Here is a 72,089-nt window from a genome sequence, read left to right as displayed (position 1 = left end):
CCCTTAGGGAGCCTCCTTCCCTGCATACAACCTATGGAGGTAAAGAGATCATATTGTACCGTCCCTTGGAGTGACCTTTGTCCAAATGTTCCCTTATGCTCAGTTGAATAGTCACTGGGACTTGCTGGTCATGCTAGAACCTTGTCCGAGCCTCAACTTTAGAAATAGCCAGTTGGCGGTTGAAGGACTGGGAATATCTCTCTGTCCTAAAAATCTAGAAATAAAGTATACAAAAACAACATATGGACTAGTTCACATGCTTGCTCATCGCTTATGATTACATTTATTTATTTCCCTGGCCTAAATCTAGCGTTTAGATTTGAATTCCAGGGGCGTGCAGTCAATCCGTAGCCATGGGACGTATTCCAAATGGCACCCATTCCCTATATAGTGCACTACCTTTGACCAGAGCCCTATAGATCCTGGTCAAAAGTAGTGCACTATATAGGGAATAGGGAACATGGTGTCATTTGGGAGGCAACCCTGCTGTCCAAGTGCTCTGTCTTGTTGGTAATGTTCCAGTATCCATTATCTAATCAAACCGGGCCGCTGTGCGGGGAGCACTCAAACTCATCAGATAGATGGAGCCGCTCCTATCCATCATCTGCTCCCGCAGTGCATGGTCACAGTCTCACCACCAGTCTACACCTCTTTTTCTCTTCCCTCCCTCCCTGCACTCTTTCTCTCACTGCAGTGCGTCTCTCTTTCTATTCTCTTATATTTGATTTCTCGCTGTGTTTGTGTGTGTGTCTCTCGTACACACACACACACACACACACACTAACAATGCCTCCCTCCTGATCCTGCTCTCTCTGCCTGACTAACCTCAGTACCCCAGAGAACAGTGTTTATCTAATGGATTGATTTGGCACTTAGCTAGAGCGGTCCACTATTTAATCTTTATGACACCTCATCATCATAGTTAATCCTCCTCCGGGTGTAGTGTACTAGTGAAGTGTAGTCGAGAGGGAAGCTAACTGCAGCCACTTTCATGCTCACTTCAAAGCTTGCAAGTGCACTTACAAGATTATGGTACCTGCTCGCAGCCTGCATAGCTACAAGATACCAATGAAGGTAGCTAGTGAGAAGCGGGTAGACTAGAGATGTCTGGGTTTTTACAAGTGTCTTTGCCCCCCTCTTCTTTTCTTGGGTTCAACTGTGAACAATAGCCATGTAGAACATTCAATATATATGTCTAATTGGCCAATCATATGGTTCATTACAGCGCAAGTACTCAATTCGCTTCGGCTGAAGTTTCCTCTTACAAGGTACAGATCAACTCACACCACCCCAACCACCAATCTTAACATTTACCTACAGTGGGTTAACATGCAAAACTGACCCAAGATCAGCTTTTAGGGTCAACTTTACCCTACTCCACTGTGGTGTAGTCAAGAGATGTCCATTTACTTCGACATGTGAAGGCCTGAAGACCAGTGTCTGTAATGTCAATGTACTCTGGGCAGAAGTTCTTACCTTTCTTATCCAGAGTCACGTTTCCTCCCTCCGTTTTAGCCTCCTCGCTGTCTTCTCTTGTGCTTGCACGCTTCTCCTCATCCTCCTCCTTTTCCTTCTCTTCCCCTTCTTCTTCTTCTTCTTCTTCTTTCTTTTCAATCACATCCACATGCTTTCCCTCCTCTTTCCCCTCCTTGTTTATGGCATCTGAGATACGGTTGTCAGGGGTCTCGTCCATTTCTCGCTTCTTCTCTTCGCCTTTTCTGATGATCTCGTTCCTCTCACGGGATGACTCTCCATCCCTCTCCGCACTGTTCTCCGCCTCTCCTTCACCCTCTCCCCGGTCCCCCTCTTCTGGGACAGGATAGACCTCTCGCCGGGTCCCCCCAGAGCGGCCAACATCGATCGATCTATGAAGGAGATGAAACATAGAGAGATACCATTTCTCATCAATGAAAAGATCCAAACTACAATCCAAATAACAGTATAATTATTTTTCTAGCCACTGTGCTTCTACATCTGCATTGCTTGCTCTTTGGGGTTTTAGGCTGGGTTTCTGTATAAGCACTTTGTAACATCTGCTGATGTAAAAACGATTTGAATGATTGATAGCGACTTTTGAAGCACATGCTGTGTTCTAGAAACTAATATTTAATCCCGTAAAGACATTTGTTTATTATAAAAAGCTCAAATGTTGATACAAAAACCTTTGTCCTTTGTGGCCTTTGTGTTATATTATACTGTGTGCTACAACGCGCCTCGTATTGAATCCCAGCCCTAGTGTTAAGAGTGTGAATAGCCACTGTCAAGGATAAGGAATTAAAAGCAGAGCACAGGGACCTCCCTGCCTGCCTTTCAATTATGAAACTGTGAGCAATGATCCATTGCACTGCCAAACATCCATCCAACAGATGGACTACATTTAAATGGAAAATAAATTGACTACGCTTCCCAGCAGAAAGCGCAGTTAGCAAGGCGCCACAAGGGTGTGAAGTGAACCGTTCTGAACGTTGCATATAGACATTTTATGAATAGAGCGGACACAATTCCCTATTCTACCTAACCGACAATCACATCTGTTCTATACACTATATTTCGATCTGAATAGTCATGATTAATCTCAAATGTGAAAAGGAGAGGAAGGTGGCCACATCCTCTGATGTCACAGAATGTGCAGATATTTTCTCTTTCATAGTTTAGATATGACATATTTAGAAATAACAAAGACGCAAAGGTCGACAGTCACATGTGGCAAATGGCTTCAGACACAGTCCTATGTCCCAAATGGAACCCTGTTTCATATGTAGTACGAAATATGCATTTTTGACTATGGGATAGGGTGCCATTTGGCACTCACCTTTGCCTTTCCATCCCGACGTACGATCAGACAGTATACACAAGTGGCCGGCTTTAAAGCAGCGGCCAATCAAAATGTAAATGTGCACTTTGACTGATGGCCAAGAGGCGAATCCCCTGTGTACTTACTTATCCTGACATCAGCAGAACTAAAACTGACGGTAAATATACTATGGGAGCTGCCGAAATTAAATTGGAAATGCAAATTGAATAATGAGTAAACCTTGTCACTTACCTTAATGCAACCTATGGCAACGAGCCATACATAAGTCCTAGTGCTGTCATGACATGGTGCATCAAAGACCGTTTTCATAAAGTGTCTCAGAGTTGGAGTGCTGATCTAGGATCAGTTTTCCCCTTTTAGATCATAATGATTAAGATTTTATGGACATGGGGGACCTGATCCTAGTTCAGAGCTTTGTAAATATGGGTTCAGATCATTTCAAGTCATATAAGCTTACTTACCATGTGGTGCACAAGGCCTACAGAATCAAACAGAACACAGTATATTGTATCTCTATGATAAGACCTCCACAAGGATGTGCTAGAATACCAAATTAGGCAGAATCAAATAACTCCATTTTCTCACGTGAAGAAAAACAAAACAAAAATCAGCATGATGATTAATCATATCCTCACTTTTGCATTGACAGGTAATCTCTCGTAGACAGATGTAGTAGTTCTGGGTTGCCGAGCTTAATTGTTAGGCAGTGTTCGTGCTTAAAAATATGCCTGTAGAATAACAGACCTCTCATGGCCATGTTGGATGTACCATCTGGAAAATTTGATGGATGAAATCTTATCACAAACATGTTACCTAGTAACTGCTAAAGTTAAACAATTTGACTAAAGTTAGCCAACGTTTGTGAACCTTGTCTTGCTGAACAATCCTTTTTAATTCTATGGGGTTTAGAGAAGAGAGAGAGACACAGACTCCCTGTCCCAATTCAGAACCTTTGGAGTCTGTGTGTGTACCAGCAGCTCTCTTCTCCCAGATGCCATCCACTCCACACAGCACTGTGGTCAGACCTGCTTAGCTGACACAATGTCCCAGAACATTGCATAGCAAAAACGAAGTGATTTATTGATTTCATAGTTTGAGGTTTAGGGTTGTCACAATATCACAACTTGACTGTAAAATGGCAAACTTGACAGGGATTTGGATTTTCAGTCATCATGAGGCAATGCTGTCATATGGCAATTTTACTGATAATGTGTGCTAGTGGGACTCACCTGCAGCCTCATCTATACCCTGAGGACCCTGTGGTTTCTTAGTCACATGATCTGCCGTGATGTCAACATGCTGCTGAGCTCTCTCATTGGCTCCTGTCATTTGGAGGGGAGATGAGTGGAGTTGTGACTGCAATTATTTAGACTAATTTATTTTGACATATACTTACAATTCATCCCCTAAAATACACTTATGATTGCTTATTGTAAAGTGTCTTTGGGTTTTAGAAATAGCTATATTATTATTGTTATTGTGGCTGTTCACATGATTGACAAACTAAAGTCAAAACAATCAAGAGAATTATATTTCAAACACTAAAAACGATTTACTTCAATGCTGAAAACCATTTATGTGAAAGGGAACAAGAAACCCAATCAAATCTAAGATGAACACAACAAAGTGAAATTCTGATTACGTCACAACAGTTGTGTGACATCACTCAAAGATGTCACTACCTGAACGGGTTGCCTTGTATCACCCGCCACGGTGAAAAGTCAGTCAATACCTCACCTTCAACGGCAATGTCCTGCAGCTCCTTGAGGAAGTTGCGGTGGCGGAGGATTGACACAAGCCTTTCATCTGCAAAGGAAACCATTTTATTTATCCTAAAAATCTCAATGAGGACAGAAAACCTATTTTACTAAGGAGACCTGACCATTCAGCAACGCATAAATACTTTAATTGCCCAAGCAAGCCAGAAATGTCCCTGGGCAAATGTACAGGTATATTTCTCCCCTTTGGTTGTTCGTGACAACTCAGCACATTTGCTGCCGTCTCTAAAAATTAATTACCCTGAAATGTACTGCCTCCAAAGCAGAATTCCAAATTAATCATTTTGGCCCAAAGAGTGGTTTCCAGTGAAGCATCACAGAGCTTTTCCTTTTCTGCTGACCCAGAAAGTGTGTACAGAATGAGGCAGGCATTCAAGAGAACTACTGCTTACTCTGTCTTTCTTCAGGGTCACTCTTTCGTTGGTTCTTTGTTTCTCTCCCTGCGTCTCGCTCTTGGTCTTCCCCTTCCGCCCTCTCTAAAATACATCTCTTTATGGTAAACACATTTCTCTTGCTGTTTCTCTTCTCGGTCTGATCTTACTACTAAGTAATCCTTTCTCCCTTGTATTTCCCTCCCTGCCCGTCTATACTGTATGTCTCCCTCTTTGTTCGCTTTTTTATAGTGCACCTTATTTTTATTTTCCCACTCCTCTGTACATATTACCTCAATTACCTCGACTAACCGGTGCCCCCGCACATTGACTCTGTACCGGTACCCCCTGTATATAGCCCCACTATTGTTATTTTACTGCTGCTCTTTATTTATTTCATACTTTTTGGGGGGTATTTTCTTAAAACTGCATTGTTGGTTAAGGGCTTGTTAGTAAGCATTTCACTGTAAGGTCTACACCTGTTGTATTCGGATCATGTGAAAAATACAATTTGATTTAATTTGCCTCACTCACACACACACACATATATATATATATATATATCCTCTCAGTCTATTTTTCCTATTGAGGGGTTTCATTTCCTAACCGCAGCCCCATCCTGGTAACAATAGCCAGTAATGAGTAATGCCCTGAAAGATTTTTCTCAACAAGGACAGCGTCAAGGTAACAGTGACTGTAATCGAATAGCCCCGGCCCTGACTGCTCTGCCGAGTGCACTTATGGAGAGCTCAGACCTGTGTCGCAAATGGCACTCTATTCCTAATATTGTGCCTTACTTTTGACCAATGCCCTATGGGCCCTGGTCAAAAGTAGTGCAATGCATAGTGCAATATGTAGGGATTAGGTGCCATTTCGGACTTTCCTGAGTCATGTGCATCCATGGTGAAAATGAAAATGTAAGCAAATATTAACTTGCATTAGGTCACAATTGGTGACAGTGACTCCTTTGAGATAACAGAAAAGGTATGTCTCTAGACACTGATCTTAGGTGATTTTTGCATTTTTCTCTGATAATGGAGTTGTGGTGATTAAGTTAGGGAGTTTGAGCTGATCCTAGATCTGTACCTAAAAGCGTATATCTGGAGCAGAGGTCCCTGGGAGTGGTTTACCTGTCCTTAGTATGTTCAGGCACTCCTTACTGACAGCCAAACGGTGTGGCCTCGAGAGCACATCAGCGAGAACCTCCACGATGCATTTCATCACCTGAGGGGGGCAGAGCGGACACACGGTCAACGGATAAACATGGCATCAGTGTTTTCCCCTTCCCCGTATAGGCGGACCAGCACCATCCGCCTTCAAAAATGATCTTCTATTTAATGGATTCTATTAACAATGTTGGTTTTGAACCTTGTCGCACCACCTGTAAAATAAACTAGGGGAAAGAAAGACTGGATGCCACAGCAGCAATGGGGAGACAACCAGACCTCCCGTCATGGTGTTAGCTTCCAGACGTCAAATGTGCTCATTAAAGTATTGCCAGGGAGAGAAGGCTGCAGTCTGGTAGACCAAAGACTGTCTCAGGTCTATAGCTGGACTTTGCAGTGTGCTGTAGCTTCAGAGTAGTCCCAAATATTACAGTTGCAAAGTAAACAAAATAAAGAGACATGGATTATGCATTATTCTGTTTCAATTGCTCACTGTCGTGGCAATAGCAGTGTTGTTGTGTTATTGTACATTTACACTACATAAATAAGATATGTAAGTACAATATGTAAAATATGTAAATAGATTATCGTACATCAAGACAGTACCCTGATATTCTTGTGCGTAGAACATTATCATTGTGTTGCATGAGAGACTGTAGCTTCACGGATTTTTGTGTTTGGTGATGTGTCAAAATTTTCTAATTTTTCATACATCATGTTCGAATCATCTATAAGTGGCTTTGTTGAGCTTCACAATATATATATATTTTTATACTTTTGTATTATTTGGACATGATGCACGAAGAATGAAAGTTGAAAGTTACCCAAGTTCTGGTAGTTTACTGGTAAACTTTGAAAGTTATGAGAAATATACCCTCCCTTTGCAACCCTAGTCCCGAAACGTATCAAGCAAAGTGTTTTTGATACAAACTGGGCTGGACTGAGACCAGAAATCGGTCTCTGACATTTCTAACCCACCGGAACATTTTATTCCTTGAGGTCCCATTACTAGGAAGATAATGATCATTTTGAGCAGAAAAAAAAGGTTAGACAGGCAACTGGGGAAAAAAATGACCAGCCCATCTGGCATTTGCCCCCAGAAATGCCAGATGGCTGCCAGTCTGGCCCTGATTATAAACACCATACATAAAATGGAACATACAGCTGACAATATCATTAAGCTATTCGTTGAAAATGATTCTTACCTCGACATCCTCTTTCTCAAGGTAAGTTGGAGTCACGGGCAATGAGAGAACTACGTGGGGAAAGAAAAATATGATTAACGAAAACGTCATGTCTCGCATAGTTATTAGGTTTAGCTCTACCAATCAATAGGTACATTGTCGTCTTTAGTTTAGGATACGTTAATCCGAAACATTTTCAGCTAAATATATGGTCAAGTGTATAGCCTACAGTTGGGACGAGGGCAAACATATTTCCCATGAAAAATAGCGACTTCTTATTAACTGAGAATGCACTTCTGTCGCCAAGCGTATAGGCCTATATGGACAGATCGCCGGGAGCGCTTGCCGCTGTCCTTGGTGCTAGACCAAATGACAACAGACATTCCCGCAGCTACACAACCCCTCTAACTTTAGTGGAATCACCGCTATAACTTGAAGAAATATTAGTCAATCCCAACATAATACAATTTCTCTTACCGCGATTAACCAATATTGTCAAAATTAAGTATCCTCTCGCGATCATCGTTGCAATAAAACGGGCAGGAATAGCAAACGTCAAAAGCTTAGAATGTTAGTTCCCCTTCGATTGTGTGTGGAAAGAGTCGATAAATGATGGGCTCATTCTATGTGCAACTTGACCGCCCTGGTTATTTCTGGCGAGCTGCGTTTTTCAGTATCAGCGGTCTATCTCGCTCAAACCTTAATGTACCACGAACAACTTGCTGCAACTGCACCTGCGTTTTTATATGGAGCTTGCTGAGGAGGAAATGACATCACAGCTAGGAAAATAACTGTTTAGCCTACACCTTTCAACCAACACACCTTTGTTGATATTTAAGGCGAAAAGAGGTGGGGAGCAGTTCAAGACTGGGTGCTATCGGGGGTTCCGGAATATTTTTTTTGTGTGAAAGCAGCTGTTAATTGGTTAATTCTGATTACTCCTAAAGTTTAGGCATTTGACCAGGGTGGAAGTAAAATTAAATAAAATCACAAGTCAGGTGTATTCAGAATGCTTTGAACGTTGAATGGAAGCTTGTGCAACAGGGAGTTGCAATTGAATGCAAGCTCCACACCAAAACATGTAATTACTAAAAATTGTATAGCCTGTCTATTTACAGTATGGGTAACAGGGTTAACATGTTATGCTCAACCTGGTCAGTTTTCCACTACAAATCACCAGAAAATGGCCCAAAAGAGTAGAACCAGTCACCTGCTTTTACGCCATGATTTGACTATTTGATGTTAAATATTTCTTTAGGAAAAAAAATATTTTAAAAGGAATAGCTTCACCACATTAAAACAATAGTTCAGTTCAAGTAACAGGGTTAACCTTAAAGGGATAGTTTCAAAATGATGTCAAAATGCAGAATTTTTAGCAAGCATGTTAGAGGTGGAACTACTTAGAGCTGTCGAATTTACAAGCGGCTCCTTGCATTATGCCTAAAGCAGATATTGCCATTGGCTGCATGGAGTCGCATTATGAGACATTTCTTCATGTTTAGACACTTGAATGTGAGATGTAATCTTCACATCGATGTAATCTTCACATCGATGTAATCTTCACATCGATGTAATCTTCACTTCGATGTAATCTTCACTTCGATCGGTAATGATTTTAAATGTGAACGTAAGTATTTCTATATAGCATACACAGTCTCTTTCTGAACTTCTAACGTGAGTGGGACAGTGTGGCTTATTCATGACAATAATCATGCACAAGCGATTTGACAGCTCCAACTCAGTTACACCTCCAGACACCGCCAAAACATCAGCTATGGGGGTGTCGGCTTTGCCAGGTTAAAGCTTGATCTGATTGAATGTAGGCCTAATGCTTCTTAATGAGAAAGTCATTTTTTTTAAACAGCATTCAAATGTTCAAACATGCAGGAAGATCAGGAGCATGTAGCCTTTCAAAACCCATGTTGATATTGATCATTTATTTACACTTTTTTAAAGTAATGAGCTTTTTGCCCTCCCAAAAATGTTCCATCCACTGGTATTTCTTCAACATATTAAACTTCCGATTGTAACACCTGAGACATGCTACATGCCTAGTTATTATTGATTTATGATTACTGAAAAACATCAATATCATTTCAAAAGCACATCCAGCAATCACCAGCAGAGGGAGTTTCTTTTAAAACACAATTCACTGTGCTGGTTCGTGGTGCTTTTAAAACACTTTTCCCATTCACCTTGCTGGTTCGTGGTGCTTTTAAAACACTTTTCCCATTCACTGTGCTGGTTTGTGGTGCTTATAAAACACTTTTCCCATTCACTGTGCTGGTTTGTGGTGCTTTTAAAACACTTTTCACATTCATTGTGCTGGTTCGTGGTGCTTTTAAAACACTTTTCCCATTCACTGTGCTGGTTCGTGGTGCTTTTAAAACGCTTTTCCCATTCACTGTGCTGGTTCGTGGTGCTTTGAAAACACTTTTCACATTCACTGTGCTGGTTCGTGGTGCTTTTAAAACACTTCTCCCATTCACTGCTGGTTCGTGGTGCTTTTAAAACACTTTTCCCATTCACTGTGCTGGTTCGTGGTGCTTTTAAAACACTTTTTCCATTCAATGTGCTGGTTCGTAGTGCTTTCAAAATGGATCATGACTAATAAAGAAACAGAGACCCCACTCTGGACATTTAATGTCACTGTGAAGTCAATTGTATAAAACAACTGTCAGGACCCGGTTACGAACCTGGGTCTCCGGAGTGAGAAACAGTCACTTAACCAACTGAGCCACGAATAGTCAGCAGAACCCAGAAGATGAGGCAGACACAGCAGTACTTAAGACGGTGTATTTAATAAAGTAAAAAAGGAGAAGTCCTTCAATACAAAATGGCAAATCCAAAAGGTGGTAGATATAGCACAAAAAAAGCCTCAAGAGATACTCAAAAACAGAATTCACAAGAGCATGAAACTGCAAGAATACACAGAACACTAGGGCTGGGTGCTAACATACAAACACAGAGCACAGAACTGAGGGAAACTAAGGGTTTAAATACAATCAGGGGAAACGAGGCACAGGTGCAAATAATAATGGGGAACAAGGGAAAAAACATAAGGTCAAAAAGCACAATGGGGGCATCTAGTGACCAAAACCCGGAACAACCCTGGCCAAATCCTGACAACAACATCTACATTTTTCAAATACTTCTTAAATATGAATATTTATATTTTTCAGTATCCATATTGTAGGTAAGTATAAAAATCTAAACAATAATCATATTTTGGAGAACATGGTAAAGTTTGAAATTACAGCAAGTCTTGCTTAGATCTACAGACTAAGGGTTGTAGTGTCTTATAGGACATCTGGATAGTAAAGCCAAAATGTCACAAATATCCCAACTTCTATGACCAAAGTTAATCAATAATAATCTTAAGAATTTAACATTTAAAATGTAGTATATATATATATATATATGCTTCCTTCAAAGTACCTTTCCTTGGATTACATTTCAGGAAGATCAAAAACGTCATGATAAGTTTCGGACTAAATTCACATGAAATGTCCCATTTACAATGACACCACACATTTTAGCCACTCTTGGGACTAGATTCAATCAGAACCAAGGAAGATCAGTGCTATAACGGATTGAGCCGACATATGCAGCATTTACTGTGAATGCAGTGTCCGCGTACGAGGCATGGATCTTCTGCGGTCCGCATTGAACATAGGCCTCAATTAGATTTGTTTGATACAATAATGCCAACTGAGTGCTCAAAGGTTATAGTTTGACTTCAGTTTGTCACACATGAGAAAATTCTATCTTAAATAGGTTAAAAATGGCTCTTTCAAATTAAATAACACAGTGCATGTTCAATGTTAGCGCTATATCATATTAAAATTCAAATCAAACATTTAAAATATATGTTGATATCTATCTTAAATCACATCTCATATCTTTAAAACATAAGACAAAGCTCTCATCCACAACATACTGAGGACAGCAGCTCAAATGTCCCGTGTGTCAAACCAATGAGCAGAGACTCCCTTTTCTTAAAAATGTGGGCTTCTTAAAACGTTCTACTAGTTCAAGTGCGTTAATTGACTCATACCTTATTCACCCAAGAAACATGTCTCCACAAAGTTAAATAATCTTCCTCTCAAACTTCTTCAGTCTGACGCCCTTCCCCCACACTGTCACACCCTGATCTATTTCACCTGTCTTGTGCTTGTCTCCACCCACCTCCAGGTGTCGCCCATCTTCCCCATTATCCCTTGTGCATTTATGGCTGTGTTTTTTGTTTGTCTATTGCCAGTTTGTCTAGTCTCATCAAGCCTACTAGCATGGTTTTCCTGTACTCTTGTTTTTCTCTTGCCCCTGTTTTTCATGTTTTCCCGGATTTGACTACTCTGCCTGCCCTGACCCTGACCCTGAGCCTGCCTGCCGTTCTGTACCTTACTGACTATGCCCTGGTTTACCGACCTCTGCCTGCCCTTGACCTGTCGTCTGCCTGCCCCCTGATTTGTTAATATACATCTGTGATTCAAACTGTCTGCATCTGGGTCTTATCAGGAGTTCTGATAGTACGAACTGGGCATGACTGACCAAGCAGACTCAGACCAGCTCCGCAACGCTGTCTCCTCCCAAGGAGCCACCATTGGGAGGCACGGGGAGTTACTTCGAGGTCTTATGGAAGGAGAACCCCGCTTACCTCCTCCGGAACGCTTCGCTGGAGAGTCAGGAACCTGTCGGGCATTTGTTCCCTCATCTTCGAGCTGCAGCCCTTCCTCTCAGACCGCTTGAAGATAGCGTATCTCACAATGCTCATGTCTGGGAGGGCTCTCGCCTGGGCTACGGCGGCATCTGAACAACAATCTGCTGTGTGCTTCAGTCTAGAGAAGTTTGTGGCTGAGGTGAAAAAGGTTTTGATTCTCTGTTGTCTGGGAGAGAGGCTGCCCGCAAGTTACTCCAGCTTCGTCAAGACTCCCGCAGTATGGCGGACTATGCGGTTGATTGCTGCACGTTGACTGCCGAGAGTGCCTGGAACCCGGAATGCCTGTTCAACACATTCCTTCATGGATTATCGGAGGAGGTTAAAGATGAGCTCTCAGCCCGGGAGCTGCCTACAGATCTCGACTGCTCATCGCCTTGACCATCCGGATCGATGGGTGGCTACAGGAACGTAGGAGCGAGAGGAGGTCTGATTCCAGTCCCAGTTGCTCGCCCAAGGATCTCACCTTGCCTCTGAGGTTACCCGAGTCCCCCCGAGAATCTCCGAGGTCTGCCGACTCGCCTCTTCCGGAGCCGATGCAACTCGGCAGAGCTAGGATGTCTCCAGACGAACATTTAAACAGACTTAACACAAAGAGTTGTCTGTATTGCGGGACTACCGGTCATTATGTGTCTACCTATCCATTAAGACCAGGCTCATCAGTAGGTACGAGTACTCTGTTGATAGACAACAGCTCAGTGTTCAACACCATAGTTCTCTCCAAGCTCATCACCAAGCTAGCGCCCCTGGAGTTGAACCCCTCCCTCTGCAACTGGATCCTGGACTTCCTGACAGGCCGGCCCCAGGTGATGAAGATAGGGAACAACACCTCCGCCAAGGTGACCCTCAACACGAAGGCCTATCAGGGGCCTGTGCTTAGTCCCCTCCTGTACTCCCTGTTCCCCCACATCAGTATGACCAAGGAGCTGATTGTGAACTTTAGGAGAAAGAGGGGAGAGCATGTCCCCATCCACATCTAATTGGGCTGATGTGTAGTGGGTCGAGAGCTTCAAGTTCCTTGGCGTCCACATCACTAAGGACTTAACATGGCCCACACTTACCCGCAAGGTCATGAAGATGGCACGGCAGTGCCTCTTTCCCTCGGGAGGCTGAAAAGATTTGGGATGGGCCCTCAGATCCTCAAAAGGTTCTACAGCTGCACAATCGAGAGCATCTTGACAGGCTGCATCACCGCTTGACATGGCAATTGCACCACCCTTGACCTCAAAGTGCTACAAATTCCCCTCCAACTGGAGGCGGTGTCAGTGGGTCACAGGTCAACAAACATGTAGAGCTGGGTTGCTCTCTTTCAAGTATACTGTGGTATTTACAGTTTACTAACGTATACTTTACATACTTTAGTATTACTATAGTTAAACAACTATAGTATTTACAGTAGTGTTTTTGCAGACTATCCTTCAGCACAAATGCTATGAGCAAATTTTCCATAAGCTGTAGGGAACAAAATATACTACTGGTATGGTCTATATTTGGCATGTATGTTTCTCAATCACGGGTGGCATCAATTGGGATATGGGGGAGGGGTATGGCTATAAGCAAATCAAATTAAATATTAGCATATCAATTCAGTGTGCAGTACAGTATTCTACAGAATGTTCTCCAGTAAGTACCACACATGATCAAGGGATACCACAGTGTGTAGTATAGTATTCTACAGTATACTACAAAATTCTATAGTATGTACTACACATGATCGAGGGATACCACAGTGTGTAGTATAGTATTCTACAGTATATTACAACATTGAGGGATACTACTGTACAGTGTGTAGTATAGTATTCTACACTACACTGGTAAATTATATAGTAAGTACTACACATGAAAAAATCCATGCAACTTACTATATGACTTGTTAAGCAAAGTTTTACTCCTGAACTTATTTTGGCTTTCTATAACAAAGCGGTTCAATACTTATTGACATAAAAAAACTCAGCTTTTCATTTTTTATTCATTTAAAGAAAATAAATAAAAAACATAATATCAAATCAAATTGTATTTGTCACATGCGCCGAATACAGCAGGTGTAGACCTGACAGTGAAATGTTTACTTACAAGCCCTAACCAACAATGCAGTTAAAAAAAACTTTTAAAAAGCTAATAATAATAAGAAATATAAGTAACAAATAATTAAAGAGAAGCAGTAAAATAACAATAGCGAGGCTATATAGACATTTAATTAGATGCTCAGGAGTCTTATGGCTTGGGGGTAGAAGCTGTTTCAAAGCCTCTTGGACCTAAACTTGGCGCTCCGGTACTGCTTGCCGTGCGGTAGCAGAGAGAACAGCCTATGACTAGGGTGGCTGGAATCTGACCATTTTTAGGGCCTTCCTCTGACACCGCCTGGTATAGAGGTCCTGGATGGCATGAAGCTTGGCCCCAGTGATGTACTGGGCCGTACGCACTACCCCCTGTAGTGCCTTGCTGTTGGAGGCCGAGCAGTTGCCATACCAGGCAATGATGCAACTAGTCAGGATGCTCTCGATGGTGCAGCTGTAGAACTTCTTGAGGATCTAAGGACCCATGCCAAATCTTTTCAGTCTCAAAGGGGAATAGGCTTTGTTGTGCTCACTTCCCAACTGTCTTGGTCTATTTGGACCATGATAGTTTGTTGGTGATGTGGACAATCATCTCCTTTGTCTTGATCACGTTGAGGGAGAGGTTGCTATCCTGGCACCACACAACCAGGTCTCTGACCTCCTCCCTATAGACCTATAGGCATCATTGTCGGTGATCAGGCCTACCACTGTTGTGTTTTCGGCAAACTTAATGATGGTGTTGGAGTCGTGCCTGGCCATGCAGTCATGAGTGAACAGGGAGTACAGGAGGGGACTGAGCACACACCCCTGAGGATCAGCGTGGCAGATGTGTTGTTACCTACCCTCACCACCTGGGGACGGCCCATCAGGAAGTCCAGGATGCAGTTGCAGGGGAGGTGTTTAGTCCCAGGGTCCTTAGCTTAGTGATGAGCTTTGAGGGCACTATGGTGTTGAATGCTGAGCTGTAGTCAATGAGTAGCATTCTCACATAGGTGTTCCTTTTGAACAGGTGGGAAAGGAGAGCATGGAGTGCAATAGAGATTGCATCATCTGTGGATCTGTTGGGGCATTATGCAAATTGGAGTGGGTCTAGGGTTTCTGGGATAATGGTGTTGATGTGAGCCATGACCAGCCTTTCAATGTACTTCATAGCTATAGACATGAGTGCTACAAGTCAGTAGTCATTTAGGTTACCTTAATGTTCTTGGGCCCAGGGACTATGGTGGTCTGCTTGAAACATGTTGGTACTGCAGACTCAGTCAGGGACAGGTTGAAAATGTCAGTGAAGACACTTGCCAGTTGGTCAGAGCATGCTCGGAGTACTGTTTAAAGGTCTTACTCACATCGGCTACGGAGAGCGCGATCACACAGTCGTCCAGAAGAGCAGTTGCTCTCATGCATGCTTCAGTGTTGCTTGCCTCGAAGCGAGCATAGAAGTAATTTAGTTAGTCTGGCAGGCTCGTGTCACTGGGCAGCTGTGCTTCCTTTTGTAGTCTGTAAAGGTTTGCAAGCCCTGCCACATCTGACGAGTGTTGGAGCCGGTGTAGTACGATTCAATCTTAGTCCTGTATTGAGGCTTTAGATTTTTTGATACCATTCCACTTATTCTGCACCAGCCATCACTATGAGCCCATTTTCCCCAATTAAGGTGCCACCAACCTCCTGTGATTTAAATTCTTGTTTGGGAAATGAGACCGAAGTAAATAAGACAGAATTCCTGAGAAGACCATAAAACCTTTATTTCATAAAGTAATTCTTCAGAGTTCACCCTATACAGATACAAGTAACCACAGAGATCATACATCCTTATAGATGGCATCAGAGTTATCCTCAGTGAACTAGTTGCAGATAGATACCGAACATGGATAATATAGATAACAAACATGAATAATATAGTATTAGTATCACTCATTCTTTACTCAGTCTTCTGGATACTATAGCAGAGATACATTTTAGCCTATCAGAGGGGGATGAGCTGACTGGTCCTTTGGCATTGTCCTTTGTTCCTGGACCGTTTCCCATGCAACTCCAGGTGTCAGAGAGCACATACATTAAATCTGTCTGTCTGTCCCTCCTTTTTATTCCCTTTGCTTTTTACCTACCCCATCTCTCTTCTTCCTATTCCCTCTCTCACCACTCTCTGGCTAAGACTAGAGGCTTACTTAATTCAAATGCCTCTTTATGGTGCCCATAAATCAACAATAGGGCCATCGCCTGATACTGCTCTGCTGGACCCTATTCATTCATCACAACCTTTCCCCAGATTATGCAGTTAGTGCAGGGGTATAATAAACACTATTGAACCAAGGCCACCTTCAGCAAACAGTCACTACTCTCACTTTATTTTGTGGATATGTTTGGATTTAACCGATTCCTTTTATTTTGTAGGTGACTTTATGGGTGATGCACTATTGTAAAGTGGCTGTTCCACTGGATGTCAGAAGGTGAATTCACCAATTTGTAAGTCCCTGGATAAGAGCTAGACTTAAATGTAAAATGTAATGGTGGTCTACTTTACCAGACTACTGAACATGACCTGGATTGGATGGCTCATGTGTTTAACGAAACATGTGACACAGTGGTACAAGCCACTCGTTAAATGTACATTTTTGTCACTTTCATCTTGTCTGATCCTGTCAAAATGCATATCCTCACGCGTTCTCAACAAGCTCCCTTCAGACGAAGGGTACTTGTATTCTCCTGAAGGTGTTTACAGAACATTAACAATCAGGACAAGACGCCTAAAAAACATAGCAGTGCAAACCCGGAACTTTTAATAACCCATGTCCCATATATCTCTGCACTCTCTTACCCTCGTGTACTAGCACTTTACAGACCACTAGATGCACCATGAAGTGGAATCAAAATGATACACTTTATTTGTGTATCCTGTAGGCTACTTATATGTCCTTGTTTTTACTGTCTGACGTTGGTTGGCCTGTCTGTAACATTGTTGAATATCATAGCAGAATAAAATAGTAGCCTGCTTTATCAGTCCATTCTAGGCTACAATGACAATGGAATCAAGTCCATTGAGATATATAATAACTAGTCAATTCTAGTTATTCTAATAACTAGTCAATTCTATTCCAACAGAATTCACAGACCATGGGCTAGATTCAATCTGTAGCCCGGAAGATCCACCACGTCATATCGCGATTGAAATGCATAGGTAACTTGCCGAATTTGAGCCGAATTACATATGCAGTGTTTATTCTGTGCTGTTGGTGACTGCAGTCTGTGAAGACTTTTGGAACACTGAATGGAACAAACTGTCATTCACAATGCAAAGTTTATATTTTATTTGTACTTAGAACTAACTGAAGATGGCAAAGATGGGCAATGGGATCTTCCAGTGGGCAGAATAAACAAGGAGGTAGGATTAAATCGAGACCCATGTCTGAATTACATTTCTACTCCACAAGAAACAATCACTGTACAGAAAATATTCAATAAATTATAGGTATTATATTCTGTGCTGTTGGTCTGATTGCAAAATGTAGAACGTCATGATATATAGCCAACTTTCATTACTGTGAAGACTTTTGGTACACTGAATGGATCAAACAAACTGTCATTCACAATGCAAAGTCTGAATACTATGTGTTCTATGTGACATATGTACTTAGAACTAACTGAAGATGGCAAAGATGGCAAAGATGGGCCTTTTACAATGGGACTCGCTGTCAGACAGTGGGCAGAATAAACAAGGAGGTAATGGTCTGGGGGTGTTTTTCATGGTTGCTTTAGTTCCAGAAGGGACCTAGGTCCTCAAACAAAAACCTATTGGAGCATGTTTTTTGCATATTACTATATTTGGAACGCCTGATTGATATTCTGAACAAAACGCTGTGAACACTGTACCTCTCTGCCACATGCAAATGTTGCCTTTTCTGTTGTTCTTGCTAAACTTGTAGCGGCACAAGGAGAACAACCTGATATGGCGATTACAGGAAGTCCAGAGGCAAGGTAGAGGGAGCATCTTAATTAGCATGTGGAGGTGGTTGTCACTATCAATTCCATAATAAAACATTTTGGGGTTGGCTGTTAGTCTTGTAAACCTGGCTGCTATAGCACTGGATGCATTATGGGATTGGCAATCCAATTATATTTTAAAAATAACCAGTTGAGTGGATGATAGAAAATTCTATTATTGGCTAGCCCACTTTTGGATACTAGCTGGGTATCCCAATCCAACCCATTATAACCATATTGTTCAGGTCATTTAAAAATCTTTCAATGAACATTCGAACAGTCCTAAATTTTTTATTTGGCCCTCCGTCCATTTGACTTTGACACCCCTGCTCTAGTGGCTGAGTGCCACTGCCAGTATACAATGAATCCTAGTGGAAAGTTCAGAATAGTAGAGGATGTTTGTGCTCCATGTAAGGCCCATGATTTTGGAACGAGATGTTTTGCGAGCAGGCTCCAGAGACTTTTGGTCATGTAGTGTATGTGATTATGTATTATCTGACCATAACATTTTTTCTGTCAAACATTCACAAAGCCAGTCTGTATAATGTGACTACTGAGAAAATGACTTAAATGTAATGTAATGTAAATGTATGTCATTATCACACACTATTTAGTTCAGTTCTTTGCACCCCATAATTGTGAGGTATTGTTTGTTTTGTGACACACTTCTATTCTGATAGTTTTGGCCTGCCTCACTAATGAAGCCTTTTGCCTATTCCCTGCCTGTACCTTAGCCTATCGGATTTCCTGTTATCAACCTAATGCCTGACGACGTTACTAGCCTTTTCCCTGCCTGTACTGTTGCCTGGTTGGACCCCCTGTGTATGACCTTCTTCCTGCCCCTGGACCCACTACCTGCCTCCTCCTGTGGTCCTTTACAAATAAACACCTGCTGTGGCCTGAGCTTGAAACCAGCTCTCTGTCTCCCATCATGTTCATTACAGTTTCACATAATGAAAAATGATCCTGTTCATTTGTCCATGCTAATCAAGACAGGATCAGTGAAAATAAAGTTTATTGTGTAGAAAGTGTTTGTTGTGAGCACAAATAAAGCCCATACTAACACTGAGCCTATTACAAACATCCCAATGCACATACTATTCTATTATGTCTGGTGCAAATTAATGAAATGAAAGGTACTGATCCATTTTTTCAATAAAGGAACACTCCTTAATTTGCCTTTAAAAAAATACTTGTTATTGTTTTTATGCCTTTTAAACAAACATTAAACTAAACGAACACACTTTCTGAAGGGAGTGGTTCATGTAAAGTAATCAGTCTAATGATTGATAGGTAAAACATTTTAGAATTTATCCACACCTTTCTCGAAAGTGGACATGGTGGTGAAACACCATATTTTGGTAGTATACTATCATCCCCCCTAAAGGACCTTCATTTCATGAAATGTGACCCAACTTTCAAACCAACTCCAATTAATTTGCCCCATCCTGGAATCATTAGAGCAGCGGTTCCAATGTTATCCACAGCTAGCTTCCACTTTGAGGGCTTAGCTTTTTCCTGATCCTCCTGCTCCTTCCTGAGGTCCTTTATCTGTTCCTCCATTTCTTGTGCTTTGCGATGAAACCCTTCCTTGAGGAGGTCTTCCTTCTCCTGAAATGACCAACATTGCTTAAATCACTAAAAGCATTTTACCTCTCTATTGAGCTGTATTCTTGTCCTCTGAATTAGTATGGCCAACTACCAATGAAGAATGTCACTTGCAAATGAAGAAAATACTTCGCTACTGTAGTATGCAATAGATATATAGTAATTCTGTATAACTTTACAATACGGTAAGCACAAATCAAGTCTATCAAAAGTACCAAGCAGTTACTACAACAAAAAATAATGTATCATAGTTATTAGGCTGTGAGGCTAACAAAATCTTACAAAACTTTGTGAAATAGAAAACAAATTCAAAGTGCAAAAGGTGACTAAAATGCAGACAAACAAACTGTAAACAAAACTGTCAAATAAAGACTGTTTTGGAAAATCTAGTTAGGTATTTTGAGGGGACTATCCCTTAACCCAAAATCAATATACTGCCTGCTGATCTCCATTATTACAGTTCCTACCTTGAGTTTGGCCTCCAGAACTCTATTGTACTCTACTTTAGCATTTTCCTTGTCAGCCTCCATCTTCTCCAACAGCTGTTTCTTATGCTCTTCATGTGTTCTCTTCTGATCGTCCATCAGCATTTCCTGGACTCTGATCTGCTCTTCCATGGTTCGTTTCTCTTGCTCAGATGCCTCCCTTTTCGCTTTCTCCTCTAAAGAGAGAGAGAGGGCAGAACCAAGAAAATGTACTTCATTGATATAATTTTGGGCAACACAATAGGTTACATTTTCCTCGTCTGTAATGGTAAATGATTTTAGGAAAACCATAGTACACAGCCCTTGTATTTTTATTAAAGGTAAAGTTGCAAAGATTACTGTTTGCCACTCGCATTTACTGGATTGATAATTCAAACACAGGTCCTCACCTTCGGCCTTCAATTCAGCTTCAGTTAGAGACTGGTCTGCTGACAGGATGGCCTGACCAGTGCTTTCCTTGTCATTCAGGAACGCATTCAGTACCTCTTCAGCCTAGAACCACACACATGTATGTACGCACACGCACATGATAAGAGACTATAAGAACAGAAGCTCAACCTCCAATACATACGGCACCAGTCTTCCGTTTTGACCAATCAGTGAGGTTGTGTTAGATGCAAGTCCAACATACCTTCACTCCTTTGCCTCCTGTTGATCTGTATTCGCTGGTCATCATTTTGAGATCATCGCAGTAGTGTTTGTATCCTCCAGGGGTCATGTAGGAACCATTCCTAAGTTGGACCTTTAGAGGAGCAAATATGTGTTCGATGATGTGCGTGCATGCCCTCTGGGATTCCTGCGAGTTTTTCTCACAGATTCTCGAATATACTTCTTGAAGCGCTTTCTAAGAGAAACATGGAGGGGTTGGTTAGAGAAAAGTCCAAACATGTATTTGAACTCCACTGTGATGTTTATGACATTCTTTTGTTTAACAGAATTAAAATAATTAAATGTTTTGTGTTTTTATTGGTCACATAAAAATTTGAACAGATGTTATTGTCGGGGGTAGCGAAATGCTTGTGTTCCTAGCTCCAACAGTGCAGTAGTATCTAACAATACACAACAATATACACAAATCTTAAAGTAAAATAATGGAATTAAGAAATATAAGGATGAGCAATGTTGGAGTGGCATTGACTAAAATACAGTAGAATAGAATACAGTATATACATATGAGATGAGTAAAGCAGTATGTAAACATTATTCAAGTGACTAGTGTTCCATTATTAAAGTGGCCAGTGATTCCATGTCTATGTATATAGGGCAGTAGCCTCTAAGGTGAAGGGTTGAGTAACTGGGTGGTAGCTGGCTAGTGATTTGTGGTATAATGTCAGTAAGCACCAAAACTCTTCTCAAATTAGGTATTTTGTTTGACCACTTGAGGGGGGTGGGGGCATGGGTCAAATGTCTTTAAAGGGATGGTTCACCCCAATTACAAAAACATATTGGTTTCCTTGTCTTGTCAGCAGTCTATGGACAAGATAAGACAACAATACGCACTTTGGCTTTGTTTACCTTGGCTTTGTTTCCAAATGCTAACTTTTTAGCACTTTTGTCAGAAAAACAATGCAAGTTGATATCTCCGATATTAGCATTTTAGCATAGTTTCATGCTCAAATAATCATAATGTAACTTTTTTGTGCTAAAACATTTTGGAAACTTGGGTATATTTGTGTGATGTGAACTATCCCTTTAATTTATACATTTTTGCATAAGTATTGATTGATTCATTAATTGGTTTAAGATCCAAAACAATGATTTATGACCGTCCATTAAGAGTGGAGCAGATATAAAATCCAATTTACATATACGTTAAACGCAAATGTGTTGCATGAGGGGAGAAAAATGTTTTGGCTATTTTGCAAAGAGCAAACTGTTTTCAAAGTTCAGTTAATTGTTTTGAGAGCATGGAACTTTTTTTCCCAAGATGCACCAAAATAAAAACTTTCATCCTCCCAAATGCAACCCATGTAATCATGGGTTGCAACCCTCCATCACTCGGTCGCATCATACCATTGTTATGAACATTCTAAAGACGCCGTAGCCACAGTGACACCCGAAAGTCGAGTAGTGCTCAGTCATTCTTAAAGGCTTATGATTGTTCAGTCTAAAATACACTATAGTTGCTTGGAAATACATCGACATTGCTAATGTATGCAATAATTAGTAAGAAACAACTTTGTCATCATTATGATGACATCAAATTTACTTTAGACAGATGGCAATGTTACCATTAGCTAGCAAAGTTTGTCAAAAATACCTAGCAATGCTAATATTAGCTAGCTAAAACCCGTTGCTCTCCCCTCACTTAGCTAGCTAGCTAACATTATACGACATCTAAAGTAAATCTGATGACATCACAATGATGACAAAAGGTTTTCCTACTAATTATTAGCCTCCTATTGAAATGTCATCGCGTTTCCAAGCCACTATAATGCAAGTCAGAGAAAATCTTCATCAGCTCCAATTGAGAATGAATTGAGTAGACTGTTCAGTCCTCCAGAGTAGTGTACTACGATGCAAGATAAAAGAGTTAGCTATTTAACTTTGGTCAACTCTGAGTTCAACTCGGGATAGCCGGTGACACGAAGGTGGCTCAACTTTTAGCCAGGTACATTTATATGACTACGAATCCTTCAGAACTAACCTGTCCTGGGTCAAGGTAAGTCAGGAATAATTCATAGAGACAGATATAGAGGACTATAATGCCCAAAAGGTTTTACATGGGCATCCTCCATTGAAGACTTTCAACATTTTGAAGTAGTCAGCTGGATGGGTCTTCCTTTAGGTTAAGGAAGGATCACATGATTCCATCCGGTTCGTCAGGAGGGATTGACCAATTAATTATACTCGTGAGCAAACAGTCCATAACTGCAGGTGGCAGTAAATCGCAAACCTTGGCTTTATACCTGTTCAAACAACATACTCTAGGTGGCAGCAAACACCCTTTCAGTTTGTTTGCCAACTCATAGAAGTAGAAGAAGACAATTGACTATTTCAAAATGTATATGGCCGCAATGGCGCTGCCCATGCTCTCACAGATGCCAAAATGGGACAGATACAATAATGCAATTTCTATCTAAGTCCATGGGCTATCTCCATTTATCCTGAATGAAGTGTATGTTGCAAGTTGAAGACCAATGAAATCATATTCCCTCCCTCTCAAAAAGATTGTGTCATCATCCTCTTCAGTTGAGGAAGACGACTGATTAAATATTGTATTAATCAATGGTTTTGTATGTTAAAAATAATATTATTAAAATGCCTATCACATTACACATTCAATTTTTGTAATAACAGGAAACATTTGCAACTTCACGCAAAAGAGATTTCGGTCTAAATGTAAATGTGGCACTGACTCGCCCATGGATTGATGTTGCCACGTGTGACATGAACGCGCACTAACATAGCCTGGCTTGAACAGGCTCGGGTAAGAGGCTGGTGCACAATCAATATCCACCTTCGTAACATGGATGAAGCTTGAGCTGGAATGTGAAGCTAATTGAAGCCAGCTAACTTTAGAAAAGCCAGAGTACATCTAGATAGATGTGTAGTACTCCACTCAGTCCCGAAGAGAACCTTAATGACAATATTATGATGCAATGTGCAAACCATGAATATAATATATTCTCATACCATGAGCTCCTTCTGGTACTTCTGGTCTTCATCCTTGAATGAACTATTCATGAAGATGGCCACTGCCTCCCTCTCCATGGAAGCATGAACCATAGACAGCTGCTGCTGGGTCTCAGTGGGAAAGACCACCATCTTTGCCATGCTCTGCTGGTAGTAGGCCTTGGCCTTTTCAATGGCACTGGAGTTCTCAATCTGAGCCAGCGCCACCACAGCATTGTCCAGGCAGGGTACCTGCCCACTCCGTATCATGTCAACGTACATCTCTGTCAGGTTCCCGAGCACTGCATAGGAAAAATGGGGCTCAGCACATCTGGCAGTAGTATTTGTAGTAGTAGTGATGGTGGTGGATGTAGTAGTTTAAGTAGTAATAGTGGTAGTAGCAGTAGTAGCAGTGGTGCTGGTAGTGATTTTAGTGGTAATGATGGTGGTTGTAGTAGTAGTAGTAGTAGATGTTGTTAGTGGAAGTGGTGATGGTGAAAGGTAGTGGTAGTTGTAGTGGTAGTTGTGGTAGTCTGTTGTGATTTTAGTGGTGGATGGTTGTTGTGTTACAATGAGTGTACAAAACATTAAGAACTCCTTCCCAATATTGAGTTGCTCTCAGAACAGTCTCAATTCGTCGGGGCATGGACTCTACAAGGTGTTAAAAGTATTCCACAGGGATACTGGCCCATGTTGACTCCAATGCTTCCCACAGTCAAGTTGCCTTGATGTCCTTTTGGTGGTGGACCATTCTTGAAACACACGGGAAACTGTTGAGTGTGAAAAACCCTGCAGCATTGGAGTCTTTGACACAAACCGGTGCACCTGGCACCTACTACCATATCCCGTTGAAAGGCACTTAAATATTTTGTCCTGCCCATTCACCCTCTGAATTGCACATATACACAGTCCATATCTCAATTGCATCAAAACTTAAAAATCCCTGTTTACCTGTTTCCTCCCCATCATATACACTGATCGTACATAATGTTTCTATCACTCTCTCTTATGACCGAAAATAACTTCTGGATATCAGAACACTGATTACTCACCTCGTATTTCTTTAACGAGTCGGACGCGAAGGATATACTTCAGATACCCGACAAGGCCCACATCCCCGTCATTCGCATGAAGAAGAGATGGAAATATCGGGGATGTAGGTCGGGGTGCCTTGTAAGGATCCGATGATGCGTGAGTAATCCCCCTCTATCATCAGTCCTATTAGCCAACATGCAATCATTGGATAACCAAATGGATGAGCTCTAATCAAGGCTATCCTACCAACGGGACATTAAAAACTGTAATATCTTATGTTTCACTGAGTAATGGCTGAACAACGACATGGATAACATACAGCTGGCAGCATTTTCGGTCCATCGGCAACATAGAACAGCTGCTTCCGGTAAGACAAGGGGTGGCAGTCTGTATCTATTTGTCAATAACAGCTGGTGAACAAAATCTAATATTAAGGACATTTCAAGGTTTTGCTCGCCTGAGGTACAATATCTCATGATAAGCTGTAGACCCCACTATTTACTAAGAGAGTTCTCATCTGTATTTTTTTGTAACTGTCTATATACCACCACAAACCAATGCTGGCACTAAGACGGCACTCAACGAGCTGTATATTGCCATAAGCAAACAAGAAAATACTCATCCAGAGGCGGTGCTCCTAGTGGCCGTGGGACTTAAATGCAGGGAAACTTAAATCCGTTTTAGCTAATCTCTACCAGCATTTTAAATGTGCAACCAGAGGAAAAAAAACTCTAGGTCACCTTTTCTCCACACACAGAAATGCGTACAAAGCTCTCCCTCGCCCTCCATTTGGCAAATCTGACCATTACTCTATCCTACTGATTCCTGCTTACAAGCAAAAACTAAAGCAGGAAGAACCAGTGACTCGCTCAATAAGGAAGTGGTCAGATGACACAGATGCTAAGCTACATGACTGTTTTGCTAGCACAGACTGGAATATGTTTCCGGGATTCTTCCGATGGCATTGAGGAGTACACCACCTCAGACACTGGCTTCAATCAATAAATGCATCGATGACGTCGTCCCCACAGAGACCGTACGTACATACCCCAACCAGAAGCCATGGATTATACGCAACATCCACACAGAGCTAAAGGGTAGAGGTTTCAAGGAGCGGGACTCTAACAGGGAGGCTTATAAGAAATCCCGCTATGCTCTCCGACGAACCATCAAACAGGCAAAGCGGCAATACAGGACTAATATTGAATCGTACTACACCGGCTCCGATGCTCGTTGGATGTAGCAGGGCTTGTAAACTATTACGGACTACAAAGCGAAGCACAGCCATGAGCTGCCCAGTGACATGAGCCTACCAGACGAGTTAAATAACTTTTATGCTTGCTTCGAGGCAAGCAACACTGAAGCATGCACGAGAGCATCAGCTCTTCCAGACGACTGTGTGATCACGCTCTCCGTAGCCGATGTGAGTAAGACCTTTAAACAGGTCAACATTCACAAGGCCGCAGGGCCAGATGGATTACTAGGACGTGTACTCCGAACATGCGCTGACCAACTGGCAAGTGTCTTCACTGATATTTTCAACCTGTCCCTGCCCGAGTCTGTAATACCAACATGTTTCAAGCAGACCACCATAGTCCTTTAACACCAAGGCAACCTGCCTAAATGATTACCGACCTGTAGCACTCATGTCTGTAGCCATGAAGTGCTTTGAAAGGCTGGTCATGGCTCACATCAACACCATTATCCCAGAAACCCTAGACCCACAATTTGCATACCGCCCCAACAGATCCACAGATGATGCAATCTCTATTGCACTCCACACTGCCCTTTCCCACCTGGACAAAAGGAACACCTACGTGAGAATGCTATTCTTTGACTACGGCTCAGCATTCAACACCATTGTGCTCATCACTAAGCTAAGGACCCTTGGGTCTAAATACCTCCCTTTGCAACTGGATCCTGGACTTCCTAACGGGCCGCTCCCAGGTTTTAAGGGTAGGTAACAACCCATCTGCCACACTGATCCTCAACACAGGGGCCCCTCAGGGGTGCACACTCAGTCCCCGCAAAGCACTACAGAGGGTAGTGCATATGGCCCAATACATCACTGGGGCCAATCTTCCTGCTATCCAGGACCTGTATACTCGTCGGTGTCAGAGGAAGAAATTGCCAAGGTCTCCAGCCACCCTAGTCATAGACTGTTCTCTCTGCTACCGCACGGCAAGCGGTACCGGAGCACTATATCTAGGTCCAAAAGCCTTCTTAACAGCTTCTTCAAATGGCTAACTGGACTATTTGCATTGTCCCCATGCAACCCCCCCATTTTTACACTGCTGCTACTCTCTGTTTATTATCCATATATAGTCACTTTACCTCTACCTACATGTACATATTACCTCAATTACCTCGACTAACCGGTGCACCCGCACATTGACTCTGGACCGGTACCCCCCGTATATAGCCTCGCTACTGTTAATTAATTATTTACTTCAGTTTATTTTTGTAAATACTTTCTTCTTAAAATGGCATTGTTGGTTAAGGGCTTGCCAGTAAGCATTTCACTGTAAGGTTGTGTTGTATTCGGCGCATGTGACAAATAACATTTTATTTTATTTTATTTGATTGAAGTAGATTTAACAAGTGACATCAATACGGGATCGTAGCTTTCACCTGGATTCACCTGGTCATTCTATGTCGTGGAAAGAGCAGGTTTTCTTAATGTTTGATATACTCAGTGTATGGTAGTAGAAATAGAGGTTGTAGTAATAAAGAGGTAAAAGTAGACATGGTAGTTGAGGTAGCAGCAGCACAATTGGAAAAAAGCAATTATAGTGGAATATTTTCAATTATACCCAATAGACACACACTGTATTTTCTCACACCTATATAATAGTTTAAATACTCACTTTTACCAGTGACTTTCAGGCCACCTATCATGGTCTTAGTCTTGACTTCTTTAAATAAGTGGTCACAGAAGTCTCTGGACTGCTTCACAAAGGAGGGTTCCAAGTCAGCATCTGTCAACTCCTCCATGCGTTTCATTTTCTCAGAGTTGGCAGGACGTTCAAAGACAAAACACCAACGGGGGGAAAAGTATTTCCGCAGACAATCACGGGGCTGGTTGTATTTAACAATCTTGTTGCTTGTACCTTTGAAAAAAAATAACATAAATGAACAGATAGAACAAATTACAAGACAGCAATCCATGTTGTTGTTTTGTTTACCTGACCACTGTCTCCAAATGTTAATTGTCCAAATCATCTTAAAGTAACTTAAATGAGCTAAACAATCAATTGAAGAAACTTTAGGATGATTTGGGCATGAAATGTCAAGAATGCTAATATCAGGACCATTGATATGAACAAATTAGCATTTGTAAACAGTGGCCAGGTAAACGAAACCAAAGCATGGATTGCTGTCTTACTTTGGCAATAGACTGCTTGCAAGGTAAGGAAACTAAAATGTAATTTGGTAGAACTGTCCTTTTAAGTAGAACTTTAAGTACCATATATTAAGTATCATTGATCCATGTGTAGTATTCTCACCTTGTTTCAGTTTAAGAGCATTCTCCAGGTACTGATGTGCTGTGATGGGTTTTCCATCAAGCTTTAACTCTAGTCCGAAATCTCTGACTGCCCACACAAAAGACGGAAAGAAACGAACATAGTCTGCAGATTCATCAATGTCTCCCTCAACCGACTTCACCTTAATGAGGTCTGTCAGTTCTGTCACATAGCTTTAGGGGGCGGCGTTGAGGACAATAACCCAGACATATCCAGACTTAGTTCGATGACACATCTTTGTTTCTGTCCCATCATGGCATCTGTGAGAGCATGGGCAGCGCCATTGAAGCCATCTCCATTTTGAAGTAGTACATTTTTTCCACTACTACTTCTATCAGTTGGTAAACAAATTGAAAGGGTACATACTGTCACCTGGAGTGTTGTTTGAATAGGTATAAAGCCAAGGTTGGCAAATTACTGTCACCTGCAGTTATGGACTGTTTGCTCATGAGTATAATTGATTGACTGACCCCTCCTGATGACCTGGATGGAATTGTGTGGTCCTTTCTTAACCCATAGGAAGTTATACCCAGTTCACTACTTTAAAATGGTGGAAGTCCTCAATGGCAATGTCCATACAAAAACTGGTTATGTAGTGATCTCTATCTCTCTAGGATCCCCACACTGAGGTTGTGACCAAATTCTACAGGGTACTGCTATTTAGAACATTATTTGGTAACACTTTACATTAAGTTGCCCTTTTTACTATGGAACTAACACATTAATAACATGGTAGTTAAATAGGTTTTGACCATGTAATTACATGGTAATTGGTGTGTTGTGGAATTAATTATAACACAATTGGAGCAAGGAATGTGTAATTACACTTTCACTTGCTGAAGGTTATTCCACCTGTGTAATTACTGTGTTCCACATGTGTTAATACACATTTTCTTGTTCCACTATGTAACTGTTTTGTAATTACACAATTGAAAGTCACCTGTAAATTACCATGTTAATGACTCAAACCAAAATATTCAATATAGACAAGAAAAATACAATAATTTGTGTGTTATTAGTTTATGCACACTGTGTCTATTGTCGTGACTTAGATGAAGATCAGATAAAAAAAAATTGACTAATTTATGCAGAAATGCAGGTAATTCCAAAGTGTTCACCGTATTTACATTTCTCCATTAGGGAACGCCTTCTCTGTGAAGTGCACGTCTGCAATAACTCAATTCGCCCTTGCACTCCTTCTAAACGCAAATTGAAAAAACTTGACAACAGGTAAATTCCACAAATATTAGTACACTCTGTTCATAACAGATTATAGCTTTGGAAACAGAAAACTGTATAGAGATTCTGGCTGTCCCCGAACCCAAAAATATCTTGGTCGACCGAGAGTCGTCTGTTCTTTCAACCAATCGATTGTTTGACATTTTTAAACATGTATTTTTCCATACATCCTATGTGGTTTAATCAATTCAACTATATGCACTGAGCTTGTCTAAAGCTTTAAGAGCTCTGTTTGATGAAATAATTAAGACACACAAATGACTAGAGGGAGGCTGACCGCAATTGATATGGTTGTGCCGCCTGCACTTAAAAAAAAGACAGCAAGTGACTGTGTGACAAGCACCGATTGTCTCTCTCTCCTCCCAGCTACATCAATCTCCTCAGAACATTAACAGTGTTTATGGGGCTGTCCATGTTGCTGAAGCTGCAACATAATTACAGACATTTCTGACTGAAATGTTTTGTCACCGAAATCCCTCAATTGTTTCTGAAAAATATTCCCTATTTCCTCAAACCTTGCTCTCTTTATGTGACATATCATATCATAGCATATCATAATCATATGACTAAATTGGTTATAACAAACTCTGAACATGATAACACAATTGACAGTAAAATGGATGCAGAGGACGTTACAAATAAACTCAAAATGGGGGAATGTTCACTGGTTTCTCAGGAGGTAAAGGGGAGGTCAGATGCGTGGAATAAATTTGACTAGTTGTGGAAAATACTGGAGATCAAGAAAAATAAGGAAAGGAGCAAGCGCTACATAGATATTATGTGTGCCAAACAGGTGCTGTTCGATTACAATATAATTTTTCCTGACCGTTTAGAACAATGTAAACAACACTAAATTGGTGGCAGGTGACCGAAAGGTTGCTAGATCGAATCCCCGAGCTGTTGTTCTGCCACTGATCAAGGCAGTTAACCCCCTGTTCTTAGGCCGTCATTGTAAGTAAGAATTAGTTCTTAACTGACTTGCCTAGTTAAATTAAGGTTAAATAAAATAAAATAAATTAATTAAAAGCCTACCAGTCTTTTGGCACGTTTATTTTATTTTTTGTAAAATCTTTATTATAGCAAAGACTAAAAACAGTTGTATGCATTCGTGAATGCAATTGCTGAAATGGAACGGTTTAATTATTGTTTACGCAAATTATTCAAAGGTCGCTTTGTTATTTAATTTTAAAGCTAAAATGCTTGATTGCGTTTCAAAGCATGAATGACTCGTATGCTGTGTGATGATATGAACCAATGAATTATTGATTAATACAGTAGCCTATATACAGTTGAAGTTGGAAGTTTACATACACTTAGGTTGGAGTCATTAACCTCTCTTGGGTAGGGGGCAGTATTTTGAATTTTGGATGAATGAGGTGCCCAATGTAAACTGCCTGTTACTCAGGCCCAGAAGCTAGGATATGCATATGCACTACCATCATATCCTATGGTAGTATTGGATAGAAAACACTCTAAAGTTTCCAAAACTGTTAAAATAATGTCTGTGAGTATAACAGAACTCATATGGCAGGCGAAAACCTGAGGAAAATCCATCCAGGAAGTGGGATATTTTTGATGTGGGTACTTTTCGAATTGAATGCCTTTACAGTCAGCATCTGTTGGGTTAGGGCCCAGATTGCAGTTCCTATGGCTTCCACTAGATGTCAACAGTCTTTAGACATTGTTTCAGGCTTGTATTCTGAAAAACGAGGAAGAATGAGACAATTTTCTATGCGGCATGCAGAATGAACCAGAGCTGTTTTGCGCACCTGACTGATTGCTCGCCGTTAGCTGTTTTTCCTTTCTATGGGAGATGCTATTGTCTGGTTGAAATATTATCGATTATTTAGATAATAGACAACCTGAGGATTAATTATAAACATTGTTTGACATGTTTCAACGAACTTAACCGGTACTATTAGGATGTATTCGTCTGAGTTTTTGGGACATAAAGAGGGACTTTATCGAACTTAACAAACATTTATTGTGTAACAGGGCCTCTTAAGAGTGCCAATATATGAATATAATCAAAGTTAAGTGATTAATTTTATCGCTATTTCTGACTTTTGTAATTCCTTTACTTGGTTGTAAAATGTTTGTATGCTTTTGTAAGCGGGGCGCTGTCCTCAGATAATTGCATGGTATGCTTTCGCCGTAAAGCCTTTTTGAAATCTGACACAGCGGCTGGATTAACAAGAAATTCATCTTTAAGCCGATGTATAACACTTCTATTTTTATGAATGTTTAATTTGACTATTTCTGTATTTTGAATTTGGTGCTCTGCAATTTCACCGGATGCTGCCTAAAGGAAGTTAAAACTCGGTTTTCAACCACGCCACAAATTTCTTGTTAACAAACTATAGTTTTGGCAAGTCGGTTAGGACATCTACTTTGAGCATGACACAAGTAAGTTTTCCAACAATTGTTTACAGACAGATTATTTCACTTATAATTCACTGTACCACAATTCCAGTGGGTCAGAAGTGTGCATACACTAAGTTGACTGTACCTTTAAACAGCTTGGAAAAGTCCAGAAAATTATGTCATTGCTTTAGAAGCTGCTGATAGGCTAATTGACATCATTTGAGTCAATTGGAGATGTACCTGTGGATGTATTTCAAGGCCTACCTTCAAACTCAGTGCCTCTTTGCTTGATATCATGGGAAAATCAACAGAAATCAGCCAAGACCTCAGAATTTCTTTTAGACCTCCACAAGTCTGGTTCATCCTCGGGAGCAATTTCCAAACGCCTGAAGGTACCATGTTCATCTGTACAAACAATAGTACGCAAGTATAAACACCATTGGACCACATAGCCATCATACTGCTCAGGATGGAGACGTGTTCTGTCTCCGAGAGATGAACGTACTTTGGTGCGAAAAGTGCAAATCAATCCCAGAACAACAGCAAAGAACCTTGTGAAGATGCTGGAGGAAACAGGTACAAAAGTATCTATATCCATGGAAAAACAAGTCCTATATCGACATAACCTGAAAGGCCGCTCAGCAAGGAAGAAGCCACTGCTCAAAAACCATCATAAAAAAGCCAGACTATGCTTTGCAACTGCACATGGGGGCAAAGATCGTGATTTTGGGAGAAATGTCCTCTGGTCTGATGAAAAAAAATTGAACTGTTTGGCCATAATGACCATTGTTATGTTTGCAGGGGGGGAAAGGGAGGCTTGCAAGCCAAAGAACACCATCCCAACCGTGAAGCACGAGGGAGGCAGCATCATATTGTGGGGGTGCTTTGCTGCAGGAGGGACTGGTGACTTCACAAAATAGATGGTATCATGAGGGAGGAAAATTACGTGGATATATTGAAGAAACATCTCAAGACATCAGTCAGGAAGGTAAAGCTTGGTTGCAAATGGGTCTTCCAAATGGACAATGACCCCAAGCATACTTCCAAAGTTGTGGAAAAATGGCTTAAGGACAACAAAATCAAGGTATTGGAGTGGCCATCACAAAGCCGTGACCTCAATCCCATAGAAAATTTGTGGGCAGAACTGAAAAAGTGTGTGCGAGCAATGAGGCCTACAAACCTGACTCATTTACTCCAGCTCTGTCAGGAGGAATGGGCCAAAATTCACCCAACTTATTGAAGTTAAACAATTTAAAGGCAATGCTACCAAATACTAATTGGGTGTATGTAATACGGTGGATGTAGCTGGTGCATGGAAGTCAGGCACAGGAGAGCAGAGATGAGTGGACAAAGCACTTTACTTAGACAATATTTAGAACAGAACCGCGTCACAAAAAACAAATGCCCAAAGAACAAGTGAGGCAACATAAAGTACAACAACCAAGTACAAAGTACCGGCTGCCACAAAGCACGGGTACAAAACAAAACCCGGTGCAAACCAGCCGGAAGCGTGCCAACCTTGACAATAAACAATACCCCACACAGGCATGGAGGGAACAGAGGGCTAAATACACATAGTAATTATGAGGAGATGTAAACCAGGTTTGCAGGAAAACAAGACAAAACAAATGGAAAATGAAAGGTGGAGCGGCGATGGCTAGAAGACCGGTGACGTCGAACGCCGCCCGAACAAGGAGAGGGAACGACTTTGGCGAAAGTCGTGACATCTCTCTACTATCATTCTAACATGTCACATTCTTAAAATAAAGTGTTGATCCTAACTGACCTAAGACAGGGAATTTTTACTAGGATTAAATGTCAGGAATTGTGAAAAACTGAGTTTAAAAGTAATTGGCTACTTATTATTATAATGATGGTCATAACAATAATAGTAGTAATAATAGCAATAAGAAAGAGATCAAGAAAAAGGAGGGTTATTTTTCTGACAATTTGGAACAGTTTAAACATCACTAAATAAATAATAAGTAATACCAGAGAGGCTGTTCTAACGGAAAAAAAACAAGTGCAACCCTTGTATTACAGCCTAGCAAATATTGAAAACAGTCAAATTTGTGAAATTTTTTATCTGAAATGTTGTGGTTGTGTGAGGATTGGAGCTCACTGAATTAGTAGGCTATTAAACAACACTCAAACAAGAAACACAAGCAGGATCTGTCTTATTTCTGTAGATATATATGGATGATTTATAAAGTCAGGCACATTTAACAGTTAGGCTATTGATTATAGACCAAATTAAGGTGGGGTTTCCTCTCTCCTCACTTTTCTTAGACAATTAAGGCAAGGCCTGTTTTCTCGTCTCCTAACTCTGCTGCTGCCTCCGCCACATTGTTCTCAACCCCAATCTGCTTGTTAACTTTGCTATTATGCACATAGCAACATAGTCTAGGAAAAGGCATCAATTTATCAGCACACTGATGTTTCAGAACCGCAGGAGAATGTGCATTTGTTATAAAATAATGCTGTTTTTATTAGTATTGCACCATTGTCCTTAACCATATATATTTTCAGTAGCACATGTCTTAGAGTACCATCCCCACATCCTCCACAATGGATTAGTCCACTCAGACTGGCGCGAATCAGAAAGCTGTCTTGTACACCATGATTTATTATTATTTTTTGCTCCTGCTCGACTAAAGAAATCGCGGTCGACCAACAGCCTATCGACCAAACAATAGAACAGTCGACTAAATGGGGTCAGCACTAATAGAGATCAAATGTTCCATTGATAAGAACATTTGCAGAATGTCGGCCAAAATCCATCTCGCTCCATCTTCACCCACTACCGAGCTTCCTCTCATCAACATATTTTGTAGTGAGTGGAAACACCAACCGGATGCTTCACATTTATACATCCGGTAAAATATCTGTCTCATTGTTCTCTGTGGCTTAGCTAGCCAACGTCGCCATGACATCGCCTACAAAGGTGATCAGGGATTTCTACTGGAGAAGCAGTTTCTGCCTATCTCCATTCATACTGTACTGTCTTTGGACATAGCATGTGGCTCCCATTTTGGCTGCAAAGGAGAGTGTGAGATGTCAGTGCGATGTCACTTCCTGGTGACAGCCCAGCGCTCTTCTGGCTTCTTATTTTTCTTATTTTGCATGTGCAAAAGTACAATGTCAGTCACTAAATCGGGAACAAAAATGTTTCATGAGTTATGTAGCACTATATTGGATCACTCCAATATGGCTCTGCTGTCCCCCCACTCGGTTTGGCTTGTGCCATCTCCTTTGGGTTCGGTCCTTGTTTTTATTACTTGTGACAGAATGTACCAACCTGGGCGATACTTGGTTTGGTCGAGCAGTATTGGCGGCGCTGAGGGTTTGTCTTAGTTGTCTGTGTGACTTGTCTGTCCACCAACCTTCCCGGTTTTAGCCTTCGGATCCGGGGAGCCGCCTACCCTGCAAGATCGGGAGACTGTGTACGTTTCGCTCCGGCAGACTTGCAGTTCTCACCTGAGAGTGAGCTAGGTGTCGTGAGGCGCATCGCGGTTTCATCTCTCACAGGGCGCAGCCATCTTGCCTAGACTCTTGTGTGTATCACGGTGAATGAGCTATGCAAAGTAGCTCGCTTAACCAGAGGTGATCATTGCAGGACAAAGCACAGTTATAAACACACTTTTCCTTATGTCCTGCCAACCTGAACCCCCACGTATATACAGTGGTAGGCTTGATTACCAACAACGACGAGACGGCCTACAGGGAGGAGGTGAGGGCCCTCGGAGTGTGGTGTCAGGACAATAACCTCACACTCAACATCAACAAAACTAAGGAGATGATTGTGGACTTCAGGAAACAGCAGAGGGAACACCCCCCTATCCACATCGATGGAACAGTAGTGGAGAGGGTAGTAAGTTTTAAGTTCCTCGGCATACACATCACAGACAAACTGAATTGGTCCACTCACACAGACAGCATCGTGAAGAAGGCGCAGCAGCGCCTCTTCAACCTCAGGAGGCTGAAGAAATTCGGCTTGTCACCAAAAGCACTCACAAACTTCTACAGATGCACAATCGAGAGCATCCTGGCGGGCTGTATCACCGCCTGGTACGGCAACTGCTCCGCCCACAACCGTAAGGCTCTCCAGAGGGTAGTGAGGTCTGCACAACGCATCACCGGGGGCAAACTACCTGCACTCCAGGACCCCTACACCACCCGATGTTACAGGAAGGCCATAAAGATCATCAAGGACAACACCCTTCCGAGCCACTGCCTGTTCACCCCGCTATCATCCAGAAGGCGAGGTCAGTACAGGTGCATTAAAGCTGGGACCGAGAGACTGAAAAACAGCTTCTATCTCAAGGCCATCAGACTGTTAAACAGCAACCACTAACATTGAGTGGCTGCTGCCAACACACTGACTCAACTCCAGCCACTTTAATAATGGGAATTGATGGGAAATTATGTAAAATATATCACAAGCCACTTTAAACAATGCTACCTAATATAATGTTTACATACCCTACATTATTCATCTCATATGTATACGTATATACTGTACTCTATCATCTACTGCATCCTTATGTAATGCATGTATCACTAGCCACTTTAACTATGCCACTTTGTTTACATACTCATCTCATATGTATATACTGTACTCGATACCATCTACTGTACCTTGCCTATGCTGCTCTGCACCATCACTCATTCATATCTTTATGTACATATTCTTTATCCCCTTACACTGTGTATAAAAAATTAGTTTTGGAATTGTTAGTTAGATTACTTGTTGGTTATTACTGCATTGTCAGAACTAGAAGCATTTCGCTACACTCGCATTAACATCTGCTAACCATGTGTATGTGACAAATAAAATTTGATTTGATTTGATTTATAGCAAGAAATAAGCTATAAACGTGTGTGAGGTAGAATGACTTGCCCCTTCATGGTCAAGCAGTTCACTCTCCACGCCTCCTCCTTCAGATAATGTATGAGACAATGGCTGATTCAGCAGAGATGGGGAAGGAGAGATGTAAGTCCGTTGTAATCTTTACTATTATACAGTATTGCACAGTGTTCACTATAGACATAGTACATTACACTGTTGGCTTCATTCTTTCCTCAAGGAAAAGTTACAGCCATTCATTTCTCGTCTCCTTCAGATAATATATGAGACTAAGGCTGATACTATATGTCCCATTCTATACTATCATACAGTATTGCACATTATATACTATAGACACAGTAATCTTACACTGTTGGTCTGAGTTTATGCTAGCCTCACCATAGTGAGATTACACTGGTTTTGTTTTTTCACAGCTGAGTTGCGATAGTTTTCTATCACTATTTTACAGTACAGACAGTAACTGTCATAGTTTCCCATGGAAACTCACATCTCAGCTCTATTACACTGAGGGTTTCAGTGTGCAGCTGGGTTTACTGTAGTTCTGTTGCACTATTTTACAGTACAAACAGTAACTATCCTTTAATTGGAAACTGACAGCTCTATTACATTACTGTTTTTTGTTCTTCACACAGTGTGTAGCTGGGTTTACTATAGTTTTTCTGTTGCTCTACTTACGGTAGGCTACGTACATACAGTAACTATGTTTCCAGTGACTATCCTAATTTTCCCTTGGAAACTCACTCTTCAGCTCTATTGAACTGCTGTTTTCACACAGTGTGTAGCTGGGTTTACAATAGTTGTTTGTTGTACTATTTTACAGTAAAACAGTAACTATCTTAGTTTCCCATGGAAACTCACATCTCAACTCTATTACACTGAGGGTTTCAGTGTGTAGCTGTGTTTACTATAGTTCTGTTGTACTACTTTACAGTACAGACAATAACTATCCTAGTTTCCAGTAATTATCCTGGTTTTCCTTGGAAACTTACTTTTCAACTATATTACACAGCGGTATTGCACAGTGTGTAGCTGGGTTTACTATAGTTTTTCTGTTACACTACTTTACATTACAGACAGTAACTATACTAGTTTCCATCATAAACTCCCATTACAGCTCTATTACACTGCTGTTTTTCACACAGTGTGTAGCTGGATACCATATTGGAAGGATACCATATTGGAGTGATCTAATAGCTCGCATAATCATGGTTACATTTGTAACATTTTTTTCTTCTTTTTTTTGCGATTTTGTAGAAGTGAGTTCACCAGGGAGTGATGTCATACTGACCTCTCACCTCTCACAAGCTCCTCTGTAGCCAAAATAGAAGCCACATGTTATTTCTGTCTCTTAATTTGTTGTATTAATAAAGGTTTGTTATGTAAGTCTCAAAACAGTGAAATAATATTGTTAACTAAATGTTTCATGAGTTTAATGACAATTTTGTCTTTATTGACCAAGTTGGAAAACACTTTGACATTGTGCCAGTGCTTACAGTAACTTGCTTTCGAGCTATCAACATTAATTAGCAAAATTCTAGCTAGCTAGCTTTACCACCCTGTGTTTTTACATTTTACCAACTAGTTAGTACGTTTTACTAATAGTTCTTGCTTTAAGTCTGAAATGGGGAATTGAATTTGAATGGTTTGAATATGAATCTTTGTCAAATCCACTAGAGAAAAGTCTAAATGTTCTCCTGTCTCCTTAATTCTCAATGTTAGCCTATGGTCTGCAAAGGTTGTTACATTGTAACTACAAAGTCATAAACCATTTCACTTCACTTTATATTAACGCTGCTCTATGTAACTTAGTGGGTGACCCAAAGTTTCATTTTTGCAACTTTTACTTTCGGGTTATATACACCAGCTTCAAACAGCTGAAAATACAATATTTTTTGTTAGTGAAAAGATATTTCACCCCGGTTTAGATGATTATACATTGCTTGTGTTGTCACATAAACTGAAATTCAGCAATCTCTCCATATTGCACATTCAAGTTGCTTGCTCCTGGATAAGTACATTGCAAATACATGTATATCCCTTGTAACAACATTTTAATTAGAGAGTTGGTTGACAAAGATTCTTACACAGTAAGTTCAATGTAAGTAAATGTTCTCCTGTCTCAATTTCTCCTGGTTAGTCCATTGTCTGTAAAGATTGTTACATTGTAACTACATATATGTAGTAATTATAAAAGTTATGACCGACTGGGTTTCACTTTACGATAAGTTGCTTGCTCCCGGGTAGGTACATGATAACTACAAGTATATCCTATGTCACTGCATCATTCTTACATTACACTTGAGTCAGCCTTTGAGCCAGGTCACAACACAGAAATAAACCTGTTGAAAATGACAGGTAGCTAATAGCAGGCTGTGCATTGTTACACCTGTTGTTACCAGGTCCTAATCTATTTATTAACCCGGGTTATTACATAGAGATTCAGTGGTAGGGGCACGTTGTAGTTGCGTGTAACTCGGTCACATTGTGGTTTGAGTTATTAACAAGGTAATTCACAGATGACTTTCAAATGTGTAATTGCAAAACATTAGTTACATAGTGGAACAAGAGAATGTGTAATAACATCAGTAGTTACATAAGTGGAATAAGCTTCCAATTGTGTAATAACTGATTCCAAAACAACCCTGTTACAGTACCATGTAATTACATGGTAAAAACGTATGTAACTACCATGCTGTTAACAGTTATTACTGTGTCAGCTACATAGTAATAGGGGCAACTTAATGTAAAGTGTTACCCATGATTTCTTTTGTAGGAATGTATGTAGTGAGCTACAAAAATAAACATATTTGCTGTTTACATTGGGTGTGATTGTATTGGATAGTATAACACCACCAGGTTGCAAAGGGAATAATATCGAGTTTGAGGGTGTGGCCTGTAACCCGTTCAGCTTTCTGCAAAGTTAAGTCTCCAAAGCTAAGCCTCCCAAAGTCACCCAAACCTTACCACAACTACTGCTTTTTTTCATTACAGTGGCAGAAAAACAATAGCCTGGTTCCAGATCTGTTTATGCTGTTTTGCCAACTCCTAACTCCATTGTTATGCATGACAGCACACAGATCTGGGACCAGGCTAGAAAACGACCCTTTGCTCTGGGCACTATCTCCCCTTCCCCATCTCTGCTGAAGGATACTGCAGTTTCTCCAGGGCGTAGTTGTCGATGGTGCCCATGCTGTTGTACACCAGGGTGCTGCTCAGAAGAACAGCCAGGGAAAATATCCAGTTGTCATTACTATCATCACCCTGTCAACACAGAAAGATGAGGTAGGTGTTACTGGAGTGATGAGTGAAATAAAGTTAGGGAGTAGTTCAAAGTTCAAGGAGAAAAACGTTACAAGTTTGTATAACTTTACTCTGCTGTATGTTTTATATGTACTGTATGCATTTTCATTGCATACAATATTTTGACAATGAAGAGCCTCTTTTTAATCATTACAGTAGTAGCCTTGCATGTAACTATGTTAAATGTATAACCTTGATTTCCCACCTTCTCCACATCCCCCAGCCCCTCTGTATCCAGCAGCACCAAGGTGTGGTCTGATTTTATTGGGTGGGGCACACACCACATCCAGATGCCCTTAGTCTGGGACTGAATTGTGGCTCCAAGGGCAAAACCTTGAGGAATGAGGATAATAGAACAACATGTTTAGTACATTTAGCTTTGGGCTAGAGGCAGCTGAATGAAGTGTAATAGTGTCACTTCTTTTTTGTATATCACTTTCAATTTAAAGGCAAAAAGCAAAGCTCTTTAAGTGCAGAAAATAAGTGCAAAAAGATCATTACAAATGTCATGTGCTTAACACAAAAAAAGACCAGTACAAGACATGCAGACAACCGACATGGGCAACCAGGTCCTCCCCACAAACATAATTCTCCTGCCCTAATACATGGACTTATTCAAAATGTCTTTTCAGTGTTGATATAGATTTACCAGACCAGGCCCACCTCAACTCAGCCCAGCTCTACACAGCACCGACCACTACCCTAGGGTCTGTCAAAACAATGTTGGGGGTAGTGCACCACATGATGTAGTCCACACCATGTTTCATTCACATCATGAGCCTACACATGCTGAGAGTTTGGAACTTCGCCAGCCACACTGCCCTCCAAACCATGTTGTGGAAAATATTAAATCAAATACTTCTCTGATACCGGAGCTTGTGAATTCAAATAGACTTTCTAACAGAGAGCAAAGCTGAGCAATTCCATGGAAGAATGGTGGCAAATGACCTGAGGGAAGTAACTTCATTAACATGTGGAATGGACTCATGCTCTGAAAAAGTGAGTTCCGCGGACCATTTAGGCTTCTGATATGTTTGTATTAAAAACCTATATTGTATTCACAAGTGTTGTATTCTGAAACAAATCTTCACGACACTTCACAATAACAACATTTACAGTTGACCGTGGCAGCTCTAGCAGGGCAGAAATTTGATGAACTGACTTGTTGGAAAGGTGGCATCCTATGACGGTGCCACTTTGAAAGTCATTGAGCTGTTCAGTAAGGCGATTCTACTGCCAATGTTTGTCTATGGAGATTGCATGACTGTGTGCTCGATTTTATACACCTGTCAGTAACAGTTGTGACTGAAATAGCCGGATCCACTAATTTGAAGAGGTGACCACATACTTTTGTATATATAGTGCATATGTTGTTCTCTAGAGCGCATAAAAATAAGTCTGATGATTTAAGCATACAGTATTACTTTGGATGGTGTCCATGTTGATCATGTCCCTGCTTACAAATATCAGGCCATCTGGATAGTTGAAAAGCTGTCTTTTAAAAAGCATATAGATGAGTTAGTTAAGAAGCTGAGAATAAAAATGGGCTTCTTCTATAGAAATTGGTCCTGCCTCTGACTAGATAGTAGAAAGCAGATTATTCAGTCCAACTTTCCTATCGGTCCTAGATTATGGCAACATCACCTATGGCTATTGTGACTATTTGAGCAAAATGTTGGCCTACCAGCAAAACCAATGGAGAAAATCCCACAACATTTTCACATAGAAATAGCTTCTGATTTCTATGATAGCCTACAGTAGCCTATATGTGGTGTTCAATGCAGAATTGCATTTAAAAAGGTTTTTACATTATGAAGGGCTTGACATTAATTATTTTTTACTTGGGTCTGTAACACCATGGGCCAAATAGGACACTGTAAATTACATTGTATTGTGTTGTATGATGCAAGAAACCACTTTACAAAATAAAATGAACAAGAATTAGACAATGTCGGATTATTTGAATATTTAAACCTGTCTTAAAATACAACACTGCCCGTTAAATTAAGACATAATCTTTTTACCTGACAGGCTTTTCAAAGACAGCTTGAAATGTAGCCTCCATGTTTTGTGCTCTTGTAGCAAGCAGTAACTCCCCATTGCATACCTATACTTATCTATAACTGGGCTAATAACTCGCTAACTAGCAAAGAATATCGACAAATGTGCACACACACGGCTCTGCACTCTGATCTGAAAAGCACATTCACTTCCTGGTGATTGAAAGTCCGCTTGTGGGCTACCCCGCCAATATAATTGTACTCGGTTGCACTCTGGCTCTGCCTACAACAAAATCGTAGACTCAGTCTTGCAATGTTAGATTTGTTTTGTTTTGGTTCGTTGCATTGAAAATTGGCTGATATTATGTTGATTCGATCACAGAAAAAAAACATTTGATCTAAAGTATATAGTAACAGGCTGACTGCGTCGCGAGCGCGAGCGTTGCAAAATACATTTAGAAATCTATATTATTCAATTGTTGCACCCACACTGCTCGCACACGCCAACAAGCGTCTGCATTGCCAAGGGCTAACACGTAAGATGTGTTATTCTGTTAACCACCGCTACCTCAGCCGAGCGTAGTTTTCCGTCTGAGTAATCCTCTCAAGGTTCACTGTTTGTTTTATTGTTCACATTAATACTTGTTATCTAATTTGTGTTCTTTCTTTTTTAATGCAGGAGTTCGTTTTCAATTCACTCAATATCGTTAGTCTGAATGCTAGGGGTTTGAGGAATCCTACAAAAAGGAACGTTTCATTTTTATACTGTAAACGCAGTGATGCAGATTTTGTCTTTCATGAAACTCATTCGGGTGAAAGTGATTTGAAATTTTGGAAAGCACAATGGGGAGATATGGCCTATTTCAGTAATGGATCAAATCATTCTGCTGGTGTTTTGACACTTATTCACAAGTTTAAAGGTGACATTCTAGAATCTACATCTTCACAAGACGGCAGATGGGTCATAGTAACTGTTAAACTTGACAATGCTATTTTCATCATCTGTAATGTATACGGACATAACTCACATGTTCCTAATAAGACCCTTTTTATCCAATTTACCAGGAAAGTACAGGATTTGGAATTGGGCGCCTTAGTAAGGTCAAGAGCAAAATGGAAAGAAACACTAGTTACTTTTTTGCACTTGAAAAGAGAAGCTACAGAGGAAAATCAATAACTGCACTCAAAATTAACAATGTTTTGTGCAGAGATGCCATTACAATATCATCATTTGTCAATTCCTTTTATGAAAACCTTTACAGCTCTCAATTTTAGGAAGATGGTTGTGAAAGCTACATTTGCCACATTCAGAATTATGTCCCTGTAATTGAGGATGATTTCCACTCAGTTTGCGATTCACCTGTGTCAATTGAAGAAATTAGAGAGGCTCTGAATTCTATGAAAATAGAGAAATCACCTGGCCCTGATGGCCTGACAGATGAAATCACCTGGCCCTGATGGCCTGACAGATGAAAACACCTGGCCCTGATGGCCTGACAGATGAAATCACCTGGCCCTGATGGCCTGACAGATGAAATCACCTGGCCCTGATGGCCTGACAGATGAAATCACCTGGCCCTGATGGCCTGACTAATGAAAACACCTGGCCCTGATGGCCTGACAGATGAAAACACCTGGCCCTGATGGCCTGACAGATGAAATCACCTGGCCCTGATGGCCTGACAGATGAAATCACCTGGCCCTGATGGCCTGACAGATGAAATCATCTGGCCCTGATGGCCTGACAGATGAAATCACCTGGCCCTGATGGCCTGACAGATGAAACACCTGGCCCTGATGGCCTGACTAATGAAAACACCTGGCCCTGATGGCCTGACAGATGAAAACACCTGGCCCTGATGGCCTGACAGATGAAATCACCTGGCCCTGATGGCCTGACAGATGAAATCACCTGGCCCTGATGGCCTGACAGATGAAATCACCTGGCCCTGATGGCCTGACAGATGAAAACACCTGGCCCTGATGGCCTGACAGATGAAATCATCTGGCCCTGATGGCCTGACAGATGAAATCATCTGGCCCTGATGGCCTGACAGATTAAATCACCTGGCCCTGATGGCCTGACAGATGAAAACACCTGGCCCTGATGGCCTGACAGATGAAATCATCTGGCCCTGATGGCCTGACAGATGAAATCATCTGGCCCTGATGGCCTGACAGTTGAATTCTATAGACAGTTTTGAGAGTTACTAGAAGACCCGATTTTCAAGATGTTTCAAGATTGCATTAAAAATTGGGAAATGGTCTCCACTAGGAAACAGGGCCTTATTTCATTGATTCCGATGCCCGATAAAGACCCTTCTCTCATTGAAAATTGGAGACCAATTACTTTATTAAATGTTGATTACAAATTGATTGCTCTGGTTTATGCCAAAAGATTAAAGAAAGGAATTAGATACCATTATAAATATGACTCAAACAGGATTTATGAAGGGCCGTCACATAAGCTCTAACATTAGTTTAGTCTTGGACCTTGTAGATTATTCAGATGCAATTGACTCAGATGCGGTTGTCCTATTTCTGGACTTCTGTAAAGCCTTTGACACAATTGAACATTAATTTATCTTTAGGTCTCGTAAACTTTTTGGATTTGGTGAAAATTGTATCAAAGTGATTTGCATGTTTTACAAAGATATAAATAGTTATGTGCTACTAAACCATAATACTTCCAAAATATTTAGTATCAACAGAAGTGTACGACAGGGATGCCCAATTTTGGCATTTTTATTCATTTTGGTTGTGGAACTTGTATCTTTAGATATTTTGAATAATGCACATTTGGATGGCTTAACCATTTTTAACAAATAAATCAAAATATCCCAACTGGCTTATGATACTACTCTTTTCTTTCGAGACAAAGACCAGGTTGCACATGCCCTTAATGCTATAACAGCATTTTCTATTGCATCAGGATTAATGTTCAATGTTTCTAAATGTGAAATCTTATGTTTATTTGACTCTGATGATAAAGAAATAGAAAATATTCCCGTAAAGGACTTTGTTAAATATTTAGGAATACATCTGTCAAAAAACCACTTAGTCAGACAACATTTGGATTTCTCTCCTAAAATTAAGAGAACAAAAAAACATATTTAATAATTGGCTACAAAGAGATCTTTCTATACTTGGGAGAGTACTTCTGTCCAAGGCAGAAGGACTGTCTCATTTTGTGTATCCCTCATTATCATTATGTGTAAATCAGGCTACTTGTAAAGAGATCAATAAGACCTTTCTTGACTTCATCTGGAAAAACAAGTCTCACGAACTAAAGAAATCTGTCCTTTCTAACAAAAGAGCTGAAGGTGGTCTAGAAGTGTTGGATTTTGTTGACATAAATAACACTTTCACGATAAACTGGTTGAAAAATGTTTGATCGATACTGATTCAATATGGTATTTCATTCCAAATCATGTGTTTAATAAATTGGGAGGTCTTCAATTTTTACTGAAATGTAATTATATTCCTGAAAGATTACCTGCTAAATTGGCTAGGTTTCACAAACAAGCTTTACTGGCCTGGAAAACATGTTTCCTGCACAATTTTTCCTCACATAAAGCTCTTTTGTGGAATAATTCAGACATAACTGTAATGAATAAGTCATTGTTCTACCCCAGCTGGCATGAGAGGAATATTGACTTTGTTCTTGATATTTTCGACAACAAGGGTAATATTCTCACATATGAACAATTTATAACATTGAAAGAGTTTCCAATACCTTTCAGAGAGTTTATTTCTGTGATCAAAGCCATTCCCAGTGGTCTAACTACACTTATGAAAACTCATCTTAATTTGGGGAATGATCACAAAGTTTATCCAGAACTCAGATTGGAAGACGTGGGCTTACTTGAGAAATCTTGTTGTAATAAATATATAAGACAAATTCTTCATTCACAAAACCAACTTACACAGAGAGGAAAGTCTTTCTGGAACATGCTTATTCCTGACATTGTCTGGAAAAATGCATGGTTAAGGCCTTACAAATACGGTATACCAAACCAAGTTATGGAAGTGCACTTCAAAATTTTACATAAGATATATCCATGTAATTCTATGATTTCCACATTTGTGGCTATTGATGATATCTGCATTTTCTGTGGAAAAGAAGGTGAGGATCTGTCTCACTTCTTCTTTGAATGTAAATTTGTGGCAAAATTTTGGGAAAACCTAGCAAAGTACTTATTTACCATTATGAACACTGCCTATATTTTTTTACATTAAATATATATTATGTTACTATTGCAATGAAAACAAAACCACTGAGATGATTGTAATTTTTTTTTATTGTTGACAAATACTTTATACACAAACAAAAATGACAAAATTCTTTACCAAAATTACATATTTTTCTGATTGAATTTAATTATCTTATTAAAACATTAACCCTAGTGAATAGCAACTAGAATAAGAATAACAAGAATAAAATCTTCATTGAATCATTATAATAAGATATTTTCAGAGTGAATATAATTGCACTTAAATTGTTTATTTTTTGTATTATTTTATTGATATTTTTTGTATGTTTGAGTATTATTAATACCTGTGTTTGGTTTGCTAGACATGTTTGATTTTTGTATTCTGAAAAAAATATATATATATATATATAAAAAAAAAAAAAAGCTAACACGGAACCCAAACCGGCTGCCCGCGTGCACCATCACCTCATTGGTTATACCAACGTGGGTGACTGAAAGACGAACGAGGTTGGTGGTGGTAATGCACCCAATTTATGAAAGTTGTCAATCGCAATATAAAGTCAAGAGAAGAAAAAGACTAGAAGGAGGAGAGATGATTAGAAATGATTCGGTTGACCATTTTATGTGTGGATTAATTGTTGGAGTAGAGGAACTTGTGCATTTCAGGTAAAATAACAACTCAATGTTTATATCCCAGGACAAATTAGCTAGCAACAGCAAGCTAGCTAAATAGGACAAATTAGCTAGCAAGTGCAAGCTAGCTAGCTGAATTGCCATAAAGGTCTAATGCTTTTCGACCTGTCTCCAAATGAATGTAATTGGTTCAGAGTTTGTTTGATATTTTAACCTGCGTGTCGTGATCGCGTTTGGTGCTGGTCACAACTTGCAGACTTGTTTACGTGTTGATGGGCGGTTTGTGTGTTTTATTGCCAACCTTACTTTGCTACCTGACAACTTTAAGGTTTTACTTTTTAATTACCGTTTATATTTTTTGTTTTTTTCCCTCACTCAACTTTCTCACTCTGGATGCTTTATCTGGACGTGGTTCGTCACGACCTCCAACATCCGAAAATAAGTAATTCTAATTGCAGTCGCTGTACTCATAATATACAGGAGAACGATTGCCCTATGGCGAGGATAGCTCTGTTGCAAGCCCAGCTTCAGACGCAATCGTTAGGCAAGGGTAATTTCAGTGTAGGAAAGGATGAAACAGCGTCTGTGCCACCAGTAAGTTCAGATAGTAATGTTAGTATAAATCCCCCCCGCACGGTCCTCGCAGCCAGCAGAAACTTTCAACCGGTTTTCCCCATTAAGCAGTGAGTCGGAGTCTGAGGCTGTTGGGAAAATTATGACTGAACAAATTATTTTAAATGGAACTGTAACTAAGTAAAACTTATACTCTGCTTTATTATATCTGACTAACAATATGAGTTCATAAGAAGGGATTGTGTGACATGGACAAGGAGTAATTAAAGTTAATGAACACCATTCTAACTAGGAAGAAACAAATGGGTTGGGGACTGTGTAAACACATAAGGTCGTTAGCCTATGGTTGACCCTACAGAAACTTAGCTCTGGGGTTTTTAGATAAGACAGTGAGTGCATTCCTAAGTTTTCTGTTAATTAGAACTGTCAGCTCAGTGTTGATCGATAATGTTGAGGGGTCAAAAGTTATCTGGGAGTGTGTTAGTAAGTTAGAATGAACTTTTCACCTAACTTTGTCCCGGTCAAGAGGAGGGGATTCTGTTAAAGCAATGAAATGACGTCAGGATCTGTATATAAACTGTTGCTCGTGGTTAAGTGTCAGCGCGCTCCGAGTTTAAATTCTGTTACCTATTATTGAAAGACTGGTCTGCGTCTATTTTATGCAAACAAGAATCTTAGAAATTCTCATAAAATATATTAAGGGTTTTCAATTGATGAAAACACATTGGCATAATTAAATTACGGTAACAGAGGCCGAGCCTTCTCTTGTCTCTACTCCTCCCGTTACGGGGTCTGAGATGCCGAAGCTTCCCACCATTAGCTCTGACAAACTGAAAACCCTAGTCATTGGCGACTCCATTACCCGCAGTATTAGACTTAAAATGAATCATCCAGCGATCATGCACTGTTTACCAGGGGGCAGGGCTACCAACATTAAAAACTTCTTGTAACTAGGGGGCAGTATTTTCATTTTTGGAAAAATAACGTTCCCAAAGTAAACGGACTGTTTTGTCAGGACAAGATGCTAGAATATGCATATAATTGACAGCTTAGTATAGAAAACACTCTAAAGTTTCCAAAATTGTAAAAAATATTGTCTGTGAGTATAACAGAACTGATATTGCAGGCGAAAGCCTGAGAAAAATCCAATCCGGAAGTGACTCATGTTTTGAAGGCTCTGCGTTCCGATGCATCCCTATTGAGCAGTGAATGGGCTATCAACCAGATTCCTTTTTCTTCGTATTCCACAAGGTGTCTACAGCATTTTGACGTAGTTTCACGCATTTATGTTGAAGAATGAGCGTAAGTGACTATATTGCGTAAGTGGTCACCTGATGGCTCTCAGAGTGATTCTTGCGTAAAATACAGAGGTAGCCATTTTTCCTCTCGGCCCTACTGAAAAGCCAATTGTCCCGGTGGATATATTATCAAATAGATATTTGAAAAACACCTTGAGGAATGATTATAAACAACATTTGCCATGTTTCTATCAATTTTATGGAGCTAATTTGGAATCTTTTTCGGCCTTTTCGTGACTGCAATTTCCGGCCAAACGTGAAGAACAAACGGAGCTATTTCACCTACTAAAATAATATTTTTGGAAAAAAGGAACATTTGCTATCTATCTGGGAGTCTCGTGAGTGAAAACATCCGAAGCTCATCAAAGGTAAATTATTTAATTTGATTGCTTTTCTGATTTTCGTGACCAGGTTGCCTGCTGCTAGCTATATTTCACTTGTGATCTCATGAATCTGAATATTTTCTAGTAATATTTATGTCCGTTGCGTTATGCTAATTAGTGTCAGATCATGATTATGCTCCCGGATCCGGGATGGGTAGTTACAACAGGATTTATTAAGGCTAATCTGAAGATTGTGTTGGCTAAAGCTAAAACTGGCGAGTGTAGAGAGTATAGAGATATTGTTATCCACGTCGGCACTAACGATGTTAGGATGAAACAGTCAGAGTTCACCAAGCGCAACATAGCTTCAGCGTGTAAATCAGCTTGAAAGATGTGTCGGCATCAAGCAATTGTCTCTGGGTCCCCTCCCAGTTAGGGGGAGTGAGGAGCTCTACAGCAGAGTCTTACAACTCAATCGCTGGTTGAAAACTGTATTCTGCCCCTCCCAAAAGATAGAATTTGTAGATAATTGGCCCTCTTTCTGGGACTCACCCACAAACAGGACCAAGCCTGGCCTGCTGAGGACTGACGGACTCCATCCTAGCTGGAGGTGTGCTCTCATCTTATCGACCAACATAGACAGGGCTCTAACTCCTCTAGCTCCACAATGAAATAGGGTGCAGGCCAGGAAGCAGGCTGTTAGCCAGCCAGCCTGCCAGCATAGTGGAGTCTGCCACAAGCACAGTCAGTGTAGTCAGCTCAGCTATCCCCATTGAGACCGTGTCTGTGCCCCGACCTGGGTTAGGCAAAATTAAATATGGAGGTGTTCGCCTTAGCAAACTCACTAGGATAAATACCTCCTCCATTCCTGTCATTATTGAAAGAGATTGTGGTACCTCACATCTCAAAATAGGGCTACTTAATGTTAGATCCCTTACTTCAAAGGCAATTATAGTCAATGAACTAATCACTGATCATAATCTTGATGTGATTGGCCTGACTGAAACATGGCTTAAGCCTGATGAATTTACTGTGTTATAAATGAGGCCTCACCTCCTGGTTACACTAGTGACCATAGCCCCTGTGCATCCCGCAAAGGCGGAGGTGTTGCTAACATTTACGATAGTAAATTTCAATTTACCCCCAACCCAAAAATGTCGTTTTCGTCTTTTGAACTGCTAGTCATGAAATCTATGCAGCCTACTCAATCACTTTTTATAGCTACTGTTTACAGGCCTCCTGGGACATATACAGCGTTCCTCATTGAGTTCCCTGAATTCCTATCATACCTTGTAGTCATAGCAGATAATATTCAAATTTTTGGTGACTTTAAAATTCACATGGAAAAGTCCACAGACCCACTCCAAAAGGCTTTCGGAGCCATCATCGACTCAGTGGGTCCTGTCCAACATGTCTCTGGACCTACTCATTGTCGCAGTCATACTCTGGACCTAGTTTTGTCCCATGGAATAAATGTTGTGGACCACCATTTTATTACGTTTGCAATTGCAACAAATAATCTGCTCAGACCCCGACCAAGGAGCATCAAAAGTTGTGCTATAAATTCACAGACAACTCAAAGATTCCTTGATGCCCTTACAGACTCCCTATGCCTACCCAAGGATGTCAGAGGACAAAAATCAGTTAACCACCTAACCAAGGAACTCAATTTAACCTTGCTCAATACCCTAGATGCAGTTGCACCCCTAAAAAGTAAAAACATTTCTCATAAGAAACTAGCTCCCTGGTATACAGAAAATAACCGAGCTCTGAAGCAAGCTTCCAGAAAATTGGAACGGAAATGGCGCCACACCAAACTGGAAGTCTTCCGACTAGCTTGGAAAGACAGTACATTGCAGTATCGAAGAGCCCTTAATGCTGCTCGAAAATCCTATTTTTCCAACTTAATTGAGGAAAATAAGAACAATCCAAAATGTCTTTTTGGTACTGTCGCTAAGCTAAGTAAAAAGCAGCATTCCCCAAGTGAGGATGGCTTTCACTTCAGCAGTAATAAATTCATGAACTTCTTTGAGGAAAAAATCATGATTATTAGAAAGTAAATTACGGCCTCCTCTTTAAATCTGCGTATTCCTTCAAAGCTCAGTTGTCCTGAGTCTGCACAACTCTGCCAGGACCTAGGATCAAGAGAGACACTCAAGTGTTTTAGTACTATATCTCTTGACACAATGATGAAAATAATCATGGCCTCTAAACCTTCAAGCTGCATACTGGACCCTATTCCAACTAAACTACTGAAAGAGCTGCTTCCTGTGCTTGGCCCTCCTAAGTTGAACATAATAAACGGCTCTCTATCCACCAGATGTTTACCAAACTCACTAAAAGTGGCAGTAATAAAGCCTCTCTTGAAAAAGCCAAATCTTGACCCAGAAAATATAAAAAACTGTCCTCCTGAAACTCGGCCTATATCGAATCTTCCATTCCTCTCAACATTTTTAGAAAAGGCTGTTGCGCAGCAACTCACTGCCTTCCTGAAGACAAACAATGTATACGAAATGCTTCAGTCTGGTTTTAGACCCCATCATAGCACTGAGACTGCATTTGTGAAGGTGGTAAATGGCTTTTTAATGGCATCAGACCGAGGCTCTGCATCTGTCCTCGTGCTCCTAGACCTTTGTGATGCTTTTGATACCATCGATCAGCACATTATTTTGGAGAGATTGGAAACCCAAATTGGTCTACACGGACAAGTTCTGGCCTGGTTTATATCTTATCTTTCGGAAAGGTATCAGTTTGTCTCTGTGAATGGTTTGTCCTCTGACAAATCAACTGTAAATTTCGGTGTTCCTCGAGGTTCCGTTTTAGGACCACTATTGTTTTCACTATATATTTTACCTCTTGGGGATGTCATTCGAAAACATAATGTTAACTTTCACTGCTATGCGGATGACACACAGCTGAAACATGGTAAAGCCCCAAAATTGCCCTCACTAGAAGCCTGTGTTTCAGACATAAGGAAGTGGATGGCTGCAAACTCTACTTTTAAACTCGGACAAAACAGAGATGCTTGTTCTAGGTCCCAAGAAACAAAGAGATCTTCTGTTGAATCTGACAATTAATCTTAATGGTTGTACAGTCGTCTCAAATAAAACTGTGAAGGACCTAGGCGTTACTCTGGACCCTGATCTCTCTTTTGAAGAACATATCAAGACCATTTCAAGGGCAGCTTTTTTCCATCTACGTAACATTGCAAAAATCAGAAACTTTCTGTCCAAAAATGATGCAGAAAAATGTATGCATGCTTTTGTTACTTCTAGGTTAGACTACTGCAATGCTCTACTTTCCGGCTACCCGGATAAAGCACTAAATAAACTTCAGTTAGTGCTAAATACTGCTGCTAGAATCCTTACCAAAAAATGTGATCATATTACTCCAGTGCTAGCCTCCCTACACTGGCTTCCTGTCAAGGCAAGGGATGATTTCAATGTTTTACTGCTAACCTACAAAGCATTACATGGGCTTGCTCCTACCTATCTCTCTAATTTGGTCCTGCCGTACATATCTACACGTACGCTACAGTCACAAGACGCAGGCCTCCTAATTGTCCCTAGAATTTCTAAGCAAACAGCTGGAGGCAGGGTTTTCACCTATGGAGCTCAATTTTTATGGAATGGTCTGCCTACCCATGTGAGAGACGCAAACTAGGTCTCAACCTTTAAGTCTTTACTGAAGACTCATCTCTTCAGTGTGTCATATGATTGAGTGTAGTCTGGCCCAGGAGTGGGAAGATGAACAGAAAGGCTCTGGAGCAACGATCCGCCCTTGCTGTCTCTGCCTGGCCGGTTCCCCTCTTTCCACTGGGATTCTCTGCCTCTAACCCTATTACAGGAGCTGAGTCACTGGCTTACTGGTGCTCTTTCATGCCATCCCTAGGAGGGGTGCGTCACTTGAGTGGGTTGAGTCACTGATGTGATATTCCTGTCTGGGTTGGCGCACCCCCTTGGGTTGTGCCGTGGCAGAGATCTTTGTGGGCTCTACTCGGCTTTGTCTCAGGATGGTAAGTTGGTGGTTCAAGATATCCCTCTAGTGGTGTGGGGGCTGTGCTTTGGCAAAGTGGGTGGGGTTATATCCTTCCTGTTTGGCCCTGTCCGGGGGTATCATCGGATGGGGCCACAGTGTCTCCTCACCCCTCCTGTCTCAGCCTCCAGTATTTATGCTGCAGTAGTTTATGTGTCGGGGGGCTAGGGTCAGTTTGTTATATCTGGAGTACCTCTCCTGCTCTCTAATTCTCTCTTTCTCTCTTTCTTTCTCTCTCTCGGAGGACATGAGCCCTAGGACCATGCCTCAGGACTACCTGGCATGATGACTCCTTGTTTGCCCCAGTCCACCTGGCCGTGCTGCTGCTCCAGTTTCAACTGTTCTGCCTGCGGCTATGGAATCCTGACCTGTTCACCGGACGTGCTACCTGTCCTAGACCTATTATTTGACCATGCTGGTCATTTATGAACATTTGAACATCTTGGCCATGTTCTGTTATAATCTCCACCCGGCACAGCCAGAAGAGGACTGGCCACCCCTCATAGCCTGGTTCCTCTCTAGGTTTCTTCCTAGGTTTTGGCCTTTCTAGGGAGTTTTTTCTAGCCAACGTGCTTCAACACCTGCATTGCTTGCTGTTTGGGGTTTTAGTCTGGGTTTCTGTACAGCACTTTGAGATATCAGCTGATGTACGACAGGCTATATACATTTTCATTGATTTGATTTGGGGGGACAAAAGAAATTTAAGCATGATGGCGCAGCCGGTTTGTATTACGTGTAAGTGCAAACTACTGGGGCGAATTCAGTGAAGTGTGCAAGTATTTGTGTGCAAGTATTCCATTTGCTGCGGAAATCTCACAAAATCATATAATGCATGGAAAACCTAGAGAATATCAGTAGCTACTGTATGTGTTGTATTTGGGGAACCTAATACCCCTAAATGTCTTACAGTCTTATTATGGGGTCGGATTTGAGAGTGTTGTCAGCAAAACAAAATCAATGTTGATTTTCGAAAGCATATGTCGATCTTGATGGAGCAGCTGTAGATGTTCAAATTCCTGTGCGTAAGAACTGGCAAGCAGAGACTCTACAGTACATTCTGAGGCATCTAAGGAAATGTGCTATATACTGTAGACTGTCAGACCCTAATAATCACTAACCAGCCTACTACCTGCGTAGAATAATATATTGTATTAGGTAATAAATTAAGGTAATTATTAATGTTCCCACCTTTGGTCGTCCCAGCCAGTTTGTTCATGAGGTATGACTTGCCGGTGCGGTATAGGCCGACCACTGCCACCACTACCACATGCTGCTCAATCTGGCTCAGGGTTTCCAGTGCGCTGCGGACCACACACAGTTTCCCGTCACTGTCGTTCTCAATTAGACACACTGGCCCCTTCATGGACACTGTTTGGCCTGCCATTACTTTGTCCTATAGAAACACACTGGCAAAGACACAAACAAATAACAATATAAACACAACAAATAAGCACTCTTTATTTTGTTTGGGGATCAGACAAATGCAACATTCTCTCAGTGCAGTAATACAGGATGTGTGATTTATTATGCTGGTATGTCTTATCATACTGGTGCAGTGCCTTCTGAAAGTATCCACACCCCTTGACTTTCTCCACATTTTGTTGTGTTACTGCCTGAATTTACATTTGATTAAATTGAGATTGAATAACACCCCATAGGAATCAACAATACCCCATAATGTCAAAGTGGAATGATGTTTATTTTTTTCTTAACTAAAAATAAAAAAGTTTAAGTCAATAAGTATTTAACCCCTTTGGTATGGCAAGCCTAAATAAGTTAAGGGGTAAACCCTTACTTAAAAAGTCACATAGTAAGTTGCATGGACACCCCTCTGTGTGCAGTAATAGTGTTTAACATGATTTTTGACTATGACTATGATTAATTACTATGTACCCCACACATACAATTATCTGTAAGATCCCTCAGACAAGCAGTGAATTTCAAATACAGCTTCAACCACAAATACCAGGGAGGTTTTCCAATGCCTTGCAAAGAAGGAAACATATTGAATACAATAGACAAATCCAATACACCACATTACTGAGTACCACTCTCCATTATTTTAAGCATTGTGGAGGTTGCATCATGTTATGGGTATGCTTCAAATAAATAATTACAAATAAATGAAGTGAAGTGAAGAAGATCTTACCTGTAGACCAGAGCTTTAGCTTCAGCTGTGCAGTATGCTTGTTGTTCAGAGTTCTGATGAGCTGTTGGCTACAATACAAAGCTTGAAATATTGAAACTGAAACTCTCACGTTTCCAAGAAAGCACATGGGGTGGTTTCCTGACCCACAACAATGGACTGACATCTGGTCAGGAAACCACCCCTTAATCAATATGTTCCAGAAGAAGATGTATATTGTTATTGCATTGTGGTTGCTACAGTTTCTCTTTCAGTTTTACAATATAAAGTCCAACCAGGTAGCAGAGCACATCATAAAATATCAGATGTTTTCATTTAAGCACTGATTTGCAGTGTTTATCTCTACCTGTGGAACAAACCTTAGCTTATACTGTGCAAGTAGCTTTCTGTTCATGTGAAGGAGAAGCCTTTACTGTAATTTGGCTGAATTAATTGTATTTTGTGTTTGTGAAAAAGAATCCAGGTACTGTACTGAACAACGTTGTGATTATGGTGGCCCAGAAGGTGATTGTGTACGGTGTGCTGCACAAGTTTTGCGATTTCAAATGGTCCCACTTATATTGATCAGGCCACCGCACATAAAAAGTACTACAGTTTACTACAGAATATTACAGTACTTACTATAGTACTATACCACTTTTCATTATTTTAAGCATTGTGGAGGTTGCATCATGTTATGGGTATGCTTGTAATGGTTAAGGACTGGGGAGTTTTTTCAGGATAAAAAATACATGGAATGGAGCTAAGCACAGGCAAAATCCTAGAGGAAAACCTGGTTCTGTGTGCTTTGCACCAGACACTGGGAGATGAATTCACCTTTCAGCAGGAAAATAACCTAAAAAAACAAGGCCAAATCTACACTGGAGTTGCTTACCAAGAAGATTGTGAATGTTCATGAGGTCTGACTTAAATCTGCATGAAAATCTATGGCAAGACCTGAAAATGGTGGTCTTTTTTTAAAGATGATTTATTTAAATCTTTATTTAACTAGGCAAGTCAGTTAAGAAAAGCTCTTAGAAACCTACCCAGAAGAACTCACAGCTGTAATGACTGCCAAATGTGATTCTAACATATATTGATTGACTCGGGTTGAATACTTCTCTTATAAAGATACTATATTAGCATTTTGCTTTAAAAACATTGTTTTTATGTAAAACTTTTTTTTTCTCATATTGACATTACAGAGTATTTTGTGTAGATCGTTGACCAAAAACTACAATTAAATGCATTTTAATCCCACTTTGTAACACAACAAAATGTGGAAAAAGTCAAGGTGTGTGAATACTTTCTGAAGGCCCTGTAAATACAATTCTGAGTTGAAGTATTTGGAACTTGCAATATTATAATATGCCTCCCCATTTATTTGAAATATGATGTTTATTTTTGATAACTCTGGACAAATTTATGCTCACACAAAATGTCACCCTGAAGTTAGACCCGGAGCAGAGATGAAGAAATTACAATGTTGCAATAATAAATCAAATCACTGCAAAGTACATATTGTCACTGATGCATTGTACATGACCTAACATGAGGTCATATCTAGGATCTAATATTTTTCAAATAAATAATTACAAATAAATGAAGTGAAGTGAAGAAGATCTTACCTGTAGACCAGAGCTTTAGCTTCAGCTGTGCAGTATGCTTGTTGTTCAGAGTTCTGATGAGCTGTTGGCTACAATACAAAGCTTGAAATATTGAAACTGAAACTCTCACGTTTCCAAGAAAGCACATGGGGTGGTTTCCTGACCCACAATAATGGACTGACATCTGGTCAGGAAACCACCCCTTAATCAATATGTTCCAGAAGAAGATGTATCTTGTTATTGCATTGTGGTTGCTACAGTTTCTCTTTCAGTTTTACAATATAAAGTCCAACCAGGTAGCAGAGCACATCATAAAATATCAGATGTTTTCATTTAAGCATTGATTTGCAGTGTTTATCTCTACCTGTGGAACAAACCTTAGCTTATACTGTGCAAGTAGCTTTCTGTTCATGTGAAGGAGAAGCCTTTACTGTAATTTGGCTGAATTAATTGTATTTTGTGTTTGTGAAAAAGAATCCAGGTACTGTACTGAACAACGTTGTGATTAAGGTGGCCCAGAGGGTGATTGTGTATGGTATGCTGCACAAGTTTTGCGATTTCAAATGGTCCCACTTATATTGATCAGGCCACCCCACATAAAAAGTACTACAGTTTACTACAGAATATTACAGTACTTACTATAGTACTATACCACTTTTCATTATTTTAAGCATTGTGGAGGTTGCATCATGTTATGGGCATGCTTGTAATGGTTAAGGACTGGGGAGTTTTTTCAGGATAAAAAATACATGGAATGGAGCTAAGCACAGGCAAAATCCTAGAGGAAAACCTGGTTCTGTGTGCTTTGCACCAGACACTGGGAGATGAATTCACCTTTCAGCAGGAAAATAACCTAAAAAAACAAGGCCAAATCTACACTGGAGTTTCTTACCAAGAAGATTGTGAATGTTCATGAGGTCTGACTTAAATCTGCATGAAAATCTATGGCAAGACCTGAAAATGGTGGTCTTTTTTTAAAGATGATTTATTTAAATCTTTATTTAACTAGGCAAGTCAGTTAAGAAAAGCTCTTAGAAACCTACCCAGAAGAACTCACAGCTGTAATGACTGCCAAATGTGATTCTAACATATATTGATTGACTCGGGTTGAATACTTCTCTTATAAAGATACTATATTAGCATTTTGCTTTAAAAACATTGTTTTTATGTAAAACTTTTTTTTTCTCATATTGACATTACAGAGTATTTTGTGTAGATCGTTGACCAAAAACTACAATTAAATGCATTTTAATCCCACTTTGTAACACAACAAAATGTGGAAAAAGTCAAGGTGTGTGAATACTTTCTGAAGGCCCTGTAAATACAATTCTGAGTTGAAGTATTTGGAACTTGCAATATTATAATATGCCTCCCCATTTATTTGAAATATGATGGTTATTTTTGATAACTCTGGACAAATTTATGCTCACACAAAATGTCACCCTGAAGTTAGACCCGGAGCAGAGAGGAAGAAATTACAATGTTGCAATAATAAATCAAATCACTGCAAAGTACATATTGTCACTGATGCATTGTACATGACCTAACATGAGGTCATATCTAGGATCTAATATTTTTCAAATAAATAATTACAAATAAATGAAGTGAAGTGAAGAAGATCTTACCTGTAGACCAGAGCTTAGCTTCAGCTGTGCAGCATGCTTGTTGTTCAGAGTTCTGATGAGCTGTTGGCTACAATACAAAGCTTGAAATATTGAAACTGAAACTCTCACGTTTCCAAGAAAGCACATGGGGTGGTTTCCTGGCCCACAATAATGGACTGACATCTGGTCAGGAAACCACCCCTTAATCAATATGTTCCAGAAGAAGATGTATCTTGTTATTGCATTGTGGTTGCTACAGTTTCTCTTTCAGTTTTACAATATAAAGTCCAACCAGGTAGCAGAGCACATCATAAAATATCAGATGTTTTCATTTAAGCACTGATTTGCAGTGTTTATCTCTACCTGTGGAACAAACCTTAGCTTATACTGTGCAAGTAGCTTTCTGTTCATGTGAAGGAGAAGCCTTTACTGTAATTTGGCTGAATGAATTGTATTTTGTGTTTGTGAAAAAGAATCCAGGTACTGTACTGAACAACGTTGTGATTATGGTGGCTCAGAGGGTGATTGTGTACGGTGTGCTTCACAAGTTTTGCGATTTCAAATGGTCCCACTTATATTGATCAGGCCACCCCACATAAAAAGTACTACAGTTTACTACAGAATATTACAGTACTTACTATAGTACTATACCACTTTTCATTATTTTAAGCATTGTGGAGGTTGCATCATGTTATGGGTATGCTTGTAATGGTTAAGGACTGGGGAGTTTTTTCAGGATAAAAAATACATGGAATGGAGCTAAGCACAGGCAAAATCCTAGAGGAAAACCTGGTTCTGTGTGCTTTGCACCAGACACTGGGAGATGAATTCACCTTTCAGCAGGACAATAACCTAAAAAAACAAGGCCAAATCTACACTGGAGTTGCTTACCAAGAAGATTGTGAATGTTCATGAGGTCTGACTTAAATCTGCATGAAAATCTATGGCAAGACCTGAAAATGGTGGTCTTTTTTAAAAGATTATTTATCTAATCTTTATTTAACTAGGCAAGTCAGTTAAGAAAAGCTCTTAGAAACCTACCCAGAAGAACTCACAGCTGTAATGACTGCCAAATGTGATTCTAACATATATTGATTGACTCGGGTTGAATACTTCTCTTATAAAGATACTATATTAGCATTTTGCTTTAAAAACATTGTTTTTATGTAAAACTTTTTTTTCTCATATTGACATTACAGAGTATTTTGTGTAGATCGTTGACCAAAAACTACAATTAAATGCATTTTAATCCCACTTTGTAACACAACAAAATGTGGAAAAAGTCAAGGTGTGTGAATACTTTCTGAAGGCCCTGTAAATACAATTCTGAGTTGAAGTATTTGGAACTTGCAATATTATAATATGCCTCCCCATTTATTTGAAATATGATGGTTATTTTTGATAACTCTGGACAAATTTATGCTCACACAAAATGTCACCCTGAAGTTAGACCCGGAGCAGAGATGAAGAAATTACAATGTTGCAATAATAAATCAAATCACTGCAAAGTACATATTGTCACTGATGCATTGTACATGACCTAACATGAGGTCATATCTAGGATCTAATATTTTTCAAATAAATAATTACAAATAAATGAAGTGAAGTGAAGAAGATCTTACCTGTAGACCAGAGCTTAGCTTCAGCTGTGCAGCATGCTTGTTGTTCAGAGTTCTGATGAGCTGTTGGCTACAATACAAAGCTTGAAATATTGAAACTGAAACTCTCACGTTTCCAAGAAAGCACATGGGGTGGTTTCCTGGCCCACAATAATGGACTGACATCTGGTCAGGAAACCACCCCTTAATCAATATGTTCCAGAAGAAGATGTATCTTGTTATTGCATTGTGGTTGCTACAGTTTCTCTTTCAGTTTTACAATATAAAGTCCAACCAGGTAGCAGAGCACATCATAAAATATCAGATGTTTTCATTTAAGCACTGATTTGCAGTGTTTATCTCTACCTGTGGAACAAACCTTAGCTTATACTGTGCAAGTAGCTTTCTGTTCATGTGAAGGAGAAGCCTTTACTGTAATTTGGCTGAATTAATTGTATTTTGTGTTTGTGAAAAAGAATCCAGGTACTGTACTGAACAACGTTGTGATTATGGTGGCCCAGAGGGTGAGGGTATACTGTAGAACACAATACTATACACTTTAGTATCCCTTGATCATGTGTAGTACTTACTATAGAATTGCGGAGTATACTGTAGAATACTATACCACACACTGTAGTATCCTTCGATCATGTGTACTACTTTACTTACTGTATAATTCTGTAGTAAAATGTAGCATACGATACTACACACTGTAGTATCCTTTAAACATGTGTACTACTTACTATAGAATTTTGCAGTATACTGTAGTAAACTGTAGTATACTGTAGAATATTATACTACACAATGTATAATCCCTTGATCATGTGTAGTACTTACAATATAATTTTGCAATGTACTGTAGAATACTACACCCTGTAGTATCCCTCTATCATGTGTAGTACTCACTGTAGAAAACTGTAGCATACAATACTACACACTGTAGTATTCCTCAATCATGTGCATTACCTACTATGGATTGAAGTTATTGAACATCCACTCGTCCCCCGCAATATAATTCTACTATGTTGCACTCTGGCTCTGCCTGCAACAAAATTGCAGACTCAATCTTGCAGAGTTAGATTTGGTTTGGTTTGTTGCATTGAAAAAGGCTGATATAATGTTGATTCGATAACAGAAAAAACATTGATCTACAGTGCCAGTCAAAAGTTTTAGAACACCTACTCATTCAATGGTTTTTCTTTATTTTTACTATTTTCTACATCAAAACTATGAAATAACACATACGGAATCATGTAGTAACCAAAAAAGTGTTAAACAAATCAATATATATGTTTTGAGACCCGCATTTTTAGCAAAACAAAATAAATAATAATAATATATAGAGCATATGTCTTAAAGGGGAGCTAAAGCAGTGAACTCCGATGGTGACAATATACTGGGTCTGGGAAGAAACCCCAATGTCAACATTGTTTTTACTAAATGCTTTGCCGCACACGTTAAAGCATATACTTCTTTTCCAGTCATGAACCGAAAGTTTTTGAGCTTTGGGGGTTGGCGACCCGTCATTCAGGGCAGGTGGGGCAATAATACGTGTCACATATCAGTTTGCAAACATGTTTAAAAAATATATATCATTGAGTTATTAAACAATCATGTTTTTTTTTTTTTTTTTTTTTTTTTTTTTTTGAGTAAGGCAGATGTTTCAGCCTAGCTCAGTGCTTTCTGTGGTGGTGGGGCAAGCCAGCAGAAAATATGGAGCGTTGTGCCGTGATTGGCTTAGTGTTCTGTCACTGTAATTAAATCTAGACTTGGTTTGCTCTAGCGTAATCACTCCTCTTTCACACCAGCTGCCAAACTAACCCTGATTCAGATGACCATCCTACCGATGCTAGATTATGGAGACATAATTTATAGATTGAGCGGCTAGGTGTTTCCACCAATGCTCCTTATAGGACACATCACTGCACTCCTATGTAAACTGGTCATCTCTATTTACCTGTCGCAAGATGCACTGGTTGATGCTTATTTATAAAACCCTTTTTGGCCTCACTCCACCCTATCTGAGGTATTTACCGCAGCCCTCATCCTCCACATACAACACTCGTTCTGCCAAACACGTTCTGTTAAAGGTCCCCAAAGCACACACATCCCTGTGTCGCTCGTCTTTTCAGTTCACTTCAGTTAGCGACTGGAACGAGCTGCAACAAACACTCAAACTGGATAGTTCTATCTCAACCTCTTCATTCAAAGGCTCAATCATGGACACTCTTACTGACAGTTGTGGCTGCTTTGCGTGATGTATTGTTGTCTCTACCTTCTTGCCCTTTGTGCTGTTGTCTGTGCCCAATAATGTTTGTACCGTGTTTGGTGCTGCTACCATGTTGTGCTGCTGCCATGTTGTGTTGCTACCATGTTGTTGTCATGTTGTGTTGCTACCTACCATGTTGTTGTCATGTTGTGTTGCTGCCATGCTATGTTGTCTTAGGTCTCTCTTTATATAGTGTTGTGTTGTGTCTCTTGTTGTGATGTGTGTTTTGTCCTATATTTTTGTATCCCAGCAGGAGGCCTTCTGGTAGGCCTTCATTGTAAATAAGAATTTGTTCTTAACTGACTTACCTAGTTAAACAAAGGTTCAATAAATTAAAAAGAATACACTACGTCACTGCCAAGTCTAAGGGTAGAGCTAGAAAATTCAAGCCCCTTGGGTCCTGCCATAGAGTTACATTAGAAGTGCCCATCCAAGAAGGCTCAAGGTCATTGGCCACAGATAAAATTATGTCAAATCACATTATATCTACAGTATATATGATTGGACTGAATCAAGTCAACAATCTACTGGCAATTTCTTAATATTACTTGTTATATGGCTTACTGCACGCATTGCAGAGCAATTATTAGCCTGCTACTCAGTGGACTGGCTGTGTGGTCCCAAGTCTAAGATTAAGGGTCTCTTATCCTAGTTTAAAATGATAAACATTCAACATTGGCGATGCTGGGAATAATGCATGATATGTGCTGCGCTCAAAACAACTGTTAACTTGGAACTGCAAAATCTGACTTTAGTGAGTTCAAGACAACTATCTTAGGTCAGTTAGGATCACCACTTTATTTTAAGAATGTGAAACGTCAGAATATGGTAAAGCCTTTACCAGAGCATGTGTCTGTATGACTTATACTATCAACCCTATATAATGACTTTTTTCTAGACAACTACATTTTAAGATGTTACCTTAATAAATATCCGCCAAAATGTTTTTTAAGTATACATTGCAGCCTTTTGGCTGACTAAATATTAGGCTATTTAACTTTATATCATTAGTATTATATTAGAACATCATAAAGGAGCTGTTACAACAGCAGCAAAATAGCTTAAATGCTTTGTCCAAATATGGTAGATTCAACCAACAAAATAATGGACGATCTGACCTGAGAGGTCAGGACTTGGCAAATAGTCTGCCTTTTCCTTCGGAAAGCTTGATGACATGAAAAAAAAGACTTCAGGAGCATCACAACTAAGTGTCAGTCCACGAGAAAATACATCAAGACTGTCTGTGAATCAATTAAACACGAGTATCTGGTTTCCCATATTATGTCTATCGCTAATAAGCTACCTAGGAAATGGCATAAAATAGTCCATATGCAGTTTCAGAAATAAGGTTAATGAAATCAATAACTTGCTAACCTCAAATAACATTCATATATTAGCCATCACTGACAGTCACTTAGATAATTCATTTGTCAATACAGCAGTTGCAAATCAGAGATGTAACATCGATAGAAGAGACAGAAAGAAAAAGGGTAGGAAACAGGGTAGGTATGTTATGTACTTGAGTGAAGACCCAAAAGCGGTTTTAACAGAAAACAGAGTTCTTTAATGAAAAACAGGAATGGCATAAATCCTCTTCCAACGTAGTCTATGGAACAAAAAGAACGTTAGTATAATGCAGGATGCACCTGCCAGGCGGACTCCGACAGGATAGGACAAGGTGGAAGCAAACGGGACGACAGCTTGCTTCTGGCATCAAAAACACAAACAAGAATCAGACACTGAAAGTAGCAGGAACAGAGAGAGAAATAGAGACCTAATCAGAGGGGGAAGAGAGAACAGGTGGGAAGGAGTGAATGAGCTAGTTAGGGGAGATGTAGAACAGCTGAAGAATGAGAGACAGAGAAGGTAACCTAAAAAGACCAGCAGAGAGAGACAGAGTGAAGAGAAAGGACAGGAACAGACATAACAAGACATGACAGTACCCCCCCCACTCACCGAGCGCCTCCTGGCGCACTCGAGGAGGAAACCTGGCGGCAACGGAGGAAATCATCGATCAGCGAACGGTCCAGCACGTCCCGAGAGGGAACCCAACTCCTCTCCTCAGGACCGTACCCCTCCCAATCCACTAGGTACTGATGACCACGGCCCCGAGGGCGCATGTCCAAAATCTTACGAACCCTGTAGATGGGTGCGCCCTCGACAAGGATGGGGGGGGAGGGACGAGCGGGGCGCGAAGAACGGGCTTAACACAGGAGACATGGAAGACCGGGTGAACGCGACGAAGATAGCGCGGGAGAAGAAGTCGCACTGCGACAGGATTAATGACCTGAGAAATACGGAACGGTCCAATGAACCGCGGGGCCAACTTGCGAGAAGCTGTCTTAAGGGGAAGGTTCTGAGTGGAGAGCCATACTCTCTGACCGCAACAATATCTAGGACTCTTGGTCCTACGCTTATTAGCGGCCCTCACAGTCTGCGCCCTATTACGGCAAAGTGCCGACCTGACCCCCTTCCAGGTGCGCTCGCAACGCTGGACAAAAGCCTGAGCGGAGGGGACGCAGGACTCGGCGAGCTGAGATGAGAACAGCGGAGGCTGGTACCCGAGGCTACTCTGAAAAGGGGATAGACCGGTAGCAGACGAGGAAGCGAGTTGTGGGCGTACTCTGCCCAGGGAGCTGTTCTGACCAAGACGCAGGGTTACGAAAAGAAAGACTGCGTAAAATGCGACCAACAGTCTGATTGGCCCGTTCGGCTTGACCGTTAGACTGGGGATGAAAGCCGGACGAGAGACTGACGGAAGCCCCAATCAAACGGCAAAACTCCCTCCAAAATTGAGACGTGAACTGCGGGCCTCTGTCGGAAACGACGTCAGACGGAAGGCCATGAATTCGGAAAACATTCTCGATAATGATCTGAGCCGTCTCCTTAGCAGAAGGGAGCTTATCGAGAGGAATGAAATGAGCCGCCTTAGAGAATCTATCGACAACCGTAAGAATAACTGTCTTCCCCGCTGATGAAGGCAGTCCGGTGATAAAATCTAAAGCGATGTGAGACCACGGTCGAGAGGGAATGGGAAGCGGTCTGAGACGGCCGGCAGGAGGAGAGTTCCCAGATTTAGTCTGCGAGCAGACCGAACAAGCGGCGACAAATCGACGCGCGTCACGTTCCCGAGTGGGCCACCAGAAACGCTGGCGAATGGAAGCGAGCGTACCCCGAACGCCGGGGTGGCCGGCTAACTTGGCAGAGTGGGCCCACTGAAGAACGGCCGGACGAGTAGGAACGGGAACGAACAGAAGGTTCCTAGGACAAGCTCGCGGCGACGGAGTGTGAGCGAGTGCTTGCTTTACCTGCCTCTCAATTCCCCAGACAGTCAACCCGACAACACGCCCGTCAGGGAGAATCCCCTCGGGGTCGGTGGAGACCTCAGAAGAACTGAAGAGACGAGATAAAGCATCAGGCTTGGTGTTTTTGAGCCCGGACGATAAGAAATAACAAACTCGAAACGAGCGAAAAACAGAGCCCAACGAGCCTGACGCGCATTAAGTCGTTTGGCTGAACGGATGTACTCAAGGTTCCTATGGTCAGTCCAAACGACAAAAGGAACGGTCGCCCCCTCCAACCACTGTCGCCATTCGCCTAGGGCTAAGCGGATGGCGAGCAGTTCGCGATTACCAACATCATAGTTACGTTCTGACGGCGATAAGTGATGAGAGAAAAACGCGCAAGGATGGACCTTGCCGTCAGAGAGAGAGCGCTGAGAAAGAATGGCTCCCACGCCCACCTCTGACGCGTCAACCTCAACAACAAACTGACTAGAGATGTCAGGTGTAACAAGAATAGGTGCGGATGTAAAACGATTCTTAAGAAGATCAAAAGCTCCCTGGGCGGAAACGGACCACTTAAAGCACGTCTTAACAGAAGTAAGGGCTGTGAGGGGAGCTGCCACCTGACCGATATTACGGATGAAACGACGATAGAAATTAGCGAAGCCCAGAAAGCGCTGCAGCTCGACGCGTGACTTAGGAACGGGCCAATCAATGACAGCCTGGACCTTAGCGGGATCCATCTTAATGCCCTCAGCGGAAATAACGGAACCGAGAAAAGGGACAGAGGCGGCATGAAAAGTGCACTTCTCAGCCTTCACATAAAGACAGTTCTCCAAAGGCGCTGGAGGACGCGTCGCACGTGCTGAACATGAATCGAGAGAGACGGTGAAAAAATCAGGATATCGTCCATGTAAACGAAAACAAAAATGTTCAGCATGTCTCTCAGGACGTCGTTAACTAGTGCCTGAAAGACAGCTGGAGCGTTAACGAGGCCGAAAGGAAGAACCCGGTATTCAAAGTGCCCTAACGGAGTGTTAAACGCCGTCTTCCACTCGTCCCCCTCCCTGATGCGCACGAGATGGTAGGCGTTACGAAGGTCCAATTTGGTGAAAAACCTGGCTCCCTGCAGGATCTCGAAGGCTGAAGACATAAGAGGAAGCGGATAACGATTCTTAACTGTTATGTCATTCAGCCCTCGATAATCCACGCATGGGCGCAGGGACCCGTCCTTCTTCTGAACAAAAAAAACCCCCGCTCCGGCGGGAGAGGAGGAGGAGACTATGGTACCGGCGTCGAGCGAAACCGACAAATAATCCTCGAGAGCCTTACGTTCGGGAGCCGACAGAGAGTATAATCTACCCCGGGGGAGTAGTTCCCGGAAGGAGATCAATACTACAGTCATACGACCGGTGTGGAGGGAGAGAAGTGGCCTTGGAACGACTGAACACCGTGCGCAGATCGTGATACTCCTCCGGCACCCCTGTCAAATCGCCAGGCTCCTCCTGTGAAGAAGAGACAGAGGAAACAGGAGGGATAGCAGACATTAAACAGGTCACATGACAAGAAACATTCCAGGATAGGATAGTATTACTAGACCAATTAATAGAAGGGTTATGGCGCACTAGCCAGGGATGACCCAAAACAACAGGTGTAAAAGGTGAACGAAAAATTAAAAAAGAAATGGTTTCGCTATGATTACCAGAGACAGTGAGGGTTAAAGGCAGCGTCTCACGCTGAATCTTGGGGAGAGAACTACCATCTAAAGCGAACAAGGCCGTGGGCTCCCCTAACTGTCTGAGAGGAATGTCATGTTCCCGAGCCCAGGTCTCGTCCATAAAACAGCCCTCCGCCCCAGAGTCTATCAAGGCACTGCAGGAAGCAGATGAACCGGGCCAGCGGAGATGGACCGGAAAGGTAGTGTGTGATCCAGAAGGAGAGGCCTGAGTAGTTGCGCTCACCAGTAGCCCTCCTCTTACTGATGAGCTCTGGCTTTTACTGGACATGAGGTGACAAAATGACCAGCGGAGCCGCAGTAGAGACAGAGGCGATTGGTGATTCTCCGTTCCTTCTCCTTGGCCGAGATGCGGATACCCCCAGCTGCATAGGCTCAGCATCCGAGCCGGCGGAGGAGGGTGGCAGTGATGCGGCAGGTGGCAGTGATGTGGAGAGGGGAGCAACGGAGAACGCGAGCTCCTTTCCACGAGCTCGGCGACGAAGATCAAACCGTCGCTCTATGCGAATAGCGAGAGCTATTAAGGAGTCCAGACTGGAAGGAACCTCCCGGGAGAGGATCTCATCCTTAACCTCGACGAGGAGACCCTCCAGAAAACGAGCGAGCAAAGCCGGCTCGTTCCAGTCACTAGAGGCAGCGAGAGTGCGAAACTCAATAGAATAATCCGTTATGGATCGATTCCCCTGACATAGGGAAGACAGGGCCCTGGAAGCCTCCTCCCCAAAAACAGAACGGTCAAAAACCCGTATCATCTCCTCCTTAAAGTCCTGATACTGGTTAATACACTCAGCCCTCGCCTCCCAGATTGCCGTGCCCCACTCACGCGCCCGTCCGGTAAGGAGAGAAATGACGTAGGCGATGCGGGCTGCGCTCCTGGAGTAAGTGTTGGGCTGGAGAGAGAACACCACATCACACTGAGTGAGGAATGAGCGGCACTCAGTGGGCTCCCCAGAGTAACACGGCGGATTGTTGATCCTGGGCTCCGGAGACTCGGAAACCCTGGAAGTGGGCGGTGGATCGAGGTGGAGTTGGTGAACCTGTCTTGTGAGGTCGGAGACTTGGACGGCCAGGGTTTCAACGGCATGTCGAGCAGCAGACAATTCCTCCTCGTGTCTGCCTAGCATCGCTCCCTGGATCTCGACGGCGGAGTGAAAAGGGTCCGGAGCCGCTGGGTCCATTCTTGGTCTGATTCTTCTGTTATGTACTTGAGTGAAGACCCAAAAGCGGTTTTAACAGAAAACAGAGTTCTTTAATGAAAAACAGGAATGGCATAAATCCTCTTCCAACGTAGTCAATGGAACAAAAAGAACGTTAGTATAATGCAGGATGCACCTGCCAGGCGGACTCCGACAGGATAGGACAAGGTGGAAGCAAACGGGACGACAGCTTGCTTCTGGCATCAAAAACACAAACAAGAATCAGACACTGAAAGTAGCAGGAACAGAGAGAGAAATAGAGACCTAATCAGAGGGGAAGAGAGAACAGGTGGGAAGGAGTGAATGAGCTAGTTAGGGGAGATGTAGAACAGCTGAAGAATGAGAGACAGAGAAGGTAACCTAAAAAGACCAGCAGAGAGAGACAGAGTGAAGAGAAAGGACAGGAACAGACATAACAAGACATGACAAGGTATCGCTGTATATGTTCATATAGGACATCACGCCAAAGGTTGTTGAAGTGTTGTGGTTACAGGTTCATGTGCCACATTTAAAAGCCTATTCTTTTGGCGGGGGCTGCTATCGGCCACCAAGTGCTAACTGTCAGCATCTGGATGAGATGTGTTGAATGCTTGATAGTGTATGTGATGTTAACAGAGAGGTCTATTTTTTGGGTGACCTGAATATAGACTGATTTTCATCGAGTGTTCTGCTCAAGAAGACGCTGCTTACTGTAACCGATGCCTGTCATCTGGTTCAGGTTATTAATCAAGCTACCAGGGTGTTTACAAACAGTACAGGAGCTATATCATCCACATACATTGATTATAATGTTACTAATGCTGCAGAACTTTGCTCTAAAGATGTATCCCACCCATTGGATGTAGTAACCACAATATAATAGCTGTATCCAGAAAAGCCAAGGTTCCAAAGGCTGGACCTAAAACAGAGATCACGCAAAACATTTTGCAGTGATTCCTATGCTGAAGATATAAAGAAGATTGATTGGCATAATGTGTGTACTGGGGAGCATCCAGATGCTGCACTTCAAGCATTTATGAAATTGCTCCTTACAGTTATTGATAAACATGCACCTATTAAGAAACGCACTGTTAGAACTGTTAAGGCTCCATGGATTGATGAAGAACTGAAAAAGGGCATGGTGGAAATATAAAGCAAAAGGAGTGGCTAATAAGTCTGGCTGCACATCTGATTGGCAAACTTACTGTAAATTGAGACATAATGTGATTAAACTAAGCAAAAATAATACGAAACTGTAACTAAGATAAAGCTGTGGAAAACTTTAAATGAAATGATTGGCAGAAAGACTAATTAAGATGCTCCCTCTACCTGGCCTCTGGACTTCCTCTCATCATTATTTGGTCATGAGAGGAAGCCCCTAATGGACGATTCAGGTTGTTCTCCTTGTGCTGTTAAAAGTGTAGCAAGAACAACAGAAAACACAACATTTGCGTGTGGCAGAGAGGTACAGTGTTCACAGCGTTTTGTTCAGAATATCAATCAGGCGTTCCAAATATAGTAATATGCAAAAACACGCTCCAATAGGTTTTTGTTAGGACCTAGGTCCTGCTTAGCACTGCCTACCTCCTTGTTTATTCTGCCCACTGTCTGACAGCGATTCCCATTGTAAAAGGCCCATCTTTGCCATCTTCGGTTAGTTATAAGTATCTTTCCTGGACAACATAGAAATATGTCACATAGAGCAGGACAACATAGAAATATGTCACATAGAACACATAGTATATAGGACTTTGCATTGTGAATGACGGTTTGTTTGATCCATTGGGTGTACCAAAAATCTCTACAGTAATGATTGTTTGCTTTACATCATGGCTGCCATTCTACCTTTTGCAATCAGAGCAACAGCACAGAACACAGAATATAATACCTATATTTTTTGGTAATTTATTGACATTTTCTGTACAGTGATTGTTTCTTGTGGAGTAGAAATGTAACTCAGACATGGGTCTAGATTCAATCCGTAAGCATGGAAGATCTGCCCTATAGCGCGAATAAAATATAAAGGCAATGTTCCCGTGTTCGCACAGACTGCAGTCACGGTAAACACTGCATATGTCGGCTCAATTCGAAGTTACCTATACATTTCAATCGCGATATGACGTGGATCTTCCGGGCTACAGATTGAATCTAGCCCATGGTCTGTGAATTCTGTTGGAATAGAATTGACTAGTTATTATATATCTCAATGGACTTGATTCCATTGTCATTGTAGCCTATAATGGACTGATAAAGCAGGCTACTATTTTATTCTGCTATGATATTTAACAATGTTACAGACAGGCCAACCAACGTCAGACAGTAAAAACAAGGACATATAAGTAGCCTACAGGATACACAAATAAAGTGTATCATTTTGATTCCACTTCATGGTGCATCTAGTGGTCTGTAAAGTGCTAGTACACGAGGGAAAGAGAGTGCAGAGATATATGGGACATGGGTTATTAAAAGTTCCGGGTTTGCACTGCTATGTTTTTTAGGCGTCTTGTCCTGATTGTTAATGTTCTGTAAACACCTTCAGGAGAATACAAGTACCCTTCGTCTGAAGGGAGCTTGTTGAGAACGTGTGAGGGTATGCATTTTGACAGGATCAGACAAGATGAAAGTGACAAAAATGTACATTTAACGAGTGGCTTGTACCACTGTGTCACATGTTCCATTAAACACATGAGCCATCCAATCCAGGTCATGTTCAGTAGTCTGGTAAAGTAGCACCACCCATAAAGTCACCTGCAAAATAAAAGGAATCGGTTAAATCCAAACATATCCACAAAATAAAGTGAGAGTGGTGACTGTTTTCTGATGGTGGCCTTGGTTCAATAGTGTTTATTACACCCCTGCACTAACTGCATAATCTGGGGAAAGGTTGTGATGAATGAATAGGGTCCAGCAGAGCAGTATCAGGCGATGGCCCTATTGTTGATTTATGGGCACCATAAAGAGGCATTTGAATTAAGTAGGCCTCTAGTCTTAGCCAGAGAGTGGTGAGAGAGGGAATAGGAAGAAGAGAGATGGGGTAGGTAAAAAGCAAAGGGAATAAAAAGGAGGGACAGACAGACAGATTTAATGTATGTGCTCTCTGACACCTGGAGTTGCATGGGAAACGGTCCAGGAACAAAGGACAATGCCAAAGGACCAGTCAGCTCATCCCCCTCTGATGGGCTAAAATGTATCTCTGCTATAGTATCCAGAGGACTATAGAATGAGTGATAGAATAGTACTATATTATCCATGTCTGGTATCTATCTGAAACTAGTTCACTGAGGATAACTCTGATGCTATCTAAATGGATGTATGACCTGCCACTCTGACATTGCTCGTACATGTATTTATATATTCTTAATACCATTCCTCTACTTAGCTTTGTGTGTATTGGGCATATGTTGTGATATTGATAGATATTACTTGTTAGATATTACTGAAATGTCAGAGCTAGAAACACAAGCATTTCGCTACACCCGCAATAACATCTGCTAAACACATGTATGTAACCAATAA

The 72,089-nt window shown here is 41.1% G+C and overlaps 2 protein-coding genes across 6 annotated transcripts in view; both read right to left on the bottom strand.

Annotated features, from left to right (window-relative positions):
• chga (chromogranin A) overlaps positions 1–8,066 on the bottom strand; it is a 13,403-nt gene extending 5,337 nt beyond the window's left edge. Inside the window, 7 exon segments of the mRNA XM_064925022.1 lie at positions 1,477–1,794; positions 1,797–1,865; positions 4,045–4,137; positions 4,553–4,621; positions 6,095–6,188; positions 7,336–7,385; positions 7,792–8,066. Coding sequence (XP_064781094.1) covers positions 1,477–1,794; positions 1,797–1,865; positions 4,045–4,137; positions 4,553–4,621; positions 6,095–6,188; positions 7,336–7,385; positions 7,792–7,837 — 739 coding nt within the window. The 5' untranslated portion in view covers positions 7,838–8,066.
• A 10,995-nt stretch (positions 8,067–19,061) lies between these two features.
• Positions 19,062–60,219, bottom strand: LOC135505835 (guanylate-binding protein 1-like). Of its 5 annotated transcripts, XM_064925016.1 has the most exons (14): positions 60,135–60,219; positions 58,534–58,600; positions 56,930–56,997; positions 55,326–55,393; positions 54,365–54,582; positions 40,306–40,433; positions 39,952–40,061; positions 28,313–28,503; positions 27,674–27,916; positions 23,793–24,073; positions 20,788–21,000; positions 20,546–20,648; positions 20,139–20,332; positions 19,062–19,674 (listed from the first exon to the last, which is right to left on the bottom strand). In XM_064925016.1, exons 5-14 carry the CDS (start codon positions 54,558–54,560, stop codon positions 19,456–19,458), a joined length of 1,878 nt encoding a protein of 625 aa, XP_064781088.1. In that variant the 5' UTR covers positions 54,561–54,582; positions 55,326–55,393; positions 56,930–56,997; positions 58,534–58,600; positions 60,135–60,219; the 3' UTR covers positions 19,062–19,455. The 5 variants fall into 5 exon arrangements, with proteins under 5 accessions (XP_064781088.1, XP_064781090.1, XP_064781089.1 ...); XM_064925018.1 differs by lacking the exon at positions 56,930–56,997; XM_064925017.1 differs by lacking the exon at positions 58,534–58,600 and having other exon boundaries at positions 60,135–60,153.
• Between the last annotated feature and the right edge of the window lie 11,870 nt (positions 60,220–72,089).

Source organism: Oncorhynchus masou, chromosome 19, assembly GCF_036934945.1.
Source record: "Oncorhynchus masou masou isolate Uvic2021 chromosome 19, UVic_Omas_1.1, whole genome shotgun sequence".
NCBI lineage: Eukaryota > Metazoa > Chordata > Actinopteri > Salmoniformes > Salmonidae > Oncorhynchus > Oncorhynchus masou.
The sequence above is the reverse complement of the archived record's forward strand: the minus strand, read 5'-3'. Positions and strand labels throughout refer to the sequence as shown.

Coding starts and splice junctions, on each gene's coding strand:
- LOC135505835 (XM_064925016.1), bottom strand. CDS start 54,560: ATGGCAGGCCAAACAGTGTCCATGAAGGGGCCAGTGTGTCTAATTGAG. Junction 24,074..27,673: donor CCTGAAAGTCACTGGTAAAA/GTGAGTATTTAA, acceptor TTTCCTATGCAG/TGCTCGGGAACCTGACAGAG. Junction 19,675..20,138: donor TTCTGGAGGCCAAACTCAAG/GTAGGAACTGTA, acceptor TGGTCATTTCAG/GAGAAGGAAGACCTCCTCAA.